We start from the raw sequence: 72,089 nt of genomic DNA on the forward strand, positions 1-72,089 counted from the left end.
ATATCAGAACACTGAGCAAAAGTAAAGGAAGAAAAAAACCTGAAATTCAACACTTTCGTTGATATACCCTCAAAACTGATATTTCTAATTCTAACATTGACTGTCTATATTGGAATCCCCAACTTTGTTTCCTTGCCCTGCTTATATGCACAGAATGCAGATTTTCCTTCTGCTTTGTCCTCCCCCTGTATTATTCTATGAAAAGGTGACGCACTTAGTGGATGAGGGAAAGGCTGTGGATGTTGTCTACCCATACTTTAGTAGAGCCTTTGACACCATTTCCCACAGCATTCTGCTGGAGAAACTGGCTGCTCATGGCTTAGACGAGTGTGCTCTCTGTTGGATAAAAAACTGGCTGGACATTGGTGCCAAAAGAGTGGTGGTGAATGGAGTTCAATTCAGTTGGTGGCCAGTCACAAGTGGTTTTCCCTAGGGCTCAGTATTGGGGCCAGTTCTAAAATCTTTATGAATGATCTGGATGAGGGGATCAAATGCACCCTCAGTAAGTTTGCAGATGACACCAAGCTGAGTGGGAGTGTTGATCTGCTCAAGGGTAGGAAAGCTCTACAGAAGGATCTGGACAGGCTGGATCCATGGGCTGAGGCAAATTGTATGAGGTTCAACAAGGCCAAGTGCCAGGTCCCGCACTTGGGCCACAACAACCCCATGCAGCACTGCTACAGGCTTGGGGAAGTGGCTGGAAAGCTGCCCAGTGGGAAAGGACCTGGGGGTGTTCATCAGCAGTTGGCTGAACATGAGCCACCAGTGGGCCCAAGTGGCCAAGGAGGCTAACAGCATCCTGGCCTGTAACAGAAATAGTGTGGCCAGCAGGAGTAGGGAGGTGATTGTGCCCCTGTACTCAGCACTAGTGAGGCCGCACCTCGAATACTGTGTGCAGTTTTGGGCCCCTCACTACAAGAAAGACACTGAGGTGCTGGAGCGTGTCCAGAGAAGGGCAATGAAGCTGGTGAAGGGTCTGGAGAACAGGTCGTATGAGAAGCAGCTGAGGGAACTGGGGTTGTTTAGTCTGGAGAAAAGGAGGCTGAGGGGAGACCTTATCACTCTCTGCAACTACCTGAAAGGAGGCTGTAGTGAGGTGGGGGTGGGTCTCTTCCCCCAAATAACAAGTGATGGGACAAGAGGAAATGGCCTGAAGTTGCACCAGGGGAGGTTTAGATTGGACATTAGGAAAAATTTCTTCAGCAAAAGGACTGTCAAGCACTGGAACAGGCTGCCCAGGGAAGTGGCTGAGTCACCATCCCTGGAGGCAGATGTGGTGCTCAGGGACATGGCGGGCTTGGCAGTGGCAGGTTAACAGTTGGACTTGATGATCTTAAAGGTCTGTTCCAACCTAAACAATTCATTGATTCCATTTTAAAACTGGTTTTTGTCTTTTTCTTGTCACATCAGCTTTACGAGACTACACATCCCAGAGCGGAGTCCTCAGAATTCATACTCTCCATCCCCAAGAACACAGTGCTGGTGGTGGTACTGCAAGTGCTTTATTGAACAGAACTATTGCCAGCTACTGAGATGTTTCAAAAGGGAGGAAAAAAGGGGTCCCTAGGTTTTGCTAAAAGGCACAGTCTCTGCGTCTCTGAAGCCCATCCAGCACCTTGTAGGTTCAGTCCTCAAATTAATACTACTTGGGATAAGAAAGTTTTGAAAGCTCTCTTACTGAAGCTCAAGCCAGAGTTACAGTTAAGAAAGGTTCCCTTAGGATGAAAGTGGAGAGGCCAAAATACAGGAATAAAGTCTGATTCTGACACGTTAGGCTCATTCTCCTAGAAGCAATTAACAACTTTTAATACTCACCTGTCTACAGCATCTTTAAAGTGTCCTGTACCCGTGCCAGCTTTCTCTGAAGTCACTGAGAACCAAACCAGATGGAAAATTTACCCTAATGTGTACTTTATCACAGCATGGATCAGTACTACCTTTAATGACAGTATTCCCTACACGGAAAAGGGGGATTACGTCAAGTATTTTGGTAAATATAGCTACTACACATGGCAAATGTTAAGATTTTAATGACACTCACTTTTCAGTGCTTTCCATGTTCAAAAGGCTTTCCCATTGGTTGACATACTTTAGAGTAATGACTATTCAGAACTGTCCTGTGAAGTAAGCGCTCAAAGTATAAAGCTGTTTTTTGGCTTTCTTCTCTCCCTTGAGTTCATTGCCCCAAAACCCTTTAGAATGAGGGCCATACTCAATCACTGCTACATAGCCCTGGCATGTTAAAAGCTGTTTCATGACAACATAGTCAGCAGGTAGGTAGTTTTGCTGGTTGATTTGTCCAGCTTTTTACTTAAATGAAACAACTGGCTCAGACTCCAGGCTTGGCAGTGTACGTGCATGCCTGCCATTGTTAAGGCCTCATTCTTCCCTCTGAGTGTCATATCCTTAGACTTCAGTGGAAGCCAGAAGGCAGAATACAGGCTTTGCATTTTGACTATAGATTTAGCTTATCCCTCACCACTTGCATCTTGCTTTGCTGTTCTTAAATGCCATACTTCATTCGGTAATTCTTCTTTTAATCCAGTCTTCAAGAATGTATTTTGTAACAGCTCCCATCTATGGGATAATTATGCTTAGTTAGCTGTACTCAACAGTGACGATTTCATAACATGCCACAAACAGGTGTCCATTAAATTCCTTTACTGGAGACAGAAACATTGCATAATTACAGATTTGATGAGGAAAACTGCAAATAGTATAGACTGTTTCTACTGCCAGCAAAATACAGTTATTACAGGTTTTATAGACATACAAATATAAAGTGTTTCTTTCATGCCAGATGGTCTGTACGTAACAATGCCATTAGGAGCGCTTAATTGTGCTTCTACAAAACCTTTTAGAGAAGAATGAGGTAGAGTTTCCTTTAGTTTATCCAGTATTTTTTCACACTTCTGTCCTTTACTGCTTTATATTCTCAGATCCTTGTAAAATTCCCAGTTAATATTAACATTTAAGAAAACAGAGACCTTCCACAGGTGTTTACTTCTCCCTCTTTAAGTTGCTAATTTCCCAATGCTTGTATGCTACAGTTCTAATACTCCACCCTTCCAACTACTACTGCACCCTTCCAAACGCCTTGAAGGTCAGGTAGATTGGGGGCATCTGTCTTTCCAAATTTAATGCTTCAACAGAAATTGTTTGCAAATACCTTCAGATAAAACTCTTGCTTGTCTCCATCATGGCAAAGAACCTTTTACATTCTGTCACTCTCTACTGTAGTGGCCGAGCTAGAGTCCAAGCCATCTCCCTGGGAGATGCAGGGAATAGATTCACTCTTTGTCAACATCCTCAACTATGGAAAAGTGTTAATGATATATTTGTCTCCTACTTGCAGTTCTAGTTAACTACTAGGCCGTTAGAAAAAGAATATAAATTATGGGAACAGAATAGGCCACTGACCTGAGGAAAACAGTTTCTCACTGACAGACAATCTGGAGCATTACCGGTTTGTTTTGATCTAATATTTTACTGCTTCAAGACCTATAAAAGTGTGTTGCAGGTTTCAGTTAAGATACGAGGGCCCAAGTTATGAAAATGTGGGCACAAATGTAGGTATTTAAGCAACTGCGTAAGAGCATTCTTAAATAGCAATAACAATCTACCATCCTGCTAGACCTTTGGGATAGCTGGGTAGTCTCTGTTTTGGACTGGATGAGAATGGTAATGACATTCATTCTGATTTCCTGTCTTGACTGGCCTGATGGGTAATTTTACTCTCACTCCTTAGCATGTTCTGAAAACAGAAGACACTTCACTGTACTTTTTGCTCTGGCATTTGCTTCAAGCACTTAGTACTTACTAAGAACCCGAGAGCACGCTAGTAGGGTACAGTAGAGAAAACACCTGTTATTTCACCTGAAGAGGTCACAGTTCTAGTGGTGACCAAATCCTAATGAAGAGGGAATTTGGCATTCAGGAAGAAGGTGATTATACAAAGAATAAGAATGTTTGCTTTCTTCTCAATAACCTTCTGAGACATAATAGTTTAAGATATCAGAGATACTGTATCAGAGTTCTAAAATGAAAAGCAAAAGTTTTATAAAAAGGTCCAAAATCTAAAAGATCACATGTTCATATCTTGATCGTTTTGATCATAAAATGAAAGAAAATCTGTTCCTGCAAGATAGTACCATCTGAGATGATAACTTCTGAGCTCCTCTATATCACACTTAAATGACTGCTCTAAGCCTGAAAGAATCAAGTCCTATAAAGAGCTAGCACTATTAAGAGAACCAGCTCTTAGAAACTTTCCCAACTCTTGCTGAGAAAAAAAAGCACTACACTTACCTTATCTATTATTCCTTGCATACCTCTTTGGTAAAAACCAAAAACGACCAGTGTTGGAAAACTATTTGGAACACTGCAGTTAATTACTTCCACTAAGTTGTCTTCTCTTTTTCTACCTTAACTTTATCCAGCAGATATTTTAAAGACTCTAAAATTTTTAATCAAGGTCTTAAATCCTCCTTAAGACATATGAACATGAACTTTAAGATTTTTTTTTTTAAAAGCATCACACAAGATTTCAGGATTGTGGTAAAAATCAGACACTATAACTTAAGTTTTAAGATAAGCAAACAGTATAAATTCATGTTCAGAGAGAGGGATGAAGATCTAGCCATGCCGCTATAACTAGTGAATTTAGACACCATTATTTTTAGTAAATTTGGGTGTGGTTAACCTTGCTAGTGTGGTTAATGAGATTTATTTCTGTCTGAGCTATTAATTCCAAAATTTTGATCCAGATCTAAGGCTTGGCTATTCTAATTTAGTATTGTTCCACACCTTCTAAGCCCTAATGTACTTGGCTGTTCAAGGTAATGACTAAGTCAGTTTTGTTTACAGAGTTGGGGATATATTTGCCAACTGCGCTATAGATGGCACTCAGATTTTGCATCGTCAGGGAATATATCCTGCAATTCCCACTAATAACCATCACGCTTAAAGCAAGGGTTGGACAGAAGGATGGCTACAACAGTATTTTTCACCAATACCAGCATTTTCATTTGCTATTATGACTAAAAATACAAATACTTATTAAGAAGTTACTTAGCTTAAATTATTTAGGACCTATGAATTATTTTTCCAAATTTTAAGCAAAGTGACAAAATACAGCAAAACACAGCTCTTTGACACTTCACAATTGCTAAATACTGCCGTTCCAAAAATTTGTAGCCAAGATTGATAAAAAGGTCTGTCTCAGTGTTATATGACAAAGTGTACCTCTAGATTAGTTGCTATCTAATGACTCCATATTGAGAGGTACGATGTTACCTTCAAGCATCACTTTTAAGTAAGATATCACTCTTTGAGAGGTGGAGGTGAATTCTCTTTCCAAGATCCTTCTGTATGCTACTTTACATTCTGAACTACATATTTTACTTGTTTATGGGTTCATAAAGCAAATCTTAAATATATTCCTCATTCAAATAACATTCTTCTCCTACATAATCAAGATACTTCTATACTCTAAAGCAAATCTTGAAATACTGGACTTTACATGACATCTTTCTCTGCTGCTTAAAAAGCTTTCTGGAAAGATTATTTGATCTGTAGTAAAATGACTTTTTATGCAAAAGTTTGGATTAGAGTTAAAAGTGATGTAAGTGGTAGTACCACTACTCTGCACTTACAAAGAGGTTTGGTAACTGTTCAGGGTCATAAAGTCAATGGCGTTCTGCTCAGGCATTATATGTGCAGGTGGTAAAGTGCAATTCTGTTCCCTGAACACCTGCAAGATGAAGAAAACACTTTTTTTTTTAAAAAAAAAACAAACTGTAGCTACTGCAAAAAGCCAAAAGAATGCAAAATTTGCTTAAATGGTCACTTTTAGATATGAGACTAAGTGGCATCATGATAGGAAGCTTCGCAAAAGGGGCTGCAAGTCTGTGTGGAAGGGAGAGAAAGACAGCAAGGAACAGCCCACCTCAGGGCACACACAGCCATCATTTATACCTGTTCATCTCTCAGTATACGAGCCTGCCACTCCAACATCAAAACTCACTGTCAGTAGGGTGAATCCTGCACAGAGAGAGACAATGTGCCATAGTCTGGCAGGCTGTGCTGCCATCTCTGTATTTTATTTCATAGCAAGGCACTATCAACAGACAGTTCACACTAAGCAATCTGTTGAGATTATGCAGGTTGTTTTGGACAGACCATTGAACTCAAGAGGGTTCCTCCTCTAATTAGGCAGCTATAAGATCAGTCTCAGTTGTTTTTCTGTCTGCCTCCTTGGAAGATCCTGTATTAGACAGGCATTTCAAGTAACTTGCACTCCAAATGACTCTTTCAAATATCGCATTCTTCCAAATTACCATTCTTCATGCCAGAGGAAAAATAAGTATAAAATGAGTATACAGGAGAGGATCAATGATATCTCTCTGTTGAATTAGGTAAACCCTAAACAAGAGTTTATCTAGAAAGAGGAGGAGCGGAGGTCAACTGCTTCTTGGCTTGAGATAGTTGAGTAGGTGTAAACAATGGCTGGGCAGAGAGATCTCTCGCTATCTTGCTTTTGTCTTATCAGACTTCCCTTCTATATCCCAGAAAAATCATGTCTGCTTTGCACTGCTACAGACTGAACTTATCTACCCTAAGCAGGAACCTTTATTAGCATTCTCTCCAGAATCTGTCACTGTAAATTCTCAGCAAATTTGGCCTCACTGCAGTCAGGAATCTAGTTAAGTAACGCCAGTTGCTGAAGCCATAACGCTTGGCATCAGAACAGCTTGTATGAAATGCAAGTTTCATGAAAAGTTCTCTCATTTGAAGGACTTCTTTCTTATGCATGAATCATGATCACCACTGAAAATTAAGGACATGCTCAATACTGAAAATAATAATCAAAAGAATGAAGGGAGGAGAAAGAACATACAAAAATTAGAGTTCATTATTATCATTTTAAAGTACCAGTGTTTGTAAAACATAAGCATGTGAAAGGCTGAATCTCATTTGATCAACCCAATTAAACATTAAATAATTTCAGCCAATTATGCAAATATCACACAACAATATTAATTTGTTGATCTTTTTTGAACAGTCTCAAATTCTCCTAATGTTAGACTATCTTATGTCTTAAATGATCAATTAGCAGAACCATAACTAAGTGATGAAGAATGGATAATTGCCTAGTTATAATGTACCATACTCTTTCTATGTAAATCTGTTGCAATTAAACAAATAGAGCACATGGAGAAAAGATGTGCAGATGTTCCTTCACAATCTATTATTAGCTCAGGGAATACCACAGTTCTTTCCTAAAATTTTCAGGCGAAAATAGGGAGAATGTAATACCAAATAATCATTATTATTTACACATACTGTTTCTTTCCTTTGGTTAACAGGATAAAAAAGCAGTGGCAGAATGCAGGGTAGGACAGCATGCAATATCAGAAGAAATTCCTGTATTATACTGACCCGTCAGCTCCCTTATTTAGGTTTTAAAGTTTAAAATAGAGAACCTATTCACCTGGATCCCATTCGGAAACATGCACAACTTTGAGTTGACATAGCCAGAGTAAAGCAATTAACCAAGATGTTAAAGACAACAGTTAACATACACACACTACATGTTTTCATTCTTCTCTGCTAGAAAAGTCTACATATTTCTGTGGGTCATTCCAGTTTCTACTCTCATCATTTTGAAGTCTCCATCTGCTCAAAATGTGCAGTAAAAGGAAAAGTGTCTCTCTGGTCAGCGCAGGAAACAGTGCAAACCACAATAAATGAAACTGCATTGTTTCCTCACATTAAATTACTTGCATCGGGTTTAAGAAGAGTTTTAACAACTTTTAGGTTTACACTGCAGTGAAATAATTCTTTAACTGATCGTTATTCATTCTGACTGGTGAATATAGGAGGGGATTTTTATCAGGGAGTGCAGTGATAGGATGAGGGGGAAGTTTCAAACTAGAAGAGGGGAGATTTAGATTAGATATTAGGAAGAAGTTATTTACTGTGAGGGTGGTGAGACACTGGCACAGGTTGCCCAGAGAAGCTGTGGCTGCCCCCTCCCTGGCAGTGTTCAAGGCCAGGCTGGATGGGGCTTTGAGTAACCTGGTCTGGTGGGAGGTGTCCCTGCCCATGGCAGGGGGGTTGGAACTGGACGGTCTTTAAGGTCCCTTCCAGCCCAGACCATTCTGTGATTATTGCTAGTATACTGATGCCTTCATGAGGATTTTTGATACATGACACCTGTCAACTCTGTCAACATCCTGAGATGTTAAGGTATCATACTACAACTTTGTCACGCATCTGAAGTTAGATACTTCCACTTTTCCTTTTGCTGCTAAATCTAAGATGAACATAAGGGGACAGATTATATAGTTCAGTAACAGGAAGCCACATGTGGTTGATCATTACATAATCTTTAGAGAGCTCCATGCTACACTCCAGTTAAAGGCACTCTTTAGTCACGACACTTGTCTCATTGGATAAAACTCTCTACCCCACATTGCACCTTGACATATTCCCCATGTTATTTTTTCCACCCATCTAATTAAATAAAAAGAAAGACTATCAGCAGCTTATAATACATAGTAAGATACTGAACAAAGACCAGCACACGACACAGATTCAAACGGCCAGAGAAGCAGACACACAATACTGTTGCTACTGTAAGTGAAAGAACATTTTGTGCTTGCAGTTATATCCTAAAGAGAAAACTATCCAACAAATTTTAACAATGGTTACATTGTCAGAGAGAACCTTCAACTGTTCTTCATTAAAAGATCAGATTGGACTGCAGTAAAAGTCATGATTTCAGGGAGCAAAAGAAAGTGATGGCTAAGTACTGGTTGGCTTCAAAATTCAATGAAAAATTAACAGGAAAGCCATAAGGCTACTTTTTAGCAGTTGTGTAAGGCATGGATGGTTATTAGAAATTATATTTTGCCTTTTTTAAACTATGTTAACAAATGCCAATAACTACAAAGGAATTATAAAGCATGGGAGAGATACTGTTGGGTCTTAAAAAAAATAAAGTGCTAAATATTTCCCTTAATACTGGTGCATTTTTACTGCAAACTATGGCAATAAATGTTTCACTTTTACATCTTGTAGGACTCCATTAGCGTCAATAAAGTTCCACCGGTTTTACACTGAAGTAGCACTTTGGAACATTGATACAGAATATGGTGATCCTTTTTGGCAAGAGATATCTTAAAGCTGTTTGACAAAGCTGTGTGCAAAGAGAGAAAGCTAATAAACATTACAGTATGATTGCTAGTGAATATTTGCAGAAGCTATTTCCCTAACTATGGGCTACATGCTCTATATTGCTTCCATATAGTATCAAGACTGCATGTGAGAGAGTAGCAGTATACAAAGATGTACTTAATCATAATGAAAGCAGGGTTTGAATGAAGTCTCTTTCCTTCTTGTACTAGATACTTTCTGTTGACAACATAGCTTGTTCCTTAATAGGAAGGCCCTATTAAAGTACATGTGTGCCAATGGAGGCTGGACACGTCTCACAGCGAATGGTGAAGGGGACAAGAAAAACATTTTTCTGATCTAAATTATGTGACTGGATGATGAAAGAAATTCCTCAAGTCAATTGTTTGGTTGCTGTGAAGAGTGGTTCAGCTGTCACAGCCGCAGTCGTCTAATCTTATTTTCTAGACATTCACCTGGAAGGCATCTGCAGCACCCAGCTCTGTGCTAGGCCAGACAAAGGGTAATTCTTGTCTCACCAGAGCCTGGCCCAGCCCTATAAATCATGTATGGAAGGACATATTCAACTATTGGAGTGGTGTGCATTGCTCAAGCAGTCACTGCATATCCCCATGGAGGGAAAGGCAAGAGGCCAACAGGGAGCATATTGCAGGCTAGATTGACTCAAGAGAATTTTTGGCCCGAAGGACAGAGCTGTTATTTTGACAGAGTATGCATGAGGGAATCTAGAGGGCTATGCGAACTCAGGAATCTCCCATACAAGCAGAGTATGAAAGGAAAGAGCGTATGGCTTAATTGTTTCCCGAACACAGAGCAAAAGGCAGAATAATGTCAACAGAACCCTGTGGCCAGCTAACAGGCAACATCTGTGTTATATGACAACATGCTCTGCTGGTGATGGCAGTTAAAACAAATCAAACTGAAGAGCAGTTGAAGAGCATTTTACAAGTTTTCAGACTGTACGTAAGACACAAGGAGGCACTAAGAAAACCATTAGGAAAGTTCTATTGCTAACATTTAGCACCTCTACCAAGAAGACAGGCTTCTACCAACAGGATTACAGTAGAAATCAAAACGATTGTGTTCACTTTTGCCAGATTGTGGAAATAATCATCCTGGGGAGCAAACTGATACAGAAACTACACACAGGCAGCTACAGAAGTTGTCATTATTCATGTCTGTTATATCTGGAGAGTCTGAACTCTTCCACGTTCACGACACCAGCACTGCCCAATCGCTGTCTTCTCTTCCATACTAAAATGAAGAAAAAAATGGAGTTTAAGAATAAAAGTTCAAAGTAAAAGTATACAATTACAATAACTTCTTAGGTCTATCCTCAGAAAGATTCACATCCACCACCTTGACAGTAGTGTACATTATTTCTTATGCCTTTATTTCTGCCTTTGATTTGAGCAAAGCCTAAAGGCAGCTTGAAGCCTTACCCATCTTCCAGCAAGCAGACTAGGAAGTGGTGATACTAACACTCGGTAGAAATGATACAGAATAGTCCTGTTTCACTAGAGCTTTCCATCAATTCAATACAGTTATTCCCTGAGGTCAGTCCACTAATTCATTCGTAAGTATGCCCATGCTCAAGCTCCAATAAACACACACGTTCATTTTTATTTCTTTTTATTTTCAAGGTGGCTTTTTATTACAGCATTCTGATTGAACATGAAATAAAACCCATCACAGATACCTCAGAGTACAATTAAAGAGAATTGTAACCCAAATAAAACAAGTCGTCTTTCCATATGCAAGCCAGCAGGATCACCAGGCAGAAAAGAAGGCAACCTACCACATGGAGCTGTATCCCTTCCAGGGGAGGATACAGTCCCAAGGCAGCACTTTGGGTAGTTAAACTGGCTCCCTGTTCTAAAGCACTTTGTCACCAGTCCTGTAAACAATGCTCTAGAGAGCCCCAAAAACACACATAGAGCTCAAGTATGTAAGTAAAGCAGAGGTGGACAGACTAGTGGCAGATGTAAGGTGGGAGCCCTTTCCGTCATAGTATCGTGTTCAGGGAGCTTGAAAATACTTTTCACCAAGGAATAAAGCCTCGTTTTAGACAGCAGGCTGAAAAGATCACTTGACAATTTCTCCAGAGAGGATAAAAGGAAGTTCCTCCAATACAGGTTCTGCATCAGCAGGAAAGGAGATAAAGGGACATTAGAGCAGGGAAAAGACAACAGCTCCAAATCAGGATGAGCCAGAAAAACCACACTTCTAGCTCTGCAAAGGAATGATATTCAGTGTGCTTGTGTTTTACTCTTTGCTTCAGCAGGTAAAGCCTCTATATGACCTCCACATGTACCACATCTACTTTTTATTATTACTAATTCTGCTGCTCCTGTTCTGCAGTCTGTGATGTGGTTGACTAAACACTGGTATGGCTACACAGGGCCTTGGATGAATTACTTATTCAAAGGATTTCCAGCTTACGTTCCCAGATGTCACTGTGGTTGCCTTGGGAACTCTAACCAAGGAAAAGCAGATGTATCACGAGTTTAACCACAAAGCACCAAATTACCCTCATATGAGGCAAGTTTGTTGAGGATGGGGGCAAAGGGAGAAAAAAAGAGATGTCTTTGACCGTCTTATCGCTGCTTCTCAGAGAAAAGGTGGCACACCCACCTTACCCAAAGCAGAAAGCAGGCAAAGGCCAGGGAATTATTTGTAAATTTTGCTGTCTTTAGGAGGTAGCGTCATTTAATGCTCTGATGCTGACTTCAGAAATTGCAAAGCCTCATCCGAGTTGCCATTTGACAGGTTCAGCTAAGTGCCGGGACCCGCACTTGGGTCACAACAATCCCATGCAGTGCTGCTACAGGCTTGGGGAAGTGGCTGGAAAGCTGCCTACTGGAAAAGGACCTGGGGCCACCATCGGCAGCTGGCTGAACATGAGCCAGCAGTGGGCCCAGGTGGCCAAGGAGGCTAACAGCACCCTGGCTTGCATCAGAGATAGTGCAGTCAACAGGAGTAGGGAACTGGTTGTGCCCCTGTACTCAGCACTGGTGAGGCTGCCCCTCAAATACTGTGTGCAGTTTTGGGTCCCTCACTACAAGAAAGACACTGAGGTGCTGGAGCATGTCTACAGAAGGGCAACGAGGCTGGTGAGAGGCCTGGAGAACAGGTCTTGTGAGGAGCAGCTGGGGGAACTGGGGTTGTTTAGTCTGGAGAAAAGGAGGCTGAGGGGAGACCTTATCGCCCTCTACAACTACCTGAAAGGAGGTTGTAGTGAGGTGGGAGTCAGTCTCTTTTCCCAAATAACAAGTGATGGGACAAGAGGAAACGGCCTCAAGTTGCACCAGGGGAGGTTTAGATTGGACATTAGGAAAAATTTCTTCACCGAAAGGGTAGCCAAGCACTGGAACAGGCTGCCCAGGGAAGTGGTGGAGTCACCATCCCTAGAGGTATTTAAGAGATGTATAGGTGCGGCACTTAGAGACATGGTTTAGCAGTGGACTTGGCAGTGCCAGGTTAATGGTTGGAATTGATGATCTTAAAGGTCTTTTCCAACCTAAACGATTCTGTGATTCTATGACTACGCTTTGGACTTTCTTCCTGAACTAAAGTGGAACGAAGATGTGCCACAATCAAGATATTTTCATTCCAGAAATAAAAGCTGATTTAGCTTCCTTTTCCGATTCTGCCAAAGACTTTGTGATCTCAGGCTAGTCAATCCCATCCCTTTTTTTCCCCACCCACAGATCCTATTTTGTAAAAAATAACACATATATTCTCTTTTCCTGTTTTTTTTTCTGCTGGCCTACCTATTTCGACTGTGCAACTTTGAGAAAGAGGGGTTTTGACTAAATGTCTGTTCACTGCTGTCTTGACTGCAGTGTTTAAATGCACTTTGTATCATGTAGAAACAACATATCTTACCTCCTATCCATCCCTTCCAAGTTGCATCCTGATCTACACTTTAAAGGGTATAGCAAAAGCTTGGTTATTCTCAAAGAATGGAATGCAAAAACCACAAAAACCTCTTGAGTGATATTTCAGTGAGTGTGTTCCTGGAGAAAAGAATCTCATCTCTAAATCTTCTAACTCAAGCAATTACAAAAGACAGTGTATTGTAACTAATTCATTTATAACCACACCATTACTGTATACAATGTAAATGATTTAATCTAAAATCTTTATCAGCCTTTAGTAAACATGATTTCCACTCAGTGATAGGAAGGAAAATGTATATCACAGTGCTACTACTGTTCTCTCTCAATTGGCATGAGAAAGAGAATCAGTTCTGCCCATGAGTTTCTAATTTGTCACTCTAGCTCTAATTCCACTGAACAGCTGTTCAAATCCAAAGAAATCCTGTTGAACACAGAAGTCTTGCAAAAGAACAATGAGCAGCATGAAAACAGACTTGGAAACACAATAATGAAGATAATCTGAAAATGTTTAAAAAGTATGTATTGTACAGAAAGGAATCAGTCTAATGATATTGGATATGGAGCCCTGCACCACTCGATCACAGGTTCAAATGCAGGACAGTGTTGGTACTGAGAATTTTTAGTTTTTTACAAATGCCTCTTGTCCAACATGAAATGGATACACTGCCCTAGTTCAGGCAACAGCACAGCACAGAGACCAAAGCTGTGTTTGGCTATAATTTCCATTGCATTTTATTCTTCAGAACTTGAGTGTTCTTTGGAATAACAGTCTCAGACTGTCCAAATGATATGACAACAGCCCAATGATATTGCAAAGAGATTTTTTTATTTCCCTCCTGATAGAATATATAAAAGGTCTTTGTGAAAGATCCCGAAAACTCGCCTGACATTTTAAGATTATCATATGTTCCATTTTGTGTGTTGCAGCATTGTTTTCTGTATGACAACCTGGGGTCCATTTGGATATATGCTCACCTCTCCACAGACAGAAAAGTGCAGAAACACAATGAGCCACCACTGATTGACTCTTAAAGGGGAAGCAGCCATCATTCTCTTTAAAATCATGTTTCTAATGATGAAGTGTTAAAGAAGGAAGAAAACCCAGAAGTAAACATATACATAATAGTCCAGCACTTTCCAGGAGTGATGGATTTACTCTTGGCATGTAATTACTGAAGACACAGTATGTACATAGTTGAAAGGCAAAAAGATCCATATGCATAGCTGTAAAGTGAAAAGGTCCAGGAAAGAAAACGGCTAGAAGCAATCCACACTTTTTCAGCCTGCTTCTGGGCCTTGTTTGGGGGTGCAAAAGCAAGGTGATCAGGAAGAGCATGGGAGGAAGCTGGATATATTTGTCTTAATAATCAATCCATTCACTATCTATTGGCCAAGGGAGAAAGACACATATTCCAGTATTGTCTTCTGAAACAGTATTCTGGATTTCACAAGCCATTCTTCTAGAGAAGGCACTTGCTTGTCTCAGGACACAAACTGTTAAGGCAGTACTTATTCTCAGACATAATACCCAACAAAGTGCTAGAACTGGCCTCAACGCTTTCTGATGCTGAACTGTTCCATGACTGCAATTAGAACTGATCAGCAGAGACTCAAACTGATCACAAATTGTTGAAGGCCCTGACATATATTGCAAAAGCATCACGTAGACATCAGAAGGTAATGCAGGAGTTATACAAGTGCCTTTAAACATTAAAGATAGATACCTGACATACTAACAAGATGGCTTTAATAAGGAGCAGAGAGTTATTGAAACAGTGATCAGTATGTATCACAATGAAAAGCGTATAATAAATCTGGACACATGACCACAACAAAGAAATGAAGTGAGGGACACCATTATTTATTCTCATATAGTAAGATGATAAAAATGCTACATGTAACTAAGCTGGGAACATGGAATACTAAGCATCTCCTTCCCCTCAACAAAAAATAAAATCTAGAACCAAGGGTGCCTATGCTTCTTCCTTGCTATCAGTCCTATTGTTTTAAGAGAAAGACCCAGATCCCAAGCTACTACAGTTGGCACAACTGAAACATCAGAAACATGAAGGGAGAGTGTCTCTTTTTGCCCTCATGAAAGTTGGCTCAGCCACCAGCACAAAGGTACCAGAATATCAGGAATTCTTTCCTCCCTGAGTCGCAGCCAGAAATGTCCAATACTATTTTAAAGAACAAGAGATGCTGATCCCATGTCATCCTCCTAGTAAAGGACAGTCAAGTGGTCTTGCTGCATCATTTGAGCTACAAGTCTTGGTTGCGGGGGAAGTAGTTATGCTGGAAACCAGCAGCTGTGAAAGGTAAAAATATGTGGAGAAACAAGAGAACAGGACCACTGAAATTATATGAGATGACCTGAGTTTTTGTCTAAGAGTGCTTCACCCTACTTGAATTAAGCAATGAAAAAACCCCACAATGAATAGCAATGGATTTAAACTTGGACTGCAATACAGCACAAAATACTGAATAAATAACATTACATAAATGGACCTGCTTATAATGGGATTTTAAGTCAGTCAACATATGGCAGCAGACTGAAATTCATGAGCAGTTTTTGTTTGGCATCTCATCAGAAGAACCCTGTGTCAGATTATTTCTACACACTAGTAAAGGGACTGTAAAATAGAAACCAAAATAAATTTTAAGGCTCTTCCTTAAAAAGTTCCAATTATTGTACAGGATTCATAGAGTTGTTATGTGGTGCAGTACGTCTCACAATCTTTCAAGAAGACTCTTAGTTCAGGGCTTACTGGCAGGAAAATAAAAATTTTAGTAGCAAATCTAAGAACATCTTGAGCAAAAAAGCTAAGAATGTAGCTTTTGTACAGTAACCATCAGACTGTACAGTAACCTGTAATCATCAGACTCGATTTGAAGAAATCGTGACAATACTGCCAAGCGGCTGTTATCAGATCTTAAATAAAGGGGCTTGTAACTTGTCAAGACCTACTCCTATCCCCACACGCCCCACTCCATAAACTACGCTAAATAAGGAAAAGAAAACAGGCAATTAAAATAAGAAGGGCCATCACATGCTGCTCATTGACTCTACCTGAAATAGTATGGACTCCTACGCCCAGACATGGAGGTCAAGCACAGATTCCAAATAGATTTTGATATTTACCAAATCACAGCAGAAGGAACTGGTTTAAGAACAAGAAGTGACCACGTGATTGGAAAAATGCTGAGAAACAGCGATGGTGATCAGTTGGCTGCACCCAGTGAGTGCTTACTACTTCACCTATCTCTTTATTTATTAGCCTATATTGATTTGTGATTGTGCTTAAGAGGCTTCATAATGCTATTTTTTCCCCTTAAAAAGGAATCTATAACAATTGTACTGGATTTCACTGATAACAGTAATATCTTACAACTTTCATCCAGCTTCCAAGATGAACAGGTTAAAAATATATCACTCTCCATCCGTATCATACTTTCTCAAGGGTAAAAAAAAAAAAAATAAAATTGATAGAATAAGCACACCAAACAAAAGAGCCTATATTATCATATAATGGTGCCTATAGCACCACCATGAAAAAGATTATTTGCCAATGTTTTCAAATGTTCACCTTTTATTATTTTATGTCGTTAAAAAAGATGAAGCATCTTACCTGGATATCATTCAGCTTATTCAGGAAACGGGTCGTTAACTGAGGTCCATTCTCCATAGTTGGAATGTGCAAATGCTGACATCGAATAAAGAAGGAGGGGGGAGGGGAAGGAGAAAGAGAGAGAGAGATAATAACATGTAATAATAGCTTTATACACACATGAAAACCTTAGGGTCACCAAGAATTTTAATAAATATTTATCAAGCTTTCTAGCTCTCCTTAACAAGTAGGGAAGAATTGTTGTAATGTTTTTTATAGGAAGGCATGCTGAGCCAGTGAAAAGTTAATTAGTTGAACAGTTACGCTGTTTTCAAGCAAAGGTTAATATAAGCCTTCCAAAAGATCTGTCCAAAATGGAGGGCATACTGAACAGGCAAATGTAGTTTCACTACACACACAGTATTTCATTTCAAAGTGCATCATGTAGAAACACAATAGGTATATTTAGAGTACTCATCACTCAGCACCTTGATGCCTGGCATATTACCTTAGCATCTGAAAATATCAACACATTTACCTCATCTTATTAATTCAAGAAGTACAACCTAACAGGCATTTACTGTACTTCTCATATTTAATAGAACAAAGCACATCCACATATGCAGATGCAATAACCCAGCCTTCTGAACTAAGTTTGTGCTGGCTAAATAGCATCAAGTCAGCTTAACTGTCTGAATCCCTGTGCAATTCCACCTGTACAGGAGAAACCTCCCATATGGCGTATAGTAGGTGGAAGCAGCTGTGCACCCTCTTGAAACAGCTCCTCCATCAGAGCTAGGTTCCCTGCAGTGATGGGTGAAGAAGAGATGAACTTGAGAAGGAAAGAATGCACTGGCTCAGAAATTTGTTTCCCTGCAAGACTTTCCTCTCCTTACCTTTCCCAGGTGCCTTAACTTTGGGAAAAATGTTCAATAAAAGAAATGTGGGAGAATGTATTTTCCTGTACTTTCAAACAAGCTGGGAGCTGGGAACTATTTCTTTTTCCTTTTTTCCAGAAATTGAGATTTCATGATTTTAACTATTGAAAAACCCCACAAGATGAGAGGTAAATTTCTCTTCTGTCAACACAGCAGCAACTCGCTTGGGAAACAACATACTGACAGCGTTCATCTTTCCAGAAACCTCTGGCAGTCCTCCTTTTCTATCTCACTTGTTTTTTGCTTCAGCTGCAATTAATTATGTTAAGCTTCTGAAGAAAGAAGGAAAGGGCAAAAAAAAAAGGAGAAGAAAAAAAAAAAAAGAGAGACGCTTTCTTACCTTGCTCTTATATAAAATTCTAGAGATAGGACATACAACACAAGCTGTTCCAGCACCAAACATCTCCTTTACTCTGTTCTCTTCCAAGGCAGCTGTCAGGTCACTCATGGTGATGTATCGCTCAGACACTTTAAATTCTCCCTGCACAAGAAGAATCAACCATAAAAATCGTAAAAAGTTTAAAAATTGTTTGTATTTTTGTTTTCCATGTTGAAACACCTCTAATAGAACTATTAGCCTAGTGGCAATCAATCAAGTTTGGCTGTGATCTTGTGATCTTTTCAAACTTCCCAGTATCACACAAGAGACTCTAACCAAACGAATGACCTTCAAGGAAGCCGGTGGTTTGCCAGATACAATGCTGATGATTAAAGTGGCACTTCCCTCTGATTTGGTACAGAGTATCAACACTGAATTAGGCAATAACACAGCAGAATTTGTCATGGGTTATGTGACACAGGATCTGACTACTCATGGTCTCTATCACACTAGAGTTTGTACAAAAATTACTCAAATATGTCAAGAGAGCTTTGCATCCCACTCTCCGACAATTCCTAAGTGAAATACATTCTGTCAATTCCACCTGCAATGCCAACTAGATGTGATATATTTCTTTAATCCTTGGCGAAATTCCACTATGTACCTGCATGCAGCTGTCACATACAAAAATTAACTGTACTGCAGGTATGAGTAAAGCAACTCACTTTGGACAGTCTTAACATATTAAGTGTTTTACCTTCTACAACTGTTGAAGAATGCATAACAATTGATTGAACGCATAGCAATTGATTGAGGGGGCATGTTTGAAGAACAAAAATAAACATCAAACTTTGAAATTTTCATTTCATGGATTTATGTGGATTTATTGTCCTATCCGACCAAACAAAAGCTTAGTCCTTGTTTTATGTGCAAGCTTTTTAACACGGAACAGAGATACTTTCGATAGCAGAAAACATGATTAATTCTTGACAGGACAGCATTTGGAGAGAGAGGCAGGGACACCATGTATGCAGAGTTCAAGGTAGGTTAGGGAATGGAGGTCAGGAAGACGAGAACAACCTTTGTGAGAGTAGAAGACACCTACGTATTCAAGAGGACTGAGGTGAAAGTCCAGTCTCTCACAAACAAGTCCTATCAACTGGAATATCCATCTGTCTTGTAAAGGAGATGGGACTGAGAAGTGTGCATGCTTATCTGCACTCAGTGAGTACCAATACCAATAAAGATGCATAAGAGTTCAGTGCAGGTCAACAAGTGACACACATGCACCATGAAGCACATGCCTAGCTCTCTTTCGCTGCAAGTTAGATTTAAGTGATATTAACTGTGAACTGTGTTTCAGGAAGTCTTTCAGCTACAGGTGGTTGGAAGCTGAGTTAATACCGGGAGGAAGTATCACCCATGCCTGTGTTATTCCTGCTACTCCTCCCCAAACATAAGCCTGCCCAAAACCAGGAGACACGTTACTGGGCTAGATGAGCCTTTGGCTGCATAGTATTCTTATCCAAGCCACAATAAAACTTTTGAATACAGTACAGGCAGAGTGAACAGTTTGCTGCATTTCAAGATAAGAGGTAGCCCCAAGTGTCCAAATAATTACTTGGATGGCTACACTCCAGACCTGGAATCTGGAAGCAGACAGATGACTTCAAGACTGTGGCTGGATTTTAGGCTGCATGCCAGTTATAGAAATAAGGGTGCAACCATGGGAACTGAGTGGAGAAGTAGTGTGCTGATGACTGAAGTATAGCTGTGGTCATGCACGGTAATTGTTTGTTTCCTTGCTTTAAGTTGCGGGTACCAGTGGATTTAATGAGGATTTTCATCTTAAATACTACACAGAGCTACTTTAACAAGCTTTGTATTGTTCTGCGTGACAGGTGCGGGTATTCTGATGATGTTGCCGGGAATCTACGAATTAGCGTGCCCTTAGTTCCCGTTTAGGTTAAGGGACTTGACCAGATCAGTTGAACTTCAAGATACCGAGCACCAGGAATGCTTATTTTCATCAACGTTATAACACGGTAGTTGAAACCATTACTGACAAGGTCAAAACACTTACCCAGTTGCGTGCCAGATCCAAAATGCTTTGTCTTGTCACTCCTGGAAGGATGATGCCATCTAAAGGTGGGGTTGCCAGTTCATTTTCTGTCAAACACAAAAAGAAATAGAAACACTTGTTGAAAAACAAAGAAACAAAAATAATATTTACTGATATTACACCAAACATGAAAATTAAAAAGAAATCAAATGGTATCAGAAACGTTCCATACCCAGTAAGATTTAACTTTTATCAGAGTTCTATAAGAACATAAATTACACAAACTCAGTTCCAATACGTTGTTGTTGAATGTTTGGAACCTTTTGAGTACACTTCAGAGGGTGGGGAAGAAACATATATAATACATTAATAAGTACATAGCTAAAGCCTAGTAGTAGGTTTTATTCCTCAGTGTATTATGGATTTACTGTGTAACTACTGGAAACCATTGAATGGCTGTCTTGAAATTCAGACTAGACAGGCACAAGGAAAATCATGCCTAATAATCCCAGGGCAGATTATGACTTTCCCTGAACTGCTTTACTTAATTTAGGAATATGGTGCTCAGTGTACCTACTTCGTAGCACTAATATGAAACTTCTAACAGAAATTTTGAGGCCCGTTTACTGAACAAGCAAAGCAGTGGAAACCTTGACAAATGCATCTTGAGAGAAGACTTCCTTAATGATCTCTTATCTTAGTCTAGACATCCTTTTTTTTTCTCCCCTAATTTTCTCTTTACACAAAAAGAGCAGTCCTAAAAAAATTCCAAAATTCCTAATAAAATTTCCAACAATCCAAATTGTTCAACTAGTTTGGTTTGTTAGCTTGTTTCTCTTGTTTGCTTTTGAAAAGGAACATTAGATAAATGTTCATCTAACATAACTAATGAAATGGTAGGTAAATGGTAGCCCACACTTGGTAAATACTTAAATTACAACACAGAATGTATGTAGCCTTTGTTTTTCCGTCTGACCTTTGCAGCAGATCAGAGTTCATATTTTTCATATTAGACCACCACTTTCACATTAAACCTCCACATAGCATACTCAGTGGTTTCTATTATCAAAGAATACTGAGCATTTGCTCTTTCAGACAGCCAAGCTCTTTTAGGATAGTCTCAAATTTGCACTGAAAAGTGAAGACATCCACAGTCTTTCAAGTAATACATCTTGTACTTTTTTTCCTAATCCTTTTATGTTCCCAATGATATTCCATTATCTTTCTTGATCTTATAAAGATGCTATCCTGCTCATTAAATCCACAAACCATTAAAGTTTTTGATTAATTTTTACCTAGGTCACATAAAAGAACAAAACCTGCATCTTCGTGTTTTTATTATGCCCCCTTCTCCCTACCTGCAAAAGATCACTGAAACCAGACCTGTTTGAACCTGTCTCAAAGCAGAAGCTGTCTTAAAAATGTTTCTATAAGTCCTGTGAATACTTGCAGCTGGGTAAAAGAGAGAAACATGGTATTCATCCTGGGACTGAGAGAGCAGGTTGAGCTCAGCTGCAGCTACATAATTCTGTGCACAAACACTGCATGCCAGCGAGTACATACACAGCTCAGAACGACAACAGCATGGGCTCTCTCCCACTTTGCAAAAGGTAGCTTTGGGAGCTGGGGTGGGATAGGGGAAATGGTGGATAAATAAATGGAATTGTTCATTCAATCTGCTGCTCACTGTCCAATCTCTCAGGAAATGCCTGTTACTTTTTCGTGCAGCTATCCCTGGATTTATTCATTTGGACTAGAAGTTTTTCCTACCTATGCTTTCATGTTCGTTTTATAAGGATCCATACACACATAAGTAATAGATGTAAACTGCCATGCCATAACATATAAAAAAGCTGCCATAGAACAGGCTATATATTCTGCTCTGGTCTGACTAACCAATACTTAATCCATCCCAGATTCCTAAGTACAGCAGTGGTCTCTTCTTCCTCACACAGTCAGGAACAATAGCCTTCCTTTTCTGGAGCCTGTCTAGCATCACTCCTAATCGTAATGTGTGTCTGGTCCTAATTCTGGCACAACTACCAACAGAAAAGGACTTAAAAACTTTCCATTAGCCACAGGGTTCACACAACTCTGAATACTGAAAACATGATGTTCTGCATTTATGACCCAGCCATGTACAAGCACTCCCCTTTCTCTAACAGAAAACTTCAAATAATGTGGACCTTAATACCAAAGACTGTGACTACGCACCAGATAATATTCTCTATTTGGTTATGTTGCCACAGATCTTGGCTAGGGCCTGCTTAAGCTCAACAACATATATTAATTTATTTGAGCCAGTTTGAAAAGGTGCCAGGCCAAACCAGCCACTAAACAGCACTGAGCAGACAGGACATGGGAGTCTTGAAATGTTTCAAACAGCCTGCTCTGTAGAATTTTGTCAAATATACATATGATGCCTACCAGCCTGGGGCCACCCAAGGAACATCTGCTCCCCTGCTATCCTGCAGAGACGATGATGCTATACAACATGGCATGCCAAAAAGCTCATCCTCTCTGTGAACTGATGCCAAACCAGGCTCCATATGACACCAGTTTGTCCATCTCCAAAAAACCAGACTGTGAGCTCACAGACTCCACTTGCCTACTGAATTATTTTGATGGGCTAGAAGCCTTAAAATGGATAGTAGTGAAAAAGGGGGAGGAAAGGCTATGTCTGAAGGAATATGTCAGGGTTTATCTTCAGTTGACTACTCCTACTGTTATAGTAGTAGCACTATCAGACCAGTGCCCCACTTATCAAGCATTGTATAGGCATGCTGTAACAATGGAACTTCATTAGAGTGTTTAAAAGGATTTTTAAAATGAGGTCTTGAGTATTACACGGTTTCAATTTTTACACATCTATATTTATGAACATATAGCAGATAAGATTCCAAACATGGAATGCCTACAGTACTAGTCACACTACAACAACACTGAGAATGCCACCAAAATATATTTTACCAAAATGATGAAAGATACCAAGGGAACTTCAGGGTCAAGGAGAACCCAGGAAACCCTGATTTCATTTTTATTAACATCTGACTTCCTCTCCCAGTTTGTTGATATTTCTCTTTCTTTCTCTTTTCCCTCCCTCCACTCTCCCCTCATGTACTCACTCTGTCTTTGCTTCTCCGACAATTTACTTTCCTCAATTACTTGCCTCTCCTTTTCTATGCCTGCCATTTCATTCGTCTGCTGCTCTCCCCTCCATGCTACTGCTATGGCTTTCTATTAGAGCAGAAGGTATGATCCTTATTTTTTTAGTAGTCTACTTGTCTGCAGCACAAAAAAATCCTCCACCCACAGAACACGAAGCAAACTTACCTGATATTTTACCTGACTGTTCTAGAGAACCTTTTAACATATTCATTTTTTAATTTATGCAAGCTATTTTGAAGTAGGCACTATTAACCACCATTTTAATAACAGCACAAAAATATTAAGTAACACTTGAATGCTCTCCACAATACCTTACGATTAAAACTAGAAGTAGAGCCCAGATGGTTCCAAATCATTCTGCAGAAACGGAATTTTTGGAAAGTGCACACAGATTTCATAGTTAGCAACCTTCAGGTTGGACATATGTTTAAATTGTAAGGTTTTGCATGAAGTCAAGCCTATATTCTCAGCAGAAGAACAGACATTATTAAAGAAAATCAGTTTCAATGTTAGCAGCTTCTTGGGATTGTTACGTGCTCTGAAGAGGCAGGTGGAAGGGACTCTAGGGTGACCAAAATTTTCACTTTGTGAACATAAACCGCAAACAGTATTTGATGAATGAAATATCACACTCCCGTATTTATGCAACAGCAGGGATCCAGATTTAGTCATATTTTAAGCCTCAGACAAAGCAGCAGTGGGCATACAAGAGCAGCATAAAGCGTGTCATGTTATTTCAACAGAAATTGACTAGTTTCATCCCCTATTTCCTCCTCGGTGTAACAAACCAAACATTTTTCCAGGCTCCTCCTGCCACCCAACACAACATGTCACGTTTAGTCACAATGCTGTAACTGAAAATATATAGCAAGGTCTTGCCAAAAAAAAAAAGCCTACTCTTGTTGGAAGCGTAGATGTCCTTTAGTCTAGGCTTTACTGGGCTGGGTCTTTGATTTGTTATAAACCAAGGAGAGCGGTTCAGAGTACTCCACAGTGACCTCTGAACACACAAAGAAGGGCATTTTCCTTTTGATGGTGATTCACAATTTCTGCCTCACAATTTTTATGTTAGATCCGTCTCTCAGCTGCAGAATTTGCGTAACAAAACAAAACCATGGCCTAAGTATCCTTTGTGAAGTGACAGAATATAATGGCAAACACTTTAAATCACAATGTAAAGCCATAGGCAGGTATGTGATGACACACATTGGCAGCAAGAGTGGTTCTTAACCAAATATATCTATCATAAATTAAGCATTAATCAACACATCAGGAGACAGCAAAGTGCTCCAATGATGCTAATGACCATGTCATGTGAAATGGCAGGTTTGCCAGTATACAGTTAGCTTGGGTGGCATGAATTCCAAGTTGTTTGCTACGGTCACCTCACAATAGTACTATTCAGTAATGCACTGGTAACACAGTGACTGGCAGATCTTTGGAACAGTACGGTGCTGCAGCTGGATAATTCCAGCATATTCCTGGTTTAAGTACAATGAGAACATTGAATTCTAATTATGTCCTCCCTCCAGTGTCCTTTCCCTGGGCAGAATGAGCCAAAATCTGTTTTTCTCTCCAAATAAGTTATACAAGGCATGAATTTAGCCATCTAGCTACACTGACAGATCTACTGCTGCTATAATAACAACAACAAGATTTCTCATATTTATAGTTTCATTCACAAAACTTCAGAGACTCATTCACTGAGGGAGTATCATCCCTTTTCTTACAAAAGTGGTAAAGATTTTGCAGAACAAGTAATGAAACTGGAAATAGGAGTCAGGTAGCTGGATTCCCATTATCCTACACTATCCAGAGCACATCACACCCCACTGTCCCCACAGAATGTTGCCTCTGTGCTTCAGCTGAGCACCGTCAGAAAAATTTTGATTTTCCAGGGTTCCCATGACACTACGACAAAATCAGCTGTCATGCAAAAATTCAGTAATGCTTAATTTTCATGGAGGGCCAGTACTCATGGAAATCAGGAGGTGTCCCTTTATTCACTTGCCTATACATTGGCTCAGTCCTTTAAGGACTCAGAGTCATGTAGTCTTCTGAACCAGTTGTTGGGTGCAGCTATCACTTCTCAAGCACTGAAGAGCTGCATGCCCAATGCGTGTTTCTGAGATGCCTAAATAGCTGGCTGCGCATTAACCAAGTAGCTTTCTAATCAGCACGTACATTGCTCAGAGATGACTGTGGGTACGAAGAGATAAAAATGGCTTCAATAATGATAGCATATCTTGAAAGCATCACTTCAGCATTAGTGATGTGGAACACTGACTGACATGTTTCTCTTTCTCTGCCTTCACTGGACAGAACTTCAAGCTCTTGAAAGAAAGAACTGAGGTCTTCATCAGTAGGATGCTGAAATACTTTTGGCTTCAGGAACATTTGACTTGCCAGAAAGCGATGATGGGAACCACTCATGCCCAAAGCCACAGAGTTTGAAGAGTTACACAGCCACAAGGTGACTTTAGTATGTCTGCATTGTTCATGACCCAACACCTCCTTCAAGATAAAGCATGTTGCTAAAGCTGATGCCAAACATGCAGTGTGACCTCATGTATGGCTAGACTCTACCCTTCTAAGCACATGGACTGGCCTAACAGTTTAGTATGTTAACAGTAAGCAGAACTCACAGCTGCTCCAGAATCTCCTCTTTCACAGTGGTATATCTAAGAGTCACCAACTAGTTTTCAGAAGAGAATAAACATTTCCTTTGTAAACCATCTTCATTAAAAAGTTCATGATCTGCACTCTAATAATAATTTTGTGGATTACTAGAGTTGGTCCTAACTGTCTACTCTGTTAAAGTTTTCATGTTTTTTGTTACTATACCTCCATCTTCATTTATCCAGTAGAGAAACAGATTCATTGTTCCAACTTCAGTTATTTGGTGATCCTCTCCATAGAGCCACAAAACCTGCTGGCAGCCTAACTCCAGGGCTTCTTGCTGGGCATAAATAGAAGAACCATAATTCCTTCCAGAAACAAAAAGAAAGAGCAAACAGTTATGAGTATCTGGTTGGCCATTTTCTCATTTCTACACAAGGTTTTGTGCACATCTACCTTATGAGCAAGTGCATTGTTTATGAGCACAGTCACTGCTTGTCCCTGGAATATTTACATTTTAAGTACTCTACTACTATTTTACTAGATCATTGGTATCTACCACCCAAAAACTTTGAAGGGTTGAACAGCATCAGCAGGTCAAACATATCCATCGAAATTGTCTTAAAAATACCTCGTGTTCCATTTTCTGGGCATTCTAATCCTGGCAATTAGACACCTTAGGAAAACATTTCTCTTTATTTAGCAGTTGGCATCCTGGAGAGATGGCAAAAATTCCCATCCAGCTCATGGCTTTAAAAAAGGCAAAACAAAACCATCTACCTCATTTCATGTATGTCAGATAAACAGATGGGTCATACAAGTCAGATGAACATCTTGGAACACAAAAAATCATCAGAGGTGAGTTATTTCTTTTCTAGTAAAATACATTCACAGAACTAGCAGCTTCAGGAGCTGCAGATGGGCCTTGATGAATTCCATATCCCTGAGGAGCAACTGTTTTCCTAAAATGCTGCCTACGGGGTGAACCTGACTGACTAATATGCCTTTACTCTATAGCTGCTCTGAGGGAGGGGGAAAAAACCCTTTCGCTTCTGATGTTCAACAACCATCAAGACCCAAAGTCAGCAGCTCCGAAGTGCTGACCACACTGCAGTTAAGTTCTTACCTCTGAGCACAAATCAAGTCAGTAGTGACCCAGGACTATTTCTTTTTTCTAAAACTAAACAAAAACTCACAAACAAAGAGTAAAGGTCTCAGAACATCCGACTGAATGAAGGAAAGCTGTTTTCCTGTCCTTTGATTATTCTACTAGCTCAGCTGAGCAGCACTTGACAACTACTAACTTCCTGCCTGGAAAGCAAACTCCCAGGTAGAGACAATAAGCTTCGTTTAAACCAAAGATCAAGGATGTGTAATCAAGTCATTAATTTAGCCACATTCGAGTTGCTTGCTCCAGTCAAGTCCTAAGCAGCTTCATTCTACAAGTCAGGTACTTGGACATTAACAATTATGTTTCTACCTAACTAGTGCTTTGGCCTAATTCAGCAGAAAACTGACAGACTATGGTTAAGTCACTGCACATAATTGTCTCATGCTTTCTCTCAAACACCATACTCCCCTAGCTAACTGCAAATGGCTTGTCAGGACAATCTGCCAAGGAAGAAGGTCAGCAGTCAATGCTGCTCACTGACCATTTGGCAGCAGGCTGCTATACTGAATGCTGCATCACAGAAGTGATAACTTTAGTGTCAACTTCGGCAAGGGAAACAGCCAAAGTATTACATGGACACCTTCCTGGTCTAGTTCCTCAGCTTTAGATGCTGCAAAATTGCCCCTGCAAATAATCCACTTGGCTGTAATATCCAAACAAAAATATGCAGCTGAATTGTATAAATAATATTTGCAAAGTACAGTTTTGAAATCTTTGTTACAGTACACCGTTTGTTTAATCGTCACATTTAATACCTCTACTTCCGCTAGATTTGATACTTCACTAAAAACCAAATCTCCTTTGTAAGCTATGTAGAAGGTGCAGAATTATGTTTTCTTACCCTCCCAGTTTGCAGTCCCCTGTTCCTCCTTTCCAGGCTCTTACATACTTTGGATCTGCCCATAAAGATATTGGATTAAAGCTTCCACTTGCAAAGTAAGGGCCCACAGGGCTCAGTATGACATACAGTAGGGCTTTAGTCGGTTTCTTCACTCCAAGGGAGGGCTAATAATAAGGAATGTAAAGAAAACAAAAGTTACTGGTATACTTCACTCCAAACATCACATGCTGCACTACTATCTTTTGAGGAACTGTAGCACGACAGTGTTTTACCAGGACAATGCGAAGTGCTGCAATGAAGAGAAAATATGTATATATCTTCATCCCTATCCAAGCAACATAACAACTAATTTTATATACTGTCGCCATTCACTTACAGCTGTTTCATTTCTCTATATATTCACAGAATCACAGAATGTTAAGGATTGGAAGGGACCTTGAAAGATCACCTAGTCCAACCCTCCTGCCAGAGCAGGACCACCCAGAGTAAATCACACAGGATCACATTCGGGTGGGTTTTGAATGTCTCCAGAGAAGGTGACTCCACAACCTCTCTGGGCAGCTTGTTCCAGAGCTCTGTCACCCTCACAGTGAAAAAGTTTTTTCTTATGTTAATGTGGAACCTCCTGTGCTCCAGCTTGCACCCGTTGCCCCTTGCCCATTTTCTCAAATAATTTCAAGCTTTTGAGAATTCAGAAAGTAGCTTAACAAGATATTATTATAACGATATGAATTCATCACAGCAAAAGCCTGCAAAGCCTTTTGCAGGGAGGAGCGGCAAGGACCATTGCTAGCAATAGTAGCAGTGGAGGAACCACTGTCAGCTGCATTAGTGATGAGAATTAGCCAATGCCACTTAGAACTGGCATTAGTAGAGTCGAGTGCTGACCTTATGAATGGCTATGTGACAAACTAGAATGATTTGCCTGCTGGAAATGGTTCACACAGCCCAGGAAATAACCTGGAATGTATCACTTTTTCTGAGAAATGGCTTCTCACACTTCAAGTCATCACCATCAATACTTAAAGATGGAGGTGAAAAGGCTGGCACTGGTCAAAGTCTGAATCCTGTGGTAGGAGACCCTGCTTAACTATTTGACTCTTTGCAAAGCTCAGGGCTCACCACAGAATCACAGAATGACTAAGGTTGGAAGGCACCTCTGGAGATCACCTTGTCAAACCCCCTTGCTTAAGCTGGTTTACATACAGCTGGTTGCCCATGATTATTGGGATCTTCTATCCAACTGAATGGGTTACTATTTTCTCACCGCTCAGAGAAACCACTCTCTAAAAAGAACAAGCTCATCCTTGGTTTCTAAGGTCTCCACTGAGCAAAAATTATTGAACTTAAATCTTCAGGACCAAAGGTCTAAGCAAAACACAGTGCACAAAGCATGTGAAGCTAAATTGGGAGGTGGGAGGGAAAATAATAGTGTAATAATGGAACTACTGGAAAATTCAAATAAGCCTTCCTCAGGTGCTGAGAGGGTTCTTTTGATTTCTGTCTACCTGACTCCTTCAGCAAAAATTTTAACAAGATTAAATGAGATATTGATATTTTTCCTGATTCTTACATGATCATTCAAAAGATTGTATTGGCTGGATTTCTTAATTGTGCTGATTCATGGAAGATTAGCAGGACATGTAACCTGCAAACAACATATGACATCACGGAAAGGCCAGATACATTGGCTAACCTCAACAGCAACAGAATTTCCAAAAACAGGGGAAAAATTTCAATTTTTAGTATTAATACTTTACAGCCACTGAGTGGAGATCCTTCAGTCTGAAAATCTACTAGTTCACAAGCATTAAATTAATGGAGTCCGAGAACATGTGAAATGTGTAACGCTCATGTATGGTAACTAATTACAGATGTGGATATTGTAGAAGAGCAGCTTGCGTAGTTAGGAATGATACATTCTTTAGCTTCCTTGTCCTATGCTCTACCATTATAGGTTTCTCTCTCACCACTGCTAAAAAATCTGCTTAAAGTTTTAATTAAAATAAACTCTCTGTTTCTAATTCCCTTTACAAATACTACAGACTTGACTCATACCCACAAGAAACTCCCAGAGTACACACTAATACCTAGTTGCTAAGGTGCCTCCTATAAGGTCAGGTTTATCTGGGTTCAAGAATAAATTGACACAAGAACTTGTTAAAAGTGTCTCTCAGAACAGCCATCTTAATTTACTGGGCAGAATCTTTCAAAATCTCAGGATGGAGGATGGAGTTACGAGATGAAATCACAAAATCTACACAGCAAATTTCTGTTCCCTCACATTTTCTCTGGATTATTAATATTTTAAAGACATACATTACCATGTCACAAATAACTATCCTTTTAGTACAAAACCGAAGTTAATCTAAATTTTGCCAGTACCACTCAGAATCGAAGACACTTTCTGTGATTTGAACCCATGTGTCCACTAGGTGGTGGTGTGGTCAACATAAATTTGTGAAGTAGAGCTATAGGTGACTAACACAAAAGTAAAAACAATTTGCCCCTTAACTGTAATTCTGTTGTCTAGTGACTGCTGTGTATTTCCCTTTATGAATGGAGGCTTTTGCCTCATCCTTAAATACACAGCAGTTAAGAGGGGAAAAAAAAAACGTTTCACACCTCAGTTCCAATTAAGGTAGGACGGATATACAAGCTGGCAGTGGTTGAGTATGGGACCCACTCCTTTTCCACTTCCACAAGCTTCCGGATGCACTCTAACAGCTCGTTCTGGTCAAAACACTGGGAAAGAAAAGCAAAGGAGAAAAGCAAATGGAGAAATATGGCCTGAACACTCTGTGGTCTTTATAGATCCATATGCTAAGAGGAACACTTCATCGGGATATGTAACACTGATGGTCCATAGGACTACATCATCTTCCTTGAGTTCATCTCTCACAAAGTTTAAGATCCCACGGTCTTTGCCACTGTGCCTTTTTATACAGTATATTGAATGCCCTCCTTCTGCTGCAAAGTATGCCCCTGAGATAGTAAAATGGAGCCATTGACCCTTCTTGGCTCCAAAGCACATGGAGAGAACTCCCCATACAGCCAACACCTTCACTTTGGCATGCTGTAAGCTATGCCACCACCTCTGCAAAAGAGGGCTTTGAGTTATAATCCCAAGGGTCCCGCCAAGTCTCACAGTGTTGCAAAGTCGTCACAGTAATAAAGCTAATAAGCGTGGGAGGAAATTCACTGGCCAATATACAACTGCTAAAAGCAGGTTAAGTTGCTAGCATGACCAAAAATGAAGGCACTCAGAGGTTGAAGGACTTAACTGAAGAGGCATGAAGAAAAGGAAGAACATTAGTGCCAGAACAATTTCATAAGATGTCTGCATGCTAATACCTGCAGAACAGTGCTCACCCTTCAGAAATAGACTGTGTACAGCTGAGACAGTAAGGAGACAACAAAGAAAGCAAAACACTATTGTCATTGAAAAGAAAAATGCATTTCAAACAATTCCCTTCGCTGAATAGGACCTCTTTGCAAAGTTTAACTGAACTATTCAGAGTTAGAGTGTTTGATAAATGTTACGCTACTGTAAAGTTTCAGAGATTTGCACTCTGAAAATGAAAATAGATACTCCAAGTTAGGGAGAATAAGATGCCTTAGCTACATACTGGCAGAGTTGCTCGTCTTGCTGATCGCGCCATCCTGTCCATGTTAAGAGTTGGCCGGAACAGGCGGATTTTGCCATCCACTCCTCGGTAAGCCTTCAATCCTTCAAATAACTACCAAGCCAAAAAGGAGGGAAAAGAAATCAAATAATAATTGATATACGTTATCCCATGGCAAACTGTGCAAAAGCAGAATGCACCCTTTGGAAACAAAAACTTCACTTTCCTGCTCACAGTACTCAAGACATAAATGCTAACTAGCTAATCCCTGCAACACACTCCTGTGAGGCAGTATCATGAAGACTATTTTACAAAGACAACCTGCCTACGCTTCAGATATATCTTTCTCTGTCAGGGGACTTATAAAGAACCATTTCTTTCATACTTTGGTTACAGCAATTAAAATTTGTAGCATGTGTTTGGCTTAACTATTCCCTCACATCCTCACTGATACCTAAGGCTGAGCCAAAACAGTACTCTCCCGTACAGAAAAGTTCCATAGAATTTGATTACCTACGTTAATCACCTTTAGGCCTCTGTCCAAAACACATTTTGGTAGGATGCATGGAATAAGGTAATTAAGGGAACTCTGTTGCAGCTCTTGCTGTAGTTGTAGCAAAACCTTGGACACCTATTTCCCCCATATACCCCTACACTGTGGAAAGGGATTTAGCTAGCATGAGAGACAGATGCATCAGTCTTGCACTGGAGGAAGAATGCATGAAAATGTTTTATCTATACTTTATACAGGAAACTGAAATTAGTCATAATTATCCCATCAAACTGCAGAATGCAGATGACTGGTGTTGACAATCTATTTACCAGAAACCTTTATCCCACCAGTGCCCTCCCAGCAGAATGCTCTACAGCATCACCTAACCACAGTAAAAACCATATGCCCACAAAATATCCATAGTTACAGATTTATAATTTCCAGTTATAGTTATAGACAGAAAACACATGTATTCTAGAAGCCCATATTAATATATACATATATACAATATTATTTAGATTATTAATGGATCGCTTATGCTTATAAACAAGAGTTCAGATTTTTAGAATTTATTTTCTAAAGCATTTCTTTGTACATTAAATTTCAGCATAAGTTCTATGAATTTAACTCCATCACTGCTGTCAGTCTCCTCAGACTTCGCCTCCTGACTGTTCCACAAAAAATGGCTGGAAATACATTCTCTGGAAATCTACATATGCAGGTTTTTTATTTGGAAAAAAGAAATATGTATTTGTGTATAAGTAATTTTAGTAGAATACTCAAGGTTCCATTATCATTAAATTTTATAACATTTTTGCATAAGGATCAGTGAAATGCAATGTTTAGAAAGCTTTTGTGCAGTCCCATGACAGAGCTAGGTCCTTCCACATGACAAATTTTAATTGGGTTGTAACTGGGTTGCAGGAATCCCGGCAGTTTTCCTTAGGTTACATGCCAACTATGTAGCAGAACCAGAATGAGAATGCAGAACTTTTTGCCTTCAAAATTTATCTTATTCCTATGGCAATGTCAACCTTATTAAAAGCTTTGCTGCAGTTTTGAGAAAGAAACTATTCCTAGGACAGGCATTGTAGCTACAAGGAAAAAATTCTGTCTTTAATAAAGGATGGCGTAGCTGGTGATATGGTTGATACTTCGATACCATTTTTATTGGGCCAGTTATTAACTAGTACCACATTTCTGCAATGCTACTTTCTTATCACAGAACAGTTGTTTTCCCCCACCCTTCTCCCAGACACATTCACAGAACTTTTAATGAGAGGGAAGAGGAAGGAATGTTTCTACTAAGATTTGATCAACGATTTGAGAGAAGTAAGAATCACATCATTACTGAAACACAAAGCCTTCTCAAGCTGTTAAATCTTTTTCTCCAAAAAGAAATACTTTTAACCTTCCAGAGCTCAGTAAAACCTTTCACTCATTAAAAAGGGAGACAGTGATGTGTTCCAGAAATGCTCAACTTGAATAAAAGCAACTGCTGTGGTTGCTTGATGGTTGGTTGCTACAGTGGTGTACAAACAGTATTATCTGACATCTGTACATCACAGGAGCTGGATCTGGAGTTCAGCAGATCCAGACTATCACACTGCATCATGGAGGGCAAGGAGAAAGGGGAGGGAATGCCAAATTTATCATTTTTATTATACCCACTGTGTATTCATTGAGCCACAGCATTGGCACCAGATTCTCCTCTGTCTGTCCTCTTGGCTAGAGGAAACGTGATGCAATAAGGGTAAAAGAATAAAAAAAATGGGAAAAAAATAAGAGCATATTCATGTTAGCAATGATTTCAGACTGGGCCAGAGGCCGAGCATTAAAGCAATATGCTACTAAGAGTGAAATATAGATTTGGGACTCCAGCGTGGTTTCTTACTTCTTGGGCAGATCAAGAGCTGCAGCCTTAGTCACAGGGGCCTGTTGTAATTTACACAAGACCTTTGGAGGCTTCGTGACTAGACGGGGAAAAAACAGCAACAACAAAAAATGGTGAAGGCAGGAGCTCAAGGACAACAAGCAGGGAAAAGCTTGATCCTTCCCTCAGAGCAGTGGTTTAAAAAAAAAAAAAAAAAAAAAAAAAAGAAATAATAAGAGGCACAAGCAACTCCACCAACTTCAGTGGAGACACTCCCACCTTCCATTTCAGCATATGTGCCCTACTGAAGCTCTCACACAGGTGTGAGTACAGCCAAAGCTGCTCTGGAGGCACAAAAGGCAGCTTTAGGCAGTAGGCAGCTAAGCACGGAAACTGTTAACCACGCTGGTTTCCGACTTAACATTTCACTTTCCAAAGTTCCTTGCTGTACATTCTCTGCTTAAGTACCCTTGTATATGCTGAACGCATCAGATCTAGTTCGGAGCTCTCCAGACTTGTTTGGAGTTGCAAACAAGCATCTGTCTAGTCTGTCCTGCAATCCAAGCTATGAGCCTTTGAAACAGCTGAAGATAACTTTCATAACTTTCATAACTTTAATTTCAGTCCCCAAATTAAAACTACTCTTGGAATCTCACACGGTCTTACCCAGTGCTTCATTATTAGGTCACATTAGAGACAGTATTTGGACCGATCCACCATCAGTGAGCTAGAATACTTTCTCAAATGAATTTGTCACCACAAAGAAAGGGCTCACCTTCACTAGGCTAGAAAGTTAAGTGAGCTGGAATTCACCGGCCAGAGTTGCTTCTGAGTTATACTAACACAAACATAACCCTGCTGTAAATAATGGAATTATTCTGGAAGGCCATCAGTTAACAAAATAAAATGTAACTCAATACTAATAAACTTAAGACAGTATTAGTCCTTGTATTACAAAGCTATGACTTCAAGAACTAATGAAACAAAATAGCAGTTTCCAAATTGATTCAGTACTCACTTCTACAGCATAATGCAGGGACGAGGAGGCTGGATGCAACGAAACGTTCTCAAGCGGCTTAATATAAGGTTTCTCCCATCCTGAAGCCAAGGACCATTCAATTGTCAGCATATTATCAGTGAACACAGTTCCAAATACTAAACCACTGGGGTCTGGTTTTTCCTTGAAAGTCGTAGCTGGGGTGATAATCAAGTCTGAAGCCTGAAGGAACATGAAGACAACCATGAAGTGTATCAAAATAATTAAGGCAGATTGATTTAAAAATTATTCTGCATCGCTGAACACGGACAAATGCAATATTTTATCTGCAGGGACGTTTAATGACAGACTGGTTAAAGGCGGCTAACCTCTAAGTAGTTGGCAAAGTATTCATGCTGTGTTTGCACACACATACACGGTGCTGCTTACACCAGGAGTAGTTAGCATATTTTGAAGCACTGTTAAGTAGAGGAAGCAGTACAAGGTGTAAAACCAGAAAATGAGCTGATGGAAATTTCTTGGACATTTAGACTGACACATCTATACAAGTTCCAGAAACACCCAATTGCTGTATCTCAGAACATAAGCTGATCACCAGAAATTAATCCCCCCTCACAACTAAGTAGATATGTTACGCTGATTTTCCATTAATGCAGAAAACCAACGTAAGAGATCAGAGCCAGCAGTCAGCAAATTACATGGGTCACACCAGCTTGTTCATTCACATTCATATTTTCCTAGAAAGATCCCATTAGCAAAGAAGGTTAAATGTTTCCCTGCATGATTAACTGTAGAGACTTTCTTTTACAAGCCATGACTGGCTGCAGAAATGCAGCAGAGTTTTTTTGTACTGGTTTTGGCTGGGATAGAGTTAATTTTCTTTATAGTAGCTCATAGGGTGTGAATCATCCTAAAGAGCAGCAGAAGAAGGAAAACCAGATCTTAGCCTTTCACTCCCCTTTTATACACAGATAGGGTCTAAACAACTACAGAGGGCTACAAGGCTGTGAAGCAGGCAGTCTTGATCCACCTTCTACATTCTCTTTCTATGCCATCTAAGCATTTAAACTGCGCTGGTCAGAGGCAAGGAAGAATTCCACAAAGAACTGTATTCAAAACTCCATTTTCCTTCCTAACGTGACTCAGAAAGCACTGACCCTTATTACAGACCGCCAAGTGAGATCTTACTCCTCTATGTTGGGTACATATAGAATACACTGGAACGCAGGTAGTTCAGACTATTGTTCAAATGATTTGTACGTGCACTAAAAAGGCAGTTCTGTAAGACACATCACTGACTTTGGCTTCTCAGACCCAGCACACATTTTGCAAAATTAGGAAAAATTTAGTCCCAATCTTTTGGAAAAGAACACACGCACCCCTGTAAACAACCAGATTTTCAAGATGTCTTTAATGAACAATGGCCTATTTTTTATTGATTGGTCGGTTTTGGTTTGGGTTCTTTTTTTTTGCTTAATGGCTTAGATGTGAAATTAACTGAGAGCTGGAGAACAATAGCTAAAAGCTTGTTTCAAACTATCTCCAATTATAGGGCTTGTCTAGATATTACAGTGCATTAGCCTGGTTGAACTAATATATAATCTGATGAAACAACAATTACTCTTCTTAACTCTTTATAGTACCCTTTATCCTGCTGACAGTGAACGCTCCAATGGGAAAAGCACTACTTAATGATATCCTGAAAATAAAAATGAATTTTACCTGACAACCTCTTATCATGCACTTTGGAAAAAAAGATATCACAGTACAGCATGGATCAAAATAAAAGCCACAAAGGAGTGTTTGCAGTTATCCACAATGCAAGACTCAGCTCAGGAAAACACTTATGCAAGAGCAGAATGTCAATGGGGCTTAAGCAAGGATGTAGAACACAGTTATATCTTTGGCTTTATCTCTGGACAGAATCACAGCTTCTAAAGAACTCCTACTGCCAGTGGTATTAACAGCTTTTCCTAAAGTCAAGGCTTCTGTCTCATCTCAGGTCATTTTCATTAAGGTAATTATCTTTACAATAAACTGGCCAAGGGACCAGAATTATCATGGGGTCTCATCCCATAGAACTCCCATCAGTATTTCTGCTTTTATGCCTCAGTTTGCCATTGCCTCAGTTGTGGTAGCACAACTAGTTGAAAGGCAGCACTACAAAACAATTCACTAAGCTCATCAGCATTAACAAAGACATTTTACTTTAAGGATGGGGAAGGATTTTGATCTGGCTCTTCTCACAGACCCACAATCACATGTAGAGGGAGCAGCAAGATGCTGCCACAAACGAAGTAACACACTCACTTGGGAGCCTTTGGGCTTTCTTTGACCCAGTTTTGCCACCAGAGATATTTCTCCAGATTTGAAGACCTGGGGTTCAAGGGAGCCTTGGACAAGAGAGCCTTCCTGTCATGGAAGTGATAATTTAATAACACTATGCTGATCAAATACAAGCACACTGTTATGCTCTACAGTTAACACAAAGAGGGTCCCAGATCCAGAGTCACTCCTATGCTAGCTCATTAGAGATAAGAGGTGGGCCACACACTCACTGCTGCAAGTTCAATAAAATGAGTAGTCCTGTGTGAAGGGTGGCCACACAGCAGTGACTATAGCTCAGAGCAGTCCCCAAGGACTGGGGACTTTCTGCAGTCACAAACAGATATCACTGGACTGGATTTCAGGTTGAGTCACTTGAAGGCAGAAAACCTAGAGAGATAGGTAGCTATGATGCTTATCCGGAAAAGAAGCAAATAGTTTCTGGACCACAGAACCTCCTGGAGCTGCGCAAGCTGAACAAGGAGCCCACCTGCTGTTTCTCACCTCCTTCAGCATTTAGGGGAAACAGCTTTCATTTAGGCATTTTCCAAACATCTGACTCAACAGTATCAGGTGCAACACTTGACCCATAGCCCTTCAAACAACAGGAGGAACACCCTGCAGAAGACCTCTAATATAGACTAAGCTGAACAGACCAGTAAGGCAACAATCATTAAACAGGCAAAAAGGCAATTTTCCTGATCCTTATAATCCTGTTAAGCTCTCAGGAGATGCATTTAGGATTTTTTTTTTGGCCATTACTTTCTTAAGGCTCTTCCTCCTTATTCATTCTATCATATTTTTCTCCCTCTTTTTACCAAACAGCAAGTAGTGCAAGTTAACAGTGTGTAAAATCACCTGAATCTTTCAGAACCCAAATGCTTTTTACGTCAAGACACCATCAAGCTTTGCAAAACATTAAGTCTTTTTTTCACATGGAAGAGGATGCAGGGTGGGTATTGGAGAACCCATCCTTGGAGTACTCTCTCCCACAATGTAGTGAGCAGCATGAAGTATTGCTCGCACTCTCAACCTCTTCTGTGTCCCTGAGTAATAAGAGCCCCTACACAACATCTCACCTGGCCCACAGACCCTTTTGGCTTAATTTGCCCCAAAGGCCTATCCCGGCGTTTTGTGGTGCTGTTCAAGCAGCACCAGCAGAAGGGAAAGAAAACACTCAGAAGAACCCACACAAAAAGAGCACAGCAAGGCCATCTGATTAAGTATCAATGCCTATTACTTTAATATCACTCATTAAAAAAATGCAGTGCTACTATGGTATCACCTATGACCTTTACAAATGGCGATTTCTTTCTTTCCTTTGCCAACATCCCCCCAGCCCTAAAAGCAGCATATTAAGGATGCATTAAGGATTGGCATTAACACCATCCAGATATTTGATGTTTGTACTGCCAACACAAAGGGCAATTTTCAACTAGGTTTGTATTTTGCTTGCTTTGTTTATCAACGTGCTCTCAAGCACCTTCTGATACTGCTGCCTAATAAAACCATTACACTGGAGGGAAAACTGGCAAATGCAGGAAGAAAAACCGTAAGTGAGATAAAGAAAGAAACAGATGTGGCACACGGTCTAGCGAGTGCAGCTATTCAGCCCCTGTTGCCTACAGTAAAATGACAAAGACATAGTTCAAGCCCTGCAAACTCTCCATGTTGCAGCAGTACAGTATATACAAGATATGTGTGCCTAGGTCCCACGCCAGGGCACTCTGGTAAGAAATAGGAAGAACCAGATTGCCCTGCCTATGGCAGGCAAAACAGAATGGTGGGGAAGCCAGCTGGATACTGTTGATTTTCAGGGCTCATACAGCAACACTACGCCTACAAACAGCCACTGTCTCAAATCAGACACACTTTTTTGAATAGCCCTCATCTGAAATATGCCTGCTGATTCCAACACAACTCCTTCCAGAGTGAAGCTTTACCCAGCCCAAGCAAAGAAGATATATTGTGACCTCCTGAAACTAAAATTCATCATTTGATCAAAACAGATCTTATCAATTATGAGCTAGGCCAAATTAAAAGTGACACACTGGTCAGTGTCAATTTTAACCAAAGCTGTAGCAAGACATTCTGCTGCCCCTAGCCAAGATGTCAGTTTAATGCTTATCCTACCCAGCCTTTGCAATAGCCTTAAGTGGATTTGCAGCTGACAGCAGCCTTTGGCCAGAGCTGTTATTCTCATTACTACATTCTTACGCTAGAGAGCTGTCTCGGGTAGGTGCAGATGGCAAGCGCATATTTTGTCCTACTCCTTCCATCAAGTTTTGCCAATGCCTTCCCAAACAATCCTTGGCTGCTATTATTTTCACTTCACTGAAACTGCTAGACCATAAGCAGTAGGTTGAGCAGCTGTAACAGGTGAAATTCATTTGACATACCCAAACTTTTCTAAACACTGTGCTGGGCAAAGTGTTTCTATCACTTACTTGAGTAAAAGCAGAACTGGTAGCCTCACCTGTAAAATAGCTTACAAGTTAGTTAACTGTAGCAGCAAGTTTCAGCAGAGATTGTCAAAGTATTAACATCCACTCAGTAAGACCTACTGTAATGTATTGTGATGAAATAAATAACCTCCTTGACTTCTAGTCAGGGTGATTCATTCAAGATCAAAAAGCAACTGCAATTATTATTTTTTCTTATTTATGCTGAGTTTGTAAGCATATCCTAGGAAAGATCAGGGCCTTCTGATGCAATAACAGACATGTAAGCGTAGGAAAATTGAATAGCTTGTTTCGCCCTTGCACTTGTGAACAGCAAAATGTGGTTGCAGTAGCAGAGCAAATTTTGAGAAGGAGACAGATTACAAAGACAGTGAGGAATTACTATAAAAGGGAAAGGTAACAAAGCATAGCCAGGGGGGAGTTGGAGAGAACGAGGCTGGGACTAGATAGGATGGTTTTGAGAAGGGATCCAGGGATGAGGTTGTCATTTTCCTGTTGTTCAGTCCTTATGGCTGTGGGATCCTCATCATTGCTTTTGCGCCCTCCTCAGCACACACATCTCTATCCCAGGAAGCCATTCTTTCTGCTGGAGCAGCTACTTTTGCCTCACAACATCTTCTGCCTGGCCTCCTGAACCTGAGGATGCCCCTACATGACAGACTGAGAAGAGGTTTGCACTGCCAAAGAGAAGCAGCGTTGGGGAACTAGGTTGAGGATACTAACTAGGCTGAAGAAAGTGGCTTGTTAATTCAGTTTTGGAAGCTGAAACCCTCTCTTCTCTTAAACAAGTTTTTTTTTTGGCCTTGCAGCCAATGATCATGCTACCACCTTTCTCCTGTAACTCATTCAGCCCATTGTTTTCCAGATGTCAAGCTGCAGTGGCAGAGGATTACCCCCATTTTCTTGCTGACCTGAGCAGTGATCAGCTTCTCCTAGCTGGCTGCAGAAGCTCATCCATTAGACATTCCAGCCCAGCAGCACCACACAGCAGGGTTCAGGCGACTACATGTTGCACGTAGTTGCTCCTGTAGAGCAGCTCCTATGAGCAGCCCCCAGGGAATTGCAAACTGACCCACGAGGAGCCTTCACTGCATGTGCCTGCTTTCTGTAGGCAGACATCACGAATCATACTTAACAGCTACTACTGCACACACAAAAAAAGGCTTGTGCCAAACTATTGCCAAACTCCAAGAGGAATCAGGGATGACACATCAACTCTTCCTCTATCAGCAGCATCAGAGCAGACAGCAGTAGTGCTAGGGTAGGCAACTTGAAAGCAGGAAAAGGTTATGGAGGCTGTGTGTTGTGTTAGGGCAACTGGTACTTTTCTCCTCCATTGGGACCTGTTCTGCTTGTTCCTGAACCCTGTCTTAGAAACAGAAACGTGGAATACTGTTCCAGTAGAAGAAACTAACTGGAACAGCTTCTAGCAGGTGTTATTTTTGTCTTGTTTGTCTGACTTACTACCTCTCAACTCTATCCACTAATCACTAGCTGACACCACAGCAGCATGTACTTGAGTAAAAAAAGAGATTTATGTCCTTGGGTAAACCAAGGTCTGTGGGTTTGCTTCTTTTCCCATCCTCACCTTCTTTGGAAAAGACTGCTAGTTTTCTGAGGTAGAGACCATTGCTTTCTGTATAGGACTATGCCCTGTATGGCTCTGATCACAATAATAAAGTCTATAGTAGAAACAATAAGAATAATAAGAGTTATATCAACTCAAAACAGAGTAAAACAGAGTTAAATAAATTCTTAGAAATCTATTTCTAGCTTGCAAGTATAAAATGTAATGTTAATGTAGGCTATTCTATAATCCCTTTACTATCATTACTATTTTAAATTTAAAGCAAAGCCTGAGGCTTGAGAATGAAAAGTGTGTCAAGATATAATAAGATTTGAGCAGGAAGAAAGCCCTAATTTTCCTACTATAAAAAAATAAACAGAAACAAAATATAATGAAACATCTTTTGCAACCCCAGGGAGAACACTCAGCAATCTTTCAACATAAAGCTTCCCTGAGACTTCATCTGAGAATATGTTAGCACATGTAATTGGACTGGGGCCTGGAATCATTGCATTAGGTTGACTGCACACTGTGTAATAAACCACAGAACAAATGACAAAGCAGAAGGGAGTCAAGGCTCTGAATCAGTTGTGAGTCAATCACTGAAACAACAGAAAATATGGCTGGAAGGACTTTGTCTAGTCCATCCTCTGCAAGGCATCTAAGCTAAATTATTCATAACAGATATTTATCAAGTATCCGTCAAACCGAAGAATGAGTTTGCTACGCTCTGCAAGCAACGGGAAGGAAAGGCGAAGGGCGCAACATACTGTTGGCTTCTTTAACCTTTCACCTGAGCTGATGGATGCTCCAACTCTGATGCAGGAATGTTTGATTTGGAGCAGTACGCAGGGAAGTATACCTGCTCTGACAAGACAACAGGTAAGTGGTTGGACATAAACTTCTTGCCTTAGAGAATGAAAAGGGCACTTAGGGCAGCAGCACAGCTGAAAATGAAGTTTGAAGCTCCCAAAACACACCAGAAGGGAAATAAAGATGTTGGAAAGCTATAATCCGGCTGGACTGTAGAGAAAGCATTGAAGAAACCAATCTTCCCTACAAAACATTCAAGCACATGGATAATGCATAATATCATTGATTTCAATGGCATTAACTAAATTTTAAGAGTTCTTCCCTATGCTGCTGAAATGTTACCCTGCACCAACTCCTATGGATTTGATCCAAAGTCCTTTTAAGTTAAACAAGACCCCTTCCTCCAGCTTTGTAGGAATTTGGATAGTAAGTGAGGCAAAACTACTTGAATCTTTACAGCTTCACCCAGTTCTATTGCTTCAGGAAAATTAAATGGACTAGTAATGGTTTTGGGTTGTTTTTCTTTTTTATCCCTTACTCATTAGTTTGTTCTCCACTGACACAAGTTTCAGGAGATAGGTATTTTAAAGTTAAGAAGGATGAAGGAATGGGGTTCCTACAGATCCTAAGGAAATCTTCTACTTGGTATTAAGGAAATCTTAAGGAAAGCATCTATTTGATTTTAATGGGGTCTATCTCCTCTACTCCGGCTAATAGTATTTTCAGTGCTAGGAAAAACAGTCCTCTAGTATATCATCTATCAAAGAATTATATAAAGCATTTAAAATATGACTACCTCTTTAAAATATAAACCACTAAGATGCTGATAAGACTATTAAACACAGGAACAGAAACCGGGCACATTATTGCATTTTGATCCTGTTAACTATTTCTATTTGCTAACAGATATTCCGGTTAACTAAGTGGGGCGATCAGAAAGTATGAGTAGGAAGGAAGTATGAGCAGGCTTTAATGTAGTCATGGCACTGGACTGCTGTAGCTCACTGTTACTGCTGGTCAAGTTAGCTATATAAAAATCCTCTTCGGCCGTGCAACTGCACTTCATGTCTGCAATGCAGATATACCTGGGCTTTTGATTAGAAAGAAGCAATTCCATACAGGGAAATATAGACTGCAATTCTGTACTAGCCCAATTCCTTGTACAGAAAGTCCTCTCACAGATTCATACTCAAACATTTCCATAAATACAAAACTAGGACCATTATTTGCTAATGGAACATGTTAACTAATTACCCTATTCGTATTATTCACTACTAGCATATACCGCTTCTTCTCAAAAGATCTGATGGCTTGGTTAATGCAATTCCTGATGCTGTGCTGCTCCTTGCCTCACAACCACTGTATTTCTGCATTGTAGCATAAACACAATGTTCCATTTTTAGAAAGAGTTTGCCTGGGAGAAGGTTTGAGCCTAACACAAGCTGAGGGCTCACGCTGGCCTCTGACACAAAACTGGAATAGAGAGATCTGTGACATTTCACCGATACCACATTTTTGTACAGTGGTGCAGTGTTTTAGATGTTCAAATAATGCTGTATGAAAACATAAATTTGATCCACAAAGATTTAAGACACTACTGTCTTCTGGTTCAGGAAATATCATTTCCATTTCATACGAAGAAAGTAAAATGAAAAACGAGATACTTATGTCCAAGATTTTCTAAAAAAAAGTAGCCATATCGAAGGAAGAAATTAATTGCAAACCTAAATTTCAGACAAACAAGTTGGAAATATTTTACCTAAGTAGACTGGCCAGTCACAAACATGTTATGTGGAATAGCCGAGAATAGAACCATAATCTCACATGTCCAAGTCCTGAGCAGTTGCAATTAAATCTTCTTACCCTCATTTTAATAAGCTTGCAGACATGCAGGGAAGTGGATTCACGAAATGAAGGCATTCAGAATTTATGATTTCATACAGGATTTCAGGAACTTTTGGGGATATAAAATACTGTCATAGCACAGTCTCTTACATAGAGGTTACAGGAACAGTATCAAATGTTCAGTTAATCACACCTGGTTTTTTCTCTTACCTCATCTCCCTCTCACCCTGGTAGAAAGAAGATAAACTTACAAATTGCCATGAATTTCAATGTTTGATCTGCCACTGAAACTGCCACATTTTGCCAAGTCATTCCATTTGGTACTTTCTTAGAAACAGGGACTAAATACAGGATTAAGATAAAACTCTTCCAGGTCTCTAGGCTATTAGTTCATGAGAGTTAAGATATAGAGATAATCTCAAAAGCAAGCAGAAAGGCCAACAGAATCCCATAGAAAACAAACAAACAAAAAAGACTAAATTATCTTCCTAAATTAGTTCCTACTCATGTGTGTTCTACAAAGACGACATTTAATATCAAACCTGCGGACTTGATAACACAATGATATTAAAATATAAGAATTCTTGGAAATACGTATGGACACCATGGATTTTATACGTTTTGAAGACAGATAGCTTCCTTCGGGAATCATTAGCTGGTGCTAAAGCCCTGCATTTTAAAAACAATTCTTCATCTTGGGAAAAATAAATCCAGAAAATGATACAAGCCAAATGGAATTTCCAAAATTCTAGTACAATTTCTGTGCTTTTACAGACACCAAGGATATCTTAAGCTCCTAGTTAAAAAGAGGATAAAGCATCACTTCCTTTGTGCTATAAATCAACTCAGCCAAACTGTTCTCTAGCTGTTTTTCCAGCATCTTCCTTTTATCTTGGCTAAAAGCTTCTGTTATTTGCTGAAGACAGTAATCTTTATTTGCAAATCTTACAGCTTCAGATAATGGGACAATCAGTTTCTCTACCACAGCTTAGAAAACCTATTTGGTAAAAGCCTGCAACTATTTGAAGGAAATTACCCACCTGAAAAGAAACAGAGAACTACTTGCCACCAAGCTAAAACTGAAGAGACTGCCACAGATCTCAAATGCCACATGGGTTCCTGATGGCATGAGAAACCTACTTACAGACGGTTGGGAAATCTTCCCTTGGCCTATCATGGAAGAATCAAGGTGAATTATTTTCACAGAACTAAGACCTTGTCATTGCTCAGTAGCATTTCTTGGCTACTATGATCCTGAAGCAGTGGCACTACTGCTGCTCCTCTGTCATAACGAGCTTGATCTAGAAACTCTGATGTGCTAAGTAGAGCCATCAGCAATACTAAGCTGCATGAGTGCACCCTCCACCTATGCATGCAACTTGCATGGTCTTCTTCAGCAAAGCCACTTTCTCCTAGCAACCAACAGCCACTGACACATTCATTAACATGTATTGGGCTTTGTTTCTTCTCTCTTACAGCTGAACATCCTGTTTTGATGAAAGAAAGTACACTGTGTGTTGATCATTACTGTGACCTAGACCCATACTTTCCTAATAACTGGAATGAAAGCAGCAGATATGTCTTGCCCAGCTATTATTAGTAGTATTCAAAAGAGTTTGTACAATGCCTGTGTGGAGGCAGAATACCACAGAAAGCACTCAGCACTCAATCTTCTCTGCTGTAGCTGGTTTCCCTCTTGGCAGGTGAAGATGAGGGAATGGATTTGATTGTAAACCACCTGAAATAATTCTGCAGCATATACATACCCTGTTAGAAGGCATAATCAAGTGTTATGAAGGCACTGCGATCTAATAATATTATTACTCACCAATCTTTTTTGATACAACGCATGACAAAAAGCAAATCATTTTATTGCCATTGGTGAAAAACTAGAGTGAATAGATTCAGCTGAAATCAAGATAAAATTAGAACCACCTTTTCTAAAAACCATGCCCAGTCCACAAATGCTAAATACTATTATGACAACAGAATTGACATCTGGCTTGGCATCCTGATCTAACAGTGGCTACAGTTGTGTATTTCCATGGAAATTATGTGGAGATGAATGAATAGTAACTGACACCGTTTTAGCTTAGGAGGTTCAGACCAGGCATCAGAAAAAAACATTTTCTTAAAGAGAGTAGTGCAGCACTGCATTCAACAGACAAAGCCAGAGCTGACCTGGTCTGGTGCTGATGACAGTCCCACTTCCAATGGGAGGAGGGACTAGATGGCCTGTGGTTCTAAGACACAAAATATTTGGAGGCGATGCCTTGTTGTGTAATGGTATGTACACACACATACATATAGATATCCAATTGGTCACCTTTCTTTCATTGCTTCAAGACTGTTTATATAAAAGCAGCTTTCCTATATACACATTTTGGAGAGGTACTGCTCATCACAGCATCAAAATATTGGTAAATTTCCAAAATAAATTTTTCCCCATACAGCTTAACATAAACATAAAGGAAATGTTCTGTCTGATCAATCATAATTTAAAATGGGGTCTAATATAAATTTAAATGGAAATGCAGGGCATTCTCCCAACACCCCCCTCTAACCCCAAAACTACAGAAGAATCAACAGCTGCAACACGACAAAAAGCCTCACTGAGTGCCCACATGCTTTGGCAGGTAAATAATTTATTAGTTTCAGTAGAAAATGACAAATTGAGAACAAGCTGTAGAAGAAGAGATGTGAAAACATAAAAACCATGTAAACTGCTTTGTATTTGTTAGCCTTGTACATAATGTGGTAACTATAATGCATATATGTCTTCATTACAAAAACATTTCAGCATTCCCTTGATCCATACGCTCTGAGCAGGTGAGAAAATTTACCTACTGCTCATATAGAACTAAAGCACAAGAGAAGTGCTATGTACTTCCTAAACTCTTCAAGGAGTTGAACTTTCACCATGTCACACTAATGTTGTGCCAATGGGATACAGTCAATTAGTTCATATTTTAAAAAGATGGTTCAAAAAATTGGACTATTCTGTATTTTATAGGGTTTTAATCTTTGCATTGGAGAGGAAGGAAGGAAAATTGGGTGAAGAAACAATTTTACTCTTTAAAAAAAACAGGGTTGTAGAAATGTTTATTCTTTTCTCTGTCATCAACCTTTTCACATATAAAATAGTTTTCTAAAATAAAGCTTAAAACTGTCTCAACATCTCAAAACAGATTGGTCTCTTTCCCTATTCCCAGAGTGAGGAATCCTATAACCCACTATATTTGGCACAAACGATAGATGCACTTGAGTTTTATTAGTGTAAACATGGTAATAAATCACAGTAATGGAGTTTCATTAATATAAACATAGAAAATGCAATAATTAGTCAGGTTTTCCTTTGAAAGACTGTTTTGAAAATAGATATATCTTTCTCCACAGAAAAAAGGAAATTTTCCAACTCTTTCTAACATACACAATTTATAACAAGAAATGCTGCATGCTGCAATAACATCTAACCTACATCTTAACTGGATAGATTACTCCTGCAATACTACTTTATTTATAATTTTAATGCTTCCAGGGTAAGCATTAAAGAAGAAGAACTCTGTTCTTCATCTTTAATACTACTGCATTATTTGTCAAGAACGTGGAACAAGGCAGAGAATTGGAATCAACACAGCATGTTTTGCATAGAGCCAGCCAAGTTCACAGTCAAGGCTACGTGTTTTAAAACACGCAGCTAAAGGTCCTAATACAAGGAACAACTACGTTTGTGCAAGGAGACCTCCAAGAACAAGATCAACATCGTTCATTGGCAACCTCTCAATTTGAACCACAAACGCCTGCATTGGAAACAAATTTTCCATTTCTTCGTACTTCATTCGGCGGTAAAATACACTACAGCTTTAGATTCTGTGGGAAAACTGTCAGAGATTTTGGTTGTTTATTTGTAGGTTATACCTACAGTGTGGATATAATCTTTACGTTCTAATTTGTACAACATCTAGCTCAATGTCAGCTAGTTCACAGCTTGGGCTCTAAACCAGCAATGCAATAAACAAATACTAAACCATACACCATTACAGAAAATTCACTATATCCAGCATCTCTCACAGTCTGATGTGAGCTAACTTCAGACTGGAAGCCATGCAAACATATTAGCATAGCGCTGCATTCAGTCTAGCAGGTCCAAGATCTCAACAGGGATTATTACTTTGAGCACAGCACTGCACTAACCTGCCTATATAAGCTTCCAGCCTGCCATGGGCTCACATCCCACTGGCTCGGAGCCTGGGAAGGCTGGGTCTGTCTGCAGAAGACTGTGCAGGAACACGCAGAGTTATTTAGAGTAACATGAGGAGACATTCAGATACAGAAGCTCCACTTAAACATTTTTCATTCCACTACCACAAGTCTTCACATTAGCAAGTCAATCCAGATTCACTTGTCAACTACAGCTACTTTATTCTGCTTTGGCACAGCAGACTAGCCTGTATTCCTTAGAAGGTCTGCACCACTTTGGTGCAGTAAATAGGCTGTTCAAAATGAAAACAAAATAACTGAACTTTGCACCATTAAGATGCCCAACTCATTCTACATAGCTTCAGATCATTAAAACACAGAGAAACCTAACAGGAGTAGGTAATACCTTCCTAAAGTGTTCCATGTATCAGTCTCTCAAAAAGAACACATATTCCATGACAAAAGGTTACATAAAAACTAAAATAATCTTTCTGCATATGGATTGATTACATGAGGGGAAAAAAAGGCAATCATAGATGCCTTTAGTTTCTTAAGACCAAGTATTATGAATTCCAAGTCAGAGCTAACACACACATTAAAAGAAACCAAATTAGAGTTACATATGGAAATGGACCAGTACATTGTGCAAACAACATTCATTCTGCCTTGTGACGGCACAATAAGCAGAATGAAAGCATTAAAGAAATTACCAGATCTTTAGTCATAAAGTGCCTTAGATATTATTGTGTGCTACTTCGTGGTATTACTGAATGCAAAAAAACATGTAGAAGAGCAAATCCAGATATATGCATTTCTTAATTGAACATTCTGAAATACATTCAGTGGTACAGAGGATGGCTCCATTACCGGTTTCATACTCCCCTCCTAGAGATCCAATGCTGACAATAGGCAAAAACTACAAGTATAACTTCTTAGGTTATGGTCACAAACCATAGCCAGTTATTTAAATAAATAAATAAATATGCGCTTACAACAGTGGGGGAGGGAAGAAGATTTCACTCTAGGGGAAAGAGCTGGGCAGATAAATCCCGGAGATTTGACATTTTCTACAATACAGGAAGTTCTAGCATAATCATTCCTTTCAATGTTTCTTATCTGTCCCAAGATCACCCATCATGTGTCAACTCTAAATGCAATACATTAGGTATCTTGTAAACCACAGGTCGCTCAGGATGAGATTTTTAACTGCAGAAAGTGAGTCAAATTAAGGTAGCTCAGTAGCAGTTAAAATGAACAAACTGGCAATTCTGACCTATTGACTGAAGCCCATGGGAATCAAAAACAGAGAGCAGCTAGCAGAGGGACTCACTGCTTGCTAGAAGCCTTAAGTAGCATTCATTCCTTCCCTCCCACTGTATAGGGAGTCTCCAAGTCCACCTTTCCAAGTCAGGCAGAAATTGCAGTAAAATTCAAAGCAGCTCACCCCACCTAAAAAGCACAGCACTGTATTCTAAAAAGAAAAGTCTTCAGAGGGCTAATCTGGCATTCAAACATTGGGCATCATCCACTTTAAACAATATGTTCTATGTAAGCATAAATAAAACCATACCCTGTTTTTATTTCCCACAGTCTTGGATTACTTAGGTTACTGGCACAAAATTGCAGCTTTCTTCAGCACAGTCAGCCCCATGGGTCAGCTTGATTCCTTTGAAATATTACTAGCTAGTTTCTGAAATTGTAACTGTAACTGCCTTCCACAGAAGTGTTTGTGGAGTTCCCTAGAAATGAATCCAGGCTATTTTATTTGTCATTGACTGGTGTTATTTTTTCCTCCATTTATAAAGTTTTTCTTTTTAATTTGTCAATGAAGTTAAAGAGACTGCAAATAATTATTATAATGCATGATACTGCAATCAGTACCTGTATTCCCATCATAACTTTCATACACACACACCCCCCCAGCACAATATTTTCTAAAAAACTGTACCCCTTTCTCGTGACTGAAGCTAATCTTCAGAAACAGGGACATAAGGCAGGAATGGACTTACAAATTAGACTTCAGCCTGAGCCAGCTGTTTTTTTCTAGTATCATTCCCTTTATGACCATCTGTCCCACCTGCTAACATATTTTTCCCCTCGCACAAACGCTCCACTACAACAATTTGCCATTCTGGCTGCCATACAAGTATTGATGGAAAGGAAACTGGATTAAATCCAACTTTGTGCCACCCAATATTTGGAGCTTTGGTAAGGCACCTGCTTCACTGCTGGTATAATTAAATCTGCCTTAAGTCTGCTTTAGTTTATTCCCAGTTTACCTGTGACTCGAACACTATCAGAGTTTGTTGCCACTCCACCTTTCTTCTGGAGTGCTTCAATGAGTGGAAGGAAACAGTTCAGTGCCGTTACACGAGTCTCTTCTCTGTAAGGCAATTTTTGTTTTTAAACATACTAGCACACTCTACTGAAAGAATCTACTGGGATCTATCTTGTCTGTTTAATAAAGGTGAATTCACAAAACAACTCTGCACTCCACACCTGCGAATTCTTTGGGTTTCAAAACTGGTTTCACGCCTGGTTTTGTCAACATTTTTCAAAACAGACCTTCTGGCTGAAAAGTCATCCTAAATCTTTCTTCTTGGGCAGAATTGCCAGAGAGACACAATGCAAAGGAATGAGGAAGAGAAGAACTGGGAAGGGCTGAGAACTGGGAAAAATAAATTAAATGGCATGTTGCTACACGGTGAAATTCTGTAGTCATGGACTCTCAAGAATTCTTTGCCATTTTCAGTAAGACCAGTATCAGAATAAATCTTATCAAGGAGTCCAACACATTTTCTGCAGCATTTATTTTCCATATCTGGTTAAAGCCTGGCAACTAAAAGGGAAATAACTACTTAAGCATAATTCAGAAGGCTACACAGCAGTGACACTGCCCAAAAAATCAGGAAGAACGTGACAGTTACAAAGTGTACCATTATAATTTCATCTCATGTACTGCTGACGATCATCAGCAAGAGCAGGAAGGGAACTGCTGAAAAAGCACAAGTGAGGTCACCTTTTTCTGGGTACTCTTTTTACATCTGCAAAATACAGATGAAGATTTTTCAAGACTGTAAAGCAAGGAAAAAAAGGAGGAAAAATAATTACAGATGTGTGACGTAAGGAATAAATGCAAAAGAAGTATGAAAGAGAGGTAGGAAAAAAAGGGAATGAGGACAGAAGGTAGAATTCGAAGGAGCACATGCTGATAGGCTTTGCATTTCCAACAGAAAATTAAAAGCTGACATCTGTGTCCATACAGTGTTTAAAATGAGCTCTTGGTTACTAACACTGCATTCAGGAAGAAGGCAGAGGAAAAGAGTGACGTCTTAACTGAGCTCAGTTCTAAGCATAAGATTGAAATAAAATAAAAAAAAAAAGAAGGATTTAATTTCATGTCAGTTCCTAACAGCTGCTCAGCATTCCTTATTATCACATCCCTGTTTGTTTGTTGAGTGCTGATAATGTGACAGAGCTGTGGTGTGCTTCGAAGTCCTTCTGAGATCCTTAGCTCTGCAACTTTGAGACCAAATGGAAAAACCTACTTTTGAACAGCATTCGTAACGTCAAAGCTTAACAAATAACAGAGTGTTACATAGACTTTGTCAGGAAAAAAAAAATTAATGGGTGGAATCAATCTTTATTTCTATTGCTTTTGAAGAAGGTAAGAGTTAAAAATAAAATCATCTATACCATTTTAATTTTTGCTTAATGACTACTAACCTTTTAGCTAGTACCTGAAACTATAATAAATCCAAGTTCTTCTTGTAATATTCTTAATTTTTGCACTGAGAACATTTTCAGCAAATGCAGCTTACAGAATTTTTTACAGAATTATGATGTTCAAGTGTGTCAGTAGCCTGCATACCAATCACTACCATGTTAACGGATGCTGTCTGGCACCATCTACTGAAATGCTTCAGCCATCTTTTAACAAACAATGTACCTTGAAAGATTCAGTCATATGCTTTGCTGTTTCTCCCGAACATCCTCCAGCCAGGCACTCATTCTGACAGCCCTAAGAAGAAATAAAAGCAGAGGAAATCAAATTCTATGCACATTGCAGAAAAGTTGATACACACTCAGTTAATCCTTTTTAGGGACAGATGGTAGTGAATGACCACTCAGATTTTGCCATTAGTAAAAACATTAGCAAGAACTTTTTTAGTAGTTTCTTAGCACAACTTTCCACCTTCTAGGTTTTTAGTTTTGCTTCAGTTGCATTATTTCGTGCAACTGTATTTCAGAGCTTTATAGGAGAGACAATGTCTTAGATTAGATACAGCTCTGAAGTGCAGAAGGGTATGGATAACATCACAAGTCTTTCATTCAAAGCCAAATAAATAAATTGTGCTTTTACACAATTCCATCAGATCCCAGTTTCTCTACTAATGCATCCACCTAACAGATTTGGTTTTGCCTTTTCTCAGAGAAGCTTGACTAGGCAGAATGGAAGAAAAAGGGAAACAATTGTTAAATACTTCATTAAATGAAGACAGTGATAAAGAACGCCCACCTATATAAATACATAATCAGAATATTTTGAATTATCTACTATGTTGAACTTAAAGGTTCTGCCACTGACCATGCTAGAAAGGAACGGAAAGAAAAGGAGTAATAGTTCTAGGCATCCTTATGTTCAGCAACAGTGGGAAAACAGACAATTGCAATCAATATCCCCAGTTTCCACAGCATGGGGCTGGCACCTTTGTGGACCCTCCTTCATTAGCTAGACCTTCCTCGCCAAGGGCCAGTAAATGCATTTTAAAAATTTACACCCGACAGCATGGAGCAAAGGAGACCAATACAGCCCTGACAGCATTTCTTGTTTCTGAGAAGCCTTTAAGAAAGAGCTGGAAACGTGAAGTGGGGGCAGAGGTTTGGGAGAGGGAGGAAGGTGCCAGGAGCAAGACTGTCTGGGGGATGGGCCATGAAGGGGATGGCTAGGAGGATGGCTTAATTGAAGCACAACTGTCAAGAGGGAGAGGATGGCAGAAGGGGTGGCTAGCTGATGAGATGAGGTCAGGGATGGGTGGGCATGGGGGAACAGTCAGGCTGGTCAGAGGGGCTGTTTGAGGGGGTGAAGGAAAGACAGAGGCACTAAGGAACGTTGTTGCCAGGGCTGACAGGCAAGGGGCTTTCAACCCTGCAAGTGAAACGCCCTAGCAGAAGCCTGCACTGGCTGCTCACCGCTTGGTGGCTGTCTGCCACCCCGCAGCCTTGCCGCATTTTGGGTGGGTGGTCCCAGGCCAGGTGGGAAAGCCCCAGGTGAAACGTATATAAACCCCTGAAGAAAGAGGTGCACAGGAAACCCTTCATGGTCACCCTGCGAGACCTCTGCCCAAGCTCTTAACCAGGGAGCAGCCCTCGCCCTACAAGGGGGGCTGCATATAGGGTGGATGGCGGTGCCAGAGAGACACCGGCCACCACAGTCCTGCAGTAGCCACCAAACACCAAACTGTGGGGCCACGACTGGGACTGCGTGGCTCACGGGCTGCAAAGCACGACACACACAAGGCAAATAACATGATTTTTTTCACATCTTGGGGATAGGGTAGATGGGAAAAGAAAAAAGAAAAAAAAAAAAGAAGCGGTCTCTTCAGTAACAGATAGCAGGCCTGCTACCAACAAAAGAAAAAGCAAACTCCAGCCACAGCAGATCTGGCTTCCTCTCCCCTCCCCCTCAATGCCCCAGGGAGGCCACAACATCCCTCCTGCCTTTTCTCACCATCAGCTTTAACCCTTCTGTTCCTCTTTTTTTTTTTTTTTTCTAACCCTCTACAGCGAGACATGCCACCACAGCTACAGGCTCGTTCCTATCAACTAAAAGAGGGTCTGCTGAGAGAAATCATAAATCACTTTACAATGTACCGATATGCTTTACCTTAAAACCTTATTAAAAACATGCCTATTTGCCTTAACGCTTAGGGGTTTTTGCTCCAGAAAGACAAGTCTTTTTGGTGGAGTGCTCAGTGGCATTCAGTGTCAGATCCTAGGAGGACTAAAGTGTTACCAGAACTGAGGGACAGTCTAAACTAAGCACTGTATAACAGCTCCTTGCTTTCCCTGTAATCCTTCAAATGCTTCCAAATTCAGTGGTAAAACCCCAGAAGGCCTTCATGGCACCATCATTTTATCATAGTTGAGTATTCTGCAGATGAATTAAGCCAGGTGATTTTTCTTTGCACTGCAGTGAATTTGGATGGAGAGTGTGCTGGTAACCAGGATGGTAACTGCCAGCTGTGGAGCAAGAATTTCTCAAGCAGCTCCAGGTCCGTTGCTGGCTTTTGTCTAACATCTAGTATGCAAAGTCGATTTTCTAATAATAATTACTAGTGACAGCAAATACTGACAAATACTCAACCATAATGCTTCAGTTTCTTCCCATCTCTGCTTAATGAAGTTGCCCTAAAGCAAGTGTTGGCATCAGCACAGAGAGGACCCAAGCTGGATACAGTTTAATATTCTCTTTCATGATCTTTAAAAAGATACAAAACTTGTATGTGAATTTCAAGTGGGGACCACCTACAGGAACAGCTCCTGGGGGCTCAAGCATGTTGCCCTTTCTGTTCAAGGTTCCCACTGAACTCAGTGAAGTCAACAGCCCATTTTTGGGGCATATGCCATGGGACCAATCCTATTCTCCATAAAGTCACTGTGTTTTACAGATTTAGATCATATTTAAAGCAACTAACTAACTGCCTTTGTTAACCACACTGAGATCAAATTGAGTTAACCCCTCAGCACTAGAAAGACATACCACAATTACTTTCTAATTGATGGAGTCATATTTTAATGGCTCCATGGCTTTTAAATCTGAAACATGTTGTTAAATGCAATAGGGAAAATTACTCCCCGGTTTAGTGCCAACATTGCCAAGGGAGATATGCCAAGCATAAATTTGCCCTTTGTGTTTAATAGCATGGTAGATTTAAAACACCATCTATTAAAACATTGATGTTATCCTAAACATACATTTGAGCCACTGGGTCAATCTCTCCTCAAAAGTCACTCAAGTCGGTACCAAGTTGCTATGCAATTACACAAGCATGGCAGTATTTCCTATATCGTCGTGTAGAGTTCACAACATTTTCTTTATGGTATATGTAACTGCTTTTTCTAAATTGGAAATAGGACAGTATTTCACAGTTTTCCTTCAAAAATATTGAAACTGCACATTGATTTTATCATTACTGTAAACCCTGTCTGACATGAAAGTGTAAATCATTACACAAGATTAAATTTTGTACAATTGGGGTTTATATGTCATTGTATCACTGAGAAAAGCTGCTAAAACAAAGACCTGGTGATAAGTAATTCTATCTTTACTTTTATAGAAGATCTCAATGGTGTAATAATCACTGCAAATCCTTTAGCATTTGCAAAAGTAATCACGATGTACTCAGTTGGGTAATAGTGCTCCGTCACATTAGTACTTACTTCCAGTCTAACTCTTTATATAAAGAAGAGGTAAGCCTTAGGGGGGTTAGTCTCCTCCCAATAAGTCAAGGACCATTGCGTGTGTAATACTCACCAGCACTTTTGGAAATTTTATACTTGATAGTTGTCACCTGCACTTCTGCTAGATGTTTCCCAAACCTGAACATTCAACTTCAGCATTTGGTCCTCAGACTGCATTAGACATATGTATTTTCAACATCTTTCAGCATCACTCCAATCGACACCTCTTGGCTTTCCCTGCTGTCTTTGGCACACCTTCTCTGACTGCTATTCTGTTACGGGCGTGAGACCTTGTAGCCACAGTGTTGACCTGCAAGAGCACCCAATCGACTTCACTATTACCATCTTGCCTCTAGTTATGCTCATCTTTTAGGGTACCCTCCTGCATCTCACAGCTTCTTCAAAATGACAAATCTACCTCTCTTACACAGTCAGATCACCTACGCTTCAGCTGAAAGGACCTTCTGCTACAAAAATAGGCCCATCCCCTCTCTAAACTCCCCAGACTTCCTAGACTACATGAGTCTGCCTTAGTTTTTCCTGCACCTCACTCACACTTGGTGGCTTTTGAGACCAAGTGATGGCAACAATGTCTTTGTTCTCGTTTGGGACTATCTGTTCTATAAACTGTGATTCTACCAGATCCTTTGTCAAACTGCTGTCCTTAGGTTTTAGCTACCCCATTATCCCATAGGCTCATCCTCAGTTATGAAATAGGAACTGAAGATTATCAGAAGCTGCAAACCGCACTTCTTTAACCTACAGTGTATGACATTATTTACTGAAAAAAAAAAGCCTCAATCCTCAAAAAGAAATTTGCAGTTATCTCTATATACCATGTACTTTATCACCTTTTTTACAAAGAAATCTAATTCTTTAATCAGTTCTATGCTTGCTTAGTTTTCCCTGTTGTTTGATAACTCTTCTCACCACTGGGGTAAAGAAATACATTGCAAATAATTTCTACAGAGTTCACACTTTCATCTAGGAAATCACACTGGCTGTTTTTCAAAACAACTCAAGATCTGCAGTTTCACAAAATCCTAAGTCATCTTTTTGGTTTCACCAGTGTGTGCTTATCCAAGTCAGCCCACAGACAGCTCTGATATTTCATCAATAGCACAAGGAACACCTGAAAACCCAGTTTTGTGCCCATGAAAAGAACTGTAGACAGTGCTTTGTTGGCAGGCTTTGGCTTTTCATGCAGGATGAGAACCTAAAGAAGCAAATAAGCCACAAATCCACAGCTATGGCTGCATATAGTTCTTTCTACTGAGGCAACCCCCATCTGCTATGCAGAGAAACTCAAAACTAAGACCACCTTGTAGCAGTCATGAGGCCCCAGCAAAGATGGAGTGGGAGTTTCAGTCAGAAGTAATTTGAAAACAATTTTCAGTGAAGAAAGTCCTTTCTGAGATGTTTCTCCAAGAGAAAACAGTGTCTTACTGCTTTTTCACATGCTTACTTATGGCTACAAAGTGTCTAAGAAATATTTCATGCTCTAATGTACACTGGAAGGATAATGAAATTAGAATACTTATCAGATTCCAGGAATCTAACAGATCAATAAATTCAATACATGACTTATACTATGCTACTGCCTACAGGCAAGCCAAATCAGGTGTCTGATTACAGGTACTTTGGCATTCAAAGCCATACAAATCAGAGTTGCCTTTCTGTTCCATGTATAAAATAGTCCAACATGCTCAAATGCCACATATTCTGTGTATCGCTACAGTCATATAAGACACTTCCACCACTTCAAAACAGTTTTCATCTGCCCCTAGGAAATTTTAATATTTTGGCAGCCACACCACATAAAAGATCAATTTGCAGAAAAAAAAACAGTAATGATGTTCATAACTTTAAAAAAAAAAAAAATCCACCTACGGGCAGGCTGAGAGAGAAATCCTGAATATTTCTGTAGGGCCGAGTCATACAACACTATTTTTTAATATCAACTAAAGAGACATTTACTTAAAGATATTTATGAAAGACTTCCAGAGCTCAGAAAGCTCATTTATGGAATCTAACAGCCAGGCATGTTTACTTCAGCTGTCATGGGATTAGCTGCACAATAGAAAAATATTTTAATATTGCCTTTATATTGTATGTATGTGAATGTGAACATACACATATATATGTGTAACCATGCAAGCGTTACCAAGTACTTTCATTGGGCTGTGTCACTTACATGATAGCATGGCACACCTTATCCACACAACTGCTTTTAAATCTACTCTTTCCAAAATCAAGACAGAAGGAGCAAGAAGACTAATTCTTACATTGTATTTCTAACCACTTAATAAAAGCAAACAGAGATCTTTGAGGTAACTTTGTTAGGGTGGAGCACTCTCCATGTATTGGCTTGCCAGTCTTCAATAATGAATTCAAAGAACATGTACAGCACAAATCCCAGCGCAGCTCCAGTGATGCACCTTAATGTACGCACAGATCTGCATTAGACGAAAAACAAAAAAAAACAAAACCACCAAAACCAAATGAAAAAAAAAAGCACTAATCGGCATACGCAGGTTCAGTGCTTAGCTTTTTAGTTAGTTCACCAAGAATTCTTATTTGTGTTGATTTCTGCACTTCCAATAAATTTTTTCAAAACTACTCTTACCCAACATATATCTGCCCTGATGCCTTGTCAGCTCGGCATTATCACCTTACTGTGGCTGTCTGTTCAACCTTGAGCTGGCAATATGTTTATTAAACAGTGAGGCAGTATATAATATGATATGCAATGAAGAAAAATACAAGGCAACTAGCATAGCAGAAAGAGAAAGCTTCCACATTATTTAACGATAATTTTGTGTCAGAGTGAAAGCATCATGACTTAGAAATACAATAATTTCTTTATCTAAGAAAGCTGCATTGCACAAAGTAAGGTTAAATTTAAACAGATTATCATTAAATAAGGTCAAAAGACTATGCAGGCACTTATTGAGCAGTTTATTTCGTTTAATTTAAAGCAATTTAAGTAGGTTCAATACAACTGAAATATGTTCCTTTTAAAACAAGTATCACTGTTTTTATTATGCTTAAATGAAAGACAATTTCGACTATATGAGCACAACTTACTGGTTAGAAAAACCTTAAAACAGAGAATATAAGGAAATGGAAGACCCTGGGGAGCTACAGGCCAGTCAGTCTCACCTCTGTGCCCAACAAGATCATGCAGCAGATCCTCCTGGAAACCATGCTAGGGCACATGGAAAATAAGGAGGTGATTGGTGTCAGCCAATGTGGCTTCACTAAGGGCAAATCGTGCCTGACAAATTTGGTGGCCTTCTATGATGGGGTTGCAGTGTCGGTGGATAAAGGAAGAGCAGCTAATGTCATCTACCTGGACTTGTGCAAAGCATTTGACATTGTCCTGCACAACTTCCTTGTTTCTAATTGGAGAGACACAGATTTGACGGATGGACCAGTCAGTGGATCAGGAACTGGCTGGATGGTCACACTCAAAGAGTCACAGTCAACAGTTCGATGTTCGAGTGGAGACCAGTGACAAGTGGCGTTCCTCAGGGGTCGGTATTGGGACTGGTGCTAACATCTTTGTCGGTGACATGGTGGGACTGCACGCACCCTCAGCAACTTTGTCAATGACACCAAGCTGTGTGGTACAGTCAAAATGCTGGAGGGAAAGGATACCATCCAGAGGGACCTTGACAGGCTGGAGAGGTGAGCTTGTGCAAATCTCACAAAGTTCAACAAGGCCAAGTGCAAGGTCCTGCACCTGAGTCGGGGCAATCCCAAGCACAGAGACAGGCTGAGTAATGAGTGGATCGAGAGCAGCCCTGCCGAGAAGGACTTGGGGGTGCTGGTGGATGAAAGACTGAATATGAGCCAGCAGTGTGCACTTGCAGCCCAGAAAGCAAATCGCATCCTGGGCTGCATCAAAGGAAGCGTGGCCAGTAGGTCAAGGGAGGGGATTCTCCCCCTCTGCTCTGCACTGGTGAGACCCCACCTGCAGTGCTGCGTCCAGCTCTGGGGACCCCAGCACAAGACAGACATGGACCTACTCGAGCAGGTCCAGAGGAGTGCCATGAAGATGATGAGGGGGCTGGAGAACCTCCCCTGTGAGGATAGGCTGAGAGAGTTGGGGTTGTTCAGCCTGGAGAAGAGAATGCTCTGGGGAGACCTTATAGCAGCCTTCCAGTGCTTAAAGGGGGCCTGCAGGGAAGGTGGGGAGGGATTCTTGATCAGGGAGAGTAGTGATAGGGGGAGGGGTAAGGGTGTCAAACTGAAAGATGGTGGATTTAGCTTAGATATTAGAAAGAAATTCGTCCCTGTGAAGGTGGTGAGACAGTTGGAACGTGTTGCCCAGAGAAGCTGTGGCTGCCTCCTCCCTCGAAGTGTTCAAGGACAGGATGGATGGAGCTTTGACCAATCTGATCTAGTGGAAGGTGTTGCTGCCCGTGGCAGGGTAGTTGGAACTAGATGATCTTTAAGGTCCTTTCCAACCCAAACCACAGAATCACAGAATGGTACAGGTTGGAAGGGACCTCTGGAGATCTAGTCCAACCCCCCTGCTAAAGCAGGTTCTCCTAGAGCAAGTTACAAAGGACTGCATCCAGGCAAGTTTTGAATATCTCCAGAGAAGGAGACTCCACAACCTCCCTGGGCAGCCTATTCCAGTGCTCTGTCACCCTTAATGTAAAGAAGTTTTTCCTCATGTTGAGGCAGAACTTCCTGTGCTCCAGTTTGTGCCCGTTGCTCCTTGTCCTGTCACTGGGCACCACTGAAAAGAGCCTGGCCCCATCCTCTTGACACCCACCCTATAGATATTTATAAGCATTGACAAGGTCCCCTCTCAGTCTTCTCTTCTCCAGGCTAAAGAGCCCCAGGTCTCTCAGGCTTTCTTCATAGGAGAGATGCTCCAGCCCCCTCATCATCTTAGTAGCCCTCCGCTGGACTCTTTCAAGCAGTTCCCTGTCCTTCCTGAACTGAGGGGCTCAGAACTGGACACGCTATTCCAGATGCAGTCTCATCGGGGCAGAGTAGAGGGAGAGGAGAACCTCTCTCGACCTACTGACCACACCCCTTCTAATCCACCCCAGGATGGCATTGGCCTATGAGGATATGGTGGGAGACAATGTCAAAAGCTTTGCTAAAGTCGAGGTAGACAACATCCACTGCTTTCCCCTCGTCCACCCAGCCAGTCATACCATCATAGAAGGCTATCAGGTTGGTCAGGCATGATTTCCCCTTGGTGAATACATGCTGACTATACTCCTGGTAATCTTCTTTTCCTCACATGCTTAGAGGTAACAGCCAGAACGAGCTGTTCTATCACCTTTCCAGGGATGGAGGTGAGGCTGACTGGTCTGTAGTTACCTAGATCCTCCTTTTTGCCCTTTCTGAAGACTGGAGTCTTGGCTTTCCTCCAGTCCTCAGGCACCTCTCCTGTCCTCCATGACCTATCAAAGATGATGGAGACCAGCTTTGCAATAACATCTGCCAGCTCCTTCAGCACTTGTGGGTGCATCCCATCGGGGCCCATGGATTTGTGAGTGTCCAGTCTGGCTAAGAGATCCCTAACCCAATCCTCCTCGACCAAGGGGCAGTCTTCCTTCCTTCAGACTTCCTCTCCTACCTCCGAGGTCTGGGATTCCTGAGGACCAGCCTTAGCAGTAAAGACTGAGGCAAGGAAGGCACTCAATAACTCTGCCTTCTCCACATCCTCCATCACCAGGGCATCTGCCTCGTTTAGCAGGGGGCCCAGATTTTCCCCGGTCTTCCTTTTGCTACTACATATTTGAAGAATCCCTTCTTATTGTCTTTGACATCCCTAGCCAGACTTAATTCCAAACAGGCCTTAGCCTTCCTCGTTGCACCCCTGCATACTCTGATGATATTCTTATATTCCTCCCAAGTGGCCAGTCCCTTTTTCCACATGTTGTAAACCTCCTTCTTCCCTTTGAGTTTTTCCAGGAGCTCCTTGCTCAACCAAGTAGGCCTTCTGCCTCCCGTGCTCGATTTCTTCCTCATAGGGATGCATTGGTTTTGGGCTTGGAGGAAGTGATTCTTGAATAGCAACCAGCTCTCTTGGGCCCCCCAACCTTCTAGAACCCTATCCCTTGGGCTTCCTCCAAATAGGTCTTTGAAATTGCTAAAGTTAGCATTCTATGATTCTATGAAATATTCTACTAGTCCATCCAAGCTTCATATTTAGTAACATAAAAGCAGACCAAGTTGGTTTCATGAGATCAAATAAAGGCAGAACTATGTTGCCAAAGTAAAGTCATTGCAGTCAGCACTCAGGTGAGAAACCTCTCTAGGAAATAATGCCAATTTTTTTGACTCAGGGCTTATTAGGATGAGTTCGGCAATGCCTAACCTGTTGTACAAGAAAGCTTGTATCAGTTCAACCAAAAGGTAGCAAGGCTAGGCAAGGCAAAGATTAACTACTTCTGAAATCCAAAAAGAACATGTGCTTGACAAGCTAGATTATCATGAAGGCCAAAGGGAAGAAAACAGTTCACCAGAAACAGAGAACAGGTTAGTTTGTTGCAACTAACTCTAAGGAGAACCTGACCAGGGTTCTATTCAGCCCCAAGCTAAAATTATTTTGCCAGATATTCCAGAAAATTTAGAGCATGATCTGTAAATTACATTCATATAACATGGTGTCTAAACTGTGATCCTCCCAAATTGAAAAATACTGAAAACCTACCATCAGCCCCATCCAATACAGGACATAAAGCAGCTGTACATTTCTGTGTGGTGTCTCCTTATTCAATAGTTAGTTCTGTCTTAATACATTTCCTGCACAACCGTAAAATCCTCCTTCCTATTTTCTTTACAGAAATAGGCAAGTACTCTAAAGAAATCCTCTTCACGACTGACCTCCAAATGCAATGTGCTTTAACCTTGGTTTCTAAGCCCACTGCTCATACTGCTCTTGTTTGCTTTCCTTCCTATGACCCTCTTGTTGCCCTCTCACTCCCCAGTACCATTTCCTCTCTTTACCGCCTTGCTCAGTTCACCGACTTTTCCCTTCTGATTGAGGAAAACAGCCTCGTACTATTAGGGGAATAAGCAGATGACCTAATGGAGCTCTTCCATCTCTAACTCCTGTGAACAGTGCCTCTAAGTGCCTCTTTTGTTTGTTTGTTTGTCTGCTGTAGCATTAATTAGGTTTTTAACAAGTGCATTGTTTGCTAGAATGGCATAAAGAAAAACATGTTAAAGCAACCATCTGGATCTAGTTGACCTATAAATTCATCTGCCTGTTTTCTAACCAGACAGTGTCTCATGGTTATGTGATACGGTTATTGCTCAAAAAAAAAAAAAAAAAAAAAAAAAAGAAAGAAAAGAAAGAAAATTCTGAAAGTCACTATGGTTTTATTGTGTTTAGGCCCAGTTCTCCTTGATATGAGATCTTTTACATCAAACTGGCAACAAGAAAGAGTATAAATGCTATTACATACTTATCCCTGCTACTGTAAAATGGCTTTGCTGTTAACCACAAGGAAGTGGTTCTCTAACACTTCTCTTTGCTCATGTATTCTATAATGCCAGCTACTAAATTAGCATTTTAAGATTTTATAGTAAAGTTAACAAGACCTACAGGATACATTTTTAATTGCACCGTTATACCAGCAAAGATGAGCCTAAGCATAACAAAAATTATTCTGCTTATTTTCCTCAGGGACTCAGTTATACTGGCTACATTTTTTATCCTGAGATAGCTGCACAGATGAAGTACAGATCTGATGTAAAGATGCATAAAATATAGCTTACAATTTATTTGTGAAATTCCCTGATGGTAGTAACTACACACAGCTCCTGCAGCTGATGACCAAGGCAAGTGGCTTGATGCAATTACCAAATGATAATGTGAATAACATGAATGCATACACAGCAGAAACAAATAAAATCATTGTCTGAAGAGTTACTGAGGGTTTAGAACTGGAAGCAGACAATTTAGTGTAGGACACCAAAGCTTCTGCTGTTTGCAAATAAATCATTGTAGACTCCTAGGGGGGAAAAAAAAAAAAACAAAACAAAACCAAAACCAAAAACCCACACCACAGCAAAGACAGTGATGGATTCCAAAATAAGAACCGACATGCTTAAAGAAAAGAGCTAGCAGACAAAAACCTGTATTTAAGAACAGACTCCTGCTAGCAAGGTCCCTTATAACTACAATGGAACCAGAAAAAACACAGGGTCCGGCCTGAATCACTGGCCTGTATAAGGGGTCATTTGTAGCTATTCTGAGTGCTTAGACCGTGTCCCATTTGAGTCTCCTTTGCACTGGAATAAAGGTTTACATAAGACGCTGAGCAATGATGAATCACACACTGAAAACAAAAGCTCTGGGGAAAAAAAAAAAAAACAAACTTTTGGAGGAGAAAGAAGTTACTTCTTTCACCACAAGTCTTGTATACAGTCACACTAGAGATAATAAAACAGTAACTTACACAGCTGGCTCTTGAATAACACTTAGTACAATAAAACGTTATGCAACTGTGCATGTGGTTGCTGGTCTATAACGGGCAGACATATGCTGGCTTAATATCACATCTAGCCTGATAACTTTGCATGGCTTATTTAATTCATCACTATCAAATGCCACTGGTGCAAAAGCATAAGAAGCATGACCTTCTGTATTGCGTTAGGCAGTTAGTGGAGCCTTTGCCTGTTCCCTGCTTCCCAAGTGGTTTGTTTAGCTGTTAAGCGTCCAACAGATGAAGCTGATAAAGCATGGCAGCAGCTATCTAACCTGGGCTTCTGAATGGGCTCAATACTGCAGGTATGCTCTGCCTGACTGGTCAGAGGAGTACTCCTTGTAAACACCCTTCTCTACTATGTTGGTCTTTTCAAATGGCTGAGCACAGTCCCTGCTTTTTGCTTGCAGGCAGAACTGTATACACCTAGATATGTGTTCTGCTTGGACATTTGGCAGCAGTGCTGCAGAATGACCCAGACTTGAGGTTTCAAGGCCTACAGTGGATTGAGTGATCTAGTAGGTCTGTTTAAATCGGGGATGCAAGCCAGGGTAGAGGAAAAGCAAAACAAAACAAAACAAAACAGAAAGACAGCAAACTTTGTCTAGAGGTGTGGCAAACACTGTTCTTTCTCTTGAATTCTGATGGTGGTCTGGTCTGTATGATGTTTTACTGTTATTTTACTGTTTGTTCCAGATAAAGAACTGAGACCTTCATTATTTATAAGCTTTAAACGAATCTTCTCACTGTAATACCTGGAAGCCTTATAAATGAATACTGGCTCTACAGTCACAACACCTAAGTGAAGGGAGGTAGAAATATCTGTCTCTTCTACAGACAGGAAATTTAGGCACAGATTGTTCCATCACGCTGGTTGGCAGTTGCTTCAGAGAATTCACTGGGAGGTGGACAGGTGCCAGAGTAGGGCATGCACAGCTTCTCAGGAATGAAATCTATAGCTCATCTTCCTTATAGAGACATACCCATCAGATCCATTACAGTTCTTCTCAAGGAAGAAGAACAAGTGTAAATGATTGATGTGGTTTTGGCTGTGCAGTCTACTCACAGCTATGCCCTATGAAAGCTTCTTGCATGACAGCACACAGGTGATGGCTGCAGAAGACCTGCCTATACTAGCTCCAGCGGGTTTTAAGCCTGGCGTAACTGGCCTGAAGTAATGGGAGACCTCTCCCTGGCTTTTACCAAAGTCTGGCTTATATCCTTGTGACGTATCTTTTGCTGTGTGTTCAAACACTGCCTTAATTTGATTTAACTGGACATAATTCAACACAGTAGAAGGGAAGCTGAAGCTTTCCTCTTGATGTAGAGAGTACTAGGAACAGAGCTAACCCACAGGAAAAATCCTTGGAACCTGTTTGAAGACAGCACCTACAATGATGTTCAAGTTCTTGTTCAAATTAACAAAAAAACTACAGAGAGGGAATATATTTGCATGATAGACATCCAGCTCAGAATATGCCAGGAACTTCTCTTGCTTTACAGTCTCTATGAGTTTCAGTGGGTGCAATGAAAGGTAGTCAGCATAATCCACCACATCAAGCAAACGTGAATAATCCCATGGAAGCTTACTAACAAGTCAAGAAAAGCAGAGCACAACTACAGTGTCACTGTACAGTGTCACACGTTACTCCCTTGAATGTGGAAAAACACCAAGATAACACCCACAAGAAGCTGCTTTTCTTGACGATGTCTGCTCGAAAGAGAGAAAATGTTTTAAATTGGTGACAACGCCAGTTACTCCACCTGCTTAGTGTATATTCAACTGTGTTGTTACTGTAAGACAGGGAAAAATCACACATAACACTCCGAAATTTTGGAGTTGCATTAAAGTTACCCTATGTGTCCTTCCTAAATACCCTGTGAGAAAGCCCTTCATCTGAAATCCCCTATCATTTGCTACAGTGCCCAGAGCAAACTGGATTCTGCCCAGGGAATTTGAGAGCAAAATAGCACTCAGCACATTAAAAGTGGCCTTGAAAAAGTACAGTCACAGATGAGGTATTTGTAGAGGTGTCAGCATTAAGCACGCATTAAGCATGCAAAGAAAACAGAGACCCTTTGCCAAAATTACAGGATGGTAAAAGGTCATCACAAATCAAGAGTGATACCGTCTCTATTAGAAAAAAGATAACTTTGAAATACTAAGAAATGGCACTAGTAATGAACATAACAAACAGGCCTATGACAATTAATGTAGGGTTGTCCTCTTACAGTTCAACACCTGTATCAATGATCAACCAGCCCTGCTCAGCTCAATACATCTAAATTGACAAACGACTTATTTATAACACTCCCATGAACGAAGGGTTTTGCTCAGCTTCAACCCACGTAAATATCAATGGTCTTGACTAGAATGTCTCCGTCATTTCTGAATTTATGAAGCTCATCTTAAGAATCTTAAAGCGGTTTAGAATTGGATCTGATTTGTCCACTGTTGAAATCCAGTTCACCTGGAAATGGCAGGGCAGAACATTAATTTTATATGTATGTTGCAATAAATATTTATGTATGTCATAAGAAATATTTTGCTCCACTGACACGATGAAAACATTGCTGGCTACAGCAAAACCACTTAAAAGAAGATCCAAAAAGAAACAATTGTAAACGCAACATTTTCAGCTCAATGGAGAATCAGAAAGGAATGCTGCTGTTACTGAACTCCTATCTGCAGGTGTCAAGAAGAGAATCAACCTGTAAATGCCAAAAATAGTCTCTGAAAAGTTGTTGGAAGGCAAAGGATAATATTAAAAAAATGAAGCTGTTCTAATGGTACAGACACTTGTCAACACGAAAAAAAGCATAGACTACAGAACCTGTCTCTGTATTCTATCAAGCACTGTGTAATTACTGAGGATGAAGCCTGGGCTCTGGACTGGGCCACAGCACAGGGTCAGATTTAGAAAAAAGCACGGTTGTGTTAGGAGGGTACAGAAAGGGGAAAAACTGAACTGAATCAAACAACCCAGCAGACTTCCTTTATGGTTACAGAAACAAAACACTTCCCGGCATGGGAAACTGTTTCATTTTTCTGCCGAACTGCACGTTTGTTTCTAAAGACAGTTAATCCAGTTTAAGGCAGAGTCTGCAATTTAGTTCCCATGCACATATAAATAGGTTACAGCATATCTAACCACCACACTTGCTTAAAAAACAAATTATACACTCATGATGGATAAAGGCCTCAAATACATGAGCATGTGAATACAATATGATTTTTATTTCTGCGTGTGTGCATGTATACATGCAGCTGTACAGCTGTGGCAAAAACTATAGCTGTGTAGCCACTGTATGCTATAATACCCTATGCTACAACTACTACTTCATGTCACGTAAGGAATAAACTTAACTCACGTTACACTTTTATACCAGTACACACTCTTCATAGCTTTCACCCCCTATACTTCAGGCAATACTTTCTAGCAATTAGGAAGAGGATGTTCGAGTTTGTAAGTAGGCACTGCCACAGTATACGGCAGGATTTAGAAGGACTGACAGTTTTGACTCTTAACACTAGCACTGACTGTGACCTTGATAATTTGATGATCTTAATAAATCTTGATGTTCTGTTCTCAAAAACAATTATGGTCCTTCAGAATGTTTTAAAGCTATAGATCCTATTTTAAAAAATGACTTATGCTTTTATGTGTCCAGCATCAAACACTTAACCTCTCCACCTGTTCCCTCAAACTTTAAAATCGGGGAAATAAAACCTGCATCATGCACCTTACTTAACAACTAGCCTGCTGAATATGTTGAAGATACTGCAAGCATTAAAACTTGCTACAAAGTTTTCTTCCCCATATTGTTTTGATTAAGAATTTCCTTCATTTTACTGGAGGGTGAGAAACTCGGTGCATCAACAGAAATTATACTAGTACCGCTGATTTTAATTGGAACTTACGTGACTTTTCATGAATTGTATGATGATATGCAGTTGTATAAAATCTTGTGAATTAATGATTTTGTTGTAAGAGTAGAATATGCAATTTTGTATGGTATGTTACATTTAAGATAGAGTAATTTAAGGTTCACATTCCAGAAAAAAAAAAAAAAAAATCTCCTTTTTTTCAGTGCTTAATGTAGTTTTGCCAGTGTTTTATTAGCCACATATCAAAGGGAAAAATACACAATTTAGGAAATTTAGCATCAAATATTACAGAAGTGAAAACTACTAGACAGAACCTTTTCAAAAGCTGTAAGAATTCTAACAGCATATTGAACTTTACTTGCAGTTAGTTGCATTGAAAAGAAGTAAGAAGAAGACCTTGTGAATTCATTTCAAAACCAACAAGAAGCTGTTATTTTTAAAAAAGCCAGCAGCAGTATTGTAAGAACCCCCACCTTGAGAAAGAGATGCTTGAATCCCTGAGATACCCCCTTAACTTTCCCTTGCCATTAGTAACTTCCCCCATGGGCAGTGCCTATTGGTACAAGGATCCTTGTTTAAAGAATGATTCTTAAAATATGTGGTAAGAAAAAAACAAGTCGAGCAAAACCAGGATGTATTCTGATTATGAGAAAAAGTACTAGTTGGCTCTCTAATGCAGATGGGGAAAGAAAGTACAGTACCTAGAGAGAAGGTGTTGAGAGTATAGAAAGGAGGCACAGTCTTCTTTCCTGGCTCAGTGGTAGGCACACTGATGGAGTAGTGATAAACCTTGGCATGGATCTTAATGAGGTAATTAAAGCAACAAGGGTCCCAGGGGGAAAAAAAACCCTACCTCCCTTCAAAAAAAAAAACGAAACAAAATCCCCAACAAACAAACTCCAAAGGGTCCAAGTAATTCTTATGAAGAGACTTGCACCAACATTACTCTTCAAACTCTTTTGTTAAGCACTTGGAGTTCCTCAGGTTAACAGAGAAGAACAAAATATTACCACTATATTGACATGTTAGAGAAATTACCTTCTGCAAAGAAATCTGCCTCTACTGGTGACTTTAAAGACTATCTTTGCACAGAGTTCTTTGTACTGCTAAAAGCCTAGTGAGCAGAGCTCTGGACAAACATGTACTGATCCACACTACTGTGTCAAAGACTAAGACTGGATTAAAAGAATAATAAATCTTAGCTCATAAACTTTTTTCCAGGACCACAGGAAAATCCAGGCTGGAAGGGTCCTCAGGAGGTCTCTAGTCCAACCTCCCGCTCAAAGCAGGGTCAGCTCTGAGTTCAGACCAGGTTTCTCAAGGCTTTATCCAGTTGGGTCTTGAGAACTCCCAAGGATGGAGAGTGCACAGCATCTCTTGACAATGTTCCACTGCCTGACTGTCCTTGTAGGGAGATTTTTTCCTAATATCCAGTCTGAATCTTTTTCATTTCAATTCATACCATCATCTCTTATCCTTCTACCATACATCATTGCTGAGCCTGGCCCCATCTCCTTGATTTTCCTCTAGATTTTGGAAGGCTGCTATTATGTCACCGCAAATCCTCTTCTTCTTCAGACTGAACAAACCCTGTTCCTTCAGGCTCTCAATGCCAAAGTTTGAATGTTTCATCCTCAGTAAGGGTAATGCAAACTTAAGCATTTGTTACAGAAGTGATTACCGCTAAGATAACAGTCTAAATAAAATTAAACAAGTGGACATGACTTGTGTGGCACTGATCTCTGAATGTTAGTGAAAATTAATAGAATCAGAACTTTGTGGAATTAAACCCTATTCATATACCAGGAAAAAACAATACATTTTCTGTGGCTACTGAGAGTGTTTTTGTCAAACATTGCGTAAAATGCTCTAATAGGCAAGCTGAATCAGCAATAGCTGTGTACCTACTAAGAAGTCATATGCTGCACTTCATTAATGCACCAGGTATACTCCAAAACAAAACTCAGAACAAACTGCAGACCTCAAGGGAAGAAAGTAAATGAGTAACTCTGTTGGAAGGGTATTATGACATTAGTTTGTAAAAACAGTAATAAACTATGGGCCAAGATGCATAAAAAACAGATGAGTAAAACTTTGTGATCATTTTAAAGATAGTTTCAATTATTTAGTTCATGTTAACTTTTTTGGATCATTTGATATACACACCAAAAGGCAACATTAGGCCTTTCCATAAGTATACCACTGGATTTTCATCTGCAATAGCATATGGTAATATTTGTTAAATCGCCCTTCTACAACAGGTGCTCCATTTTATGAGGTAATATTACCTGCCCCTTTAATGTATAAAGTCATAAAGTAACCAAATTGTTTCCAAGGTAAATGGGACCACCCATTCACTTCATCCTGTGTAAGAATTGGAGGTATCAAGTTGCAAGCGTGTAAGTGACCATGAATAACAAACCAGGGTCACGTACTACTTTGATTTATGCCCAAGTATCACCAAAACTCAGACAGCTGAGATGAAGGCTGTGCATGTAATCCCTATGTTACAGCCATCGTGGCAGTTGGATAGCCACAATTTATTATCAAAAGCCACAATCAGTATTGAGTGGCTTGAGCTCATAGAATGAGCTTATCTAGCACTGTGGAGTACATAATATGTCACCATAGTGACATGAAGATGTCAGTCCTCATATGCATGGCCTAAGAAGGCTAATAGTGCAAATTTTCCATAGAGAATTTACCCCTTAGGGCCTTCGTTCTAACACTGAAGGTCCTGCCTTCAAGCCTACTAATAATCTGCAGTTTGCTATATATTCAGCTGTGGTTATTCATTTAAGAAAACAGCATAACATAAGGAAGTAATGAAAATCATGTCTGATTCTTTAGCATGCCCACACCAAATAAATTGTCTTAAAATGGCTCAACAAGTTCAGAGTAGCTGAGTGCTTACACAGTTAATGAGCTGATTTACCTCCTTTCCTAACATTGCCCTCCCAGGGATAAATTCACCACTAGTGAATTCCATTTGAATTATTTTCATCTATCAAATGATACCAAGGATATGGCCTATAGCAAGATATCAACTGTGTTAAAGTGACCTAATGATTTTGCAATCTTCTTTCTTACCTATGACTTTGCAGCAGATTCCAATACTCAGTTTCCATGGGAAAAATCAGAATATCCACTGGATCACACAATGCTAGGAGTGCTAGGCCTGTCAGCAACAATCAGTGCAATAGGTGGACTAGGCAGGACTGCAGAAACCAGAGGCATAATTCATTTCTTATACATAACATTCCTTTAAACAGGCCAGAAAGAAGGGGCTGAGGTTGGGCTGGAACTGGTTCAAGGAGAAAAGGAGGGTTGTGACTAAAAGCAGGAAATTATGAAGGGGGAGATGAAGAGATAAGGAGCTGTAACAGTGCTGTTGCTTACTTATACCTTCATAAATTTACTGGGTTTTGCATAAGTATCATGATAATCGAATGGTAATTTTCTGCACCTTTGATACATGCTCTACAAACACACAACGACAGCCACAACCCTGAAGAGCTTACAGTCTGAACAAATGAGGCAAATAAAGGGTAAAGAGCTCAGACAGAACTGACTTGCCCAAGGCTACACCACTTGCAATGACAAGAGTTTACTTTTACTGCTGTAGCTACTGCTTCATGCTACCTTTTCTACAGTAAAAATACAAAGCAAAGTTAGGTTTTGTGCAGGTGAGAAGAACCAAATGAGATGCCAGCACTGGTTTGAGCAAACAGGCAGGTAGGTCTATCGCTTGCCTGCTACTCTTTTTTTTTTTTTTTTTTTTTTTTTTTTTTTTTTTTTTTTTCCTGGCATGGGCATGCCAGACCATTACTATCAGATGCTGGATAACACCCCAGAGACCGGGGTCATGTCCTCTTTGCTAAACACACAGCAGGTACATCAAAAGTCCTATAAAACGTGACAGCGTCTCACTCCCTGACGCGCTTAGTGTTCTGCCCCTAAGCATTCTGGCTGGAGGCACCTGCTTGGGTGTTTTCCCTGAGCAGTTTCAGATCAGTTTTCTGCCATGGCTGGTCTGCCACTGGCTCCAGTTGCAGAAAGTGCAAATGGGACTAATCAGAGCCTCCTGAGACTCCTCCAGAGTACTCACCCATTCTAGCCCTGCCATCATCAGTAGCACCTGCACCACTGCTAGACCCACCCAGGAAAGAGCAATGTTGAGGAGACCTAGGATGGGATGAGAGTAACACTTGTCATTAGCGGCAGAGAGGACCTGGGGAGACACC

At 40.2% G+C, this 72,089-nt stretch overlaps 1 protein-coding gene across 7 annotated transcripts; it reads right to left on the bottom strand.

Moving 5' to 3' along the window:
* Positions 1-10,410: 10,410 nt before the first annotated feature.
* Positions 10,411-52,042, bottom strand: BCAT1 (branched chain amino acid transaminase 1). Of its 7 annotated transcripts, XM_086466701.1 has the most exons (11): positions 51,977-52,042; positions 34,837-35,037; positions 33,617-33,673; positions 31,456-31,566; positions 30,452-30,571; positions 27,827-27,990; positions 26,040-26,182; positions 20,049-20,134; positions 17,987-18,127; positions 16,730-16,804; positions 10,411-10,452 (listed from the first exon to the last, which is right to left on the bottom strand). In XM_086466701.1, exons 1-11 carry the CDS (start codon positions 51,992-51,994, stop codon positions 10,411-10,413), a joined length of 1,158 nt encoding a protein of 385 aa, XP_086322827.1. In that variant the 5' UTR covers positions 51,995-52,042. The 7 variants fall into 7 exon arrangements, with proteins under 7 accessions (XP_086322827.1, XP_009956355.2, XP_086322840.1 ...); XM_009958053.2 differs by lacking the exon at positions 33,617-33,673; XM_086466714.1 differs by lacking the exons at positions 31,456-31,566; positions 33,617-33,673; positions 51,977-52,042.
* Positions 52,043-72,089: the final 20,047 nt, after the last annotated feature.

This window comes from Leptosomus discolor, chromosome 1, assembly GCF_034619465.1.
Source record: "Leptosomus discolor isolate bLepDis1 chromosome 1, bLepDis1.hap2, whole genome shotgun sequence".
In the NCBI taxonomy this organism is placed as follows: Eukaryota; Metazoa; Chordata; class Aves; order Leptosomiformes; family Leptosomidae; genus Leptosomus; species Leptosomus discolor.

What these genes read in the sequence shown, in the direction of transcription:
- BCAT1 (XM_086466701.1), bottom strand. An exon ending in CTACCTTAATTGGAACTGAG is followed by an intron (nt 27,991 to 30,451) that starts GTGTGAAACGTT and finishes CCTTATTATTAG; the next exon opens with CCCTCCCTTGGAGTGAAGAA. An exon ending in TGGATCTGGCACGCAACTGG is followed by an intron (nt 18,128 to 20,048) that starts GTAAGTGTTTTG and finishes CTTCTTGTGCAG; the next exon opens with GGAGAATTTAAAGTGTCTGA.